Genomic DNA, 70805 nt, shown 5'->3' with positions numbered 1-70805 from the left:
AAGCAATGCAGCTTCTCCTGAGCCTGTGCTCTCGAGCCTGGGAGCTGGAACTACCTAAGCCTGCATGCCCCAGAGCCCGTGCTCCACGACAAGAGAAGCCGCCACAGTGAGAAGCCCGAGTACCGCGAGAGACTAGCCCCTGCTCACTGCAACTAGAGAAAGTCCACATGCAGCAATGAAGACCCAGCACAGCCAAAAACAAATGAATAAGACTTTTTTAAAAAGCACTGGGTGGTTACCACTTCAGATATAAATTTCAGGGGAACGCTGTTCAACCTCTTAACAGTTAGTTGCCAACCCCCAAACAGGCAAAAATCTGCCTCCAATGCTTTCATCAATTTTCCTCCAGGGTACAGGGGCTGAGATGTGTTTAAAAGAACGATGGTGTTTGTCTGCGTGTGTTTTCACAGATGCCATGGTCATGGACGAGAAGGTCAAGGAAAGCTTTGTGCTGGACACAGCTTCCGCCATCTGCAGCTACGACACCCACTATAAAGACCACCCCAAGTACTGGTGCCGAGGCTATTTCCGGGACTACTGCGACATCATCGCCTTCACACCCAACAGCACCGACCGCGTGGCCCTGAGGGACACAGGAAACCAGCTCATCGTCACTGTGTCCTGCCTGACCAAGGAGGACACAGGCTGGTACTGGTGTGGCATCCAGCGTGACTTTGCCAGAGATGACATGGACTTTACAGAGCTGGTTGTGACCGATGACAGAGGAGCCGTCGCTGACAGTTTCTGGTCCGGGCAAGGTAAGGAACCGGTCGTGGGTCTAACTGGGGGTGACCCACGGAGGTGGGTGGGAGCTGGTGAGGGAAATACTCATTGAGCACCAACTCGGTTCTCTGGGTTAACCTGGTCCCTCTCCCCCTCCAGAGTTGGGTGGCTGCTGACGGTGCTGACGATTAACTGGGAATCTGTGGGAAGAGGAGGGTGCCTGGGCCCCAGGGGTGCTCTTAAGGACCTCTCTCCCCTCACAGCCATCTGATTTGGGTGGCTCACCGGTGTGAGAACTTTGCCTTGCGAACAAGAATCTTGAATATTCACTTCTTGAGAGGTGGCTGAGGCTGTAAAAAGTGGACTAGGCACCTGGCCAGGCTTCCCAGGTGGCACCGGTGGTAAAGAACCCGCCTGCCAATGCAGGAGACATAACAGCCGCAGGCTCGATCCCTGGGTCTGGAAGATCCCCTGGAGAAGGGATCTCCACTCCAGTATTCTTGCCTGGAGAGTCCTGTGGACAGAGGAGCCTGGTGGGCTATAGTCCATAGCGTCGCAAAGAGTTGGACATGACTGAAGCGACTTAGCAAGCACACAGGCACCCGGGCAAGCACCCTCAAAAATTGCGCACTTAAATAATTTTATGATATACAGAGATGAGTATGGTCCAAGAGGTCAATGTTTTCTTTTAAGGGGTACACTTTGCTCCTGGAGGCAGCTGGAAGGGCGTGGGTGGAGGAACCTGGAGGGGCAAGTCTGTCGAAGCCAGTATGTTGCTCCTTTGGGCCAGGCAGAAGGGATAGGGGCTCCATTTGCTCCCCAAAGTCCTGTTCAAGGTTGAAAACCTCCCTTTACACCAGAAAACCTCTCTCAGGCACATTGCTCTACCTTTTTTTCCTTCTTTTTTTTCCCCCCTCCTGTGGCTTCTCCTATTTCCATTTCTAGAAGGGATGTCTTGGGCTCCCTGGTGGCTCAGTGGATAAGACTCTGCCTGCCAATGCAGGAGACACGGGTTCGATCCCTGGTCTGGGAAGATCCCACAAACCGTGGACCTGGCACCACAGCTACTTAAGCCCATGAGCCCTGAAGCCAGTGCTCTGCAACAAGAGAAGCCACTGCAATGAGAGGCCCACGCACCTCAAATAAGAGCAGCCCCCACTCGCCGCAATTGGAGAAAAGTCCTCACAGCAACGAAGACCCAGCCCAGCCAAAAATAAATAAATAAACACAAATTAGAAGGGAAATCTTTTTCCAGCTTCATCAGAGGACAATGCCATTAGGAAAACATAGCAAAGGGCATAAGGGAGGCTCGGGGAAGCCTCCTCCTGATACTGGAGAGCCTTGCTCACATTTGACCAGCTGGTAATTTCTTTGGCACACATCTCACTGAAAGTGTGACATCCTTCACATCCACTGTGTTTCTACTTTGAGTGGTTCTGCTTTTACTTAAGTGTTGTAGTCTGTCCTGAGTTTTAGGCTCAGGATGAGAGAAGTCCCATGTAAATGAGCTCCTCAGTTTAAATGAAACACAGACACACCCCATCCCCTGATCTTCTCATACGGGGCAAGGCGGGTGACTGTGGTGGCCCTTTTCTTGCTGGGTTTTGATAGGTGTCAGAAACACAGCGTGGCAATCATGTTGCCAACTGATCAGTTCCTTAAGGACAGGACTGGCACTCTGGTGCCTCTGACAGTCCCCTCTCACAGCTGTCAGCCTCTCTAACCAAGGGCCATATTTAGTCAACGTGCAAATCTGGAAAAGGTGCCCTTCCTCCCAGTGCATGGAACTCAATGGCAGGGTATATGGTTTGGCAAACAATGTATGGGCTGGATTTCAGCCCTTCCTTGTTCCATCCTCCTTCTGCCTTGTGTGGGCTTTCCCGATAGCTCAGTTGGTAAAGAATCTGCCCGCAATGCCAGAGACTCCGGTTCGATTACTGGGTCAGAAAGATCCTCTGGAGGAGGGATAGGCTATCCACTCCAGTATTCTTGGGCTTCCCTGGTGGCTCAGCTGTAAAAGAATCCACCTGCAATGTGGGAGACTTGGGTTCGATCCCTGGGTTGGGAAGATCTGGAGAAGGGACAGCTATCCACTCTAGTATTCTGGCCTGGAGAATTCCATGGACTGTATAGTCCATGGGGTTGCAAAGAGTCGGACACGACTGAGTGACTTTCACTCACTCTGCCCTGTGCAGGTGAACATAACCCAGTATTCCCCCAGGGCACTCACTTCCTGGAGACTGAGAGAGGGGTACGCAGAGGCGCAGAGATGCAGAAGGTAAAGGCAGGGCCTGAGGTTGGGCCTCATTTGACTCTCAACAAATCCTTTCTGACACAGACCTATCGGGCAACAAGAACAGAAGCTGCAGGGCTTCCAAGGTTGTCCACAAGGCAGATCACTCCAGGTGAGCAACTTTAAGGGGACAAGTGGACTTTGGGTGGGCAGTAGCAATGCAACACGGCTGTGGGTTTGCACCCTCTGCTTTCCAGCTGCGTATTGTTTCTCCTCTTTTGAACTATCCATCTTCAGTGTGACTGTTTGCTTTCTTTTGAAAGAATACAGTTTAGGACTCTTGATTGCAAGCAGCAAAAATGCCCTCTGGCTACTTTGATTAAAACAGAGATTTCATCATGAGGAGAAAGCAGTGTCTGAGGAAATGCAGGGGCCAAGATGTGGCCGCACTCAGAAATGGGGAGCATCATCAGGATTTCTCTCTGTCTTCAATCTGCTTCTCTTTTGCGTGTTTGCTTCTTCTCTCTCCCTACTGCCCTCTTATATTCCTTTTTTTTTTTTTTTTCTGCCCTGGGAGAAGATAGTCCACTTGTAGCTGCTGAGTTTCTTTCCTCCTGTTCCCCCAGCCTAAGACCGCATCTTCACATTCCCATGTTAGTCTCCAAGGAGGGGGCTGGGCCTGGCTTGGTGTCAGACAGCCACCCCAGGTCCAATCATGTATGATCATGTGTGATCTGGGGGAGATGGGTGCTCTAAAAGAATCTGGTTTCCAGGGGCTGCTGGAACTTGGTGGGAGCAGGGGCTGGGAGAGGGGATGGGTCCCAGGAAAGGGGATCCTGAGCAGAGAACCTAAACGTGGTTTCTTCCAAGAGATATGGATACTGTCTGTGATTCCTTCCAGGATGTTCATTCTCATCATTTGCATACTGATCACGGGCTTAGCGCTCATCTCCATATTCAGTCGTTTGTCCCGAAGGAGGAGAAACCAAAGGAACAGAACGGGTAGGTCGAAGTTTGGGGCAGGGGTGGTGGAAATTGAGGAAAATGAACGGGGTCAAGGAACAGTTCTCAAATGGGTGAATGCGACCCTCCTCCTATTGCCTGGGCCCCCAGATTCCCATGCAGCCTGCCCACGGGCTGAGGGCAATTCTGTTTCATGGTCACAAAGGCACCCTGAGAGGTGGCAGAGAGCACTGTGGAGGCATGTGCAGATCAGGGAGGAGGGGGACTGAGACACTGGGGAGCTTCTGGGGCACCCGGGCAAGCAGGCGTAGAGAGGTCTCCTTGAGAAGAAGGGCTGGGAGCGGTTGGCAGTGGAAAAGGACAAGCCCAAGAGGAGTGGCCCTTAGGCTTTGTGCCTCCTTCTTCCCTTGGGCGATTGCAGGTAAAGGCCTAACGAGAAACCAGAAAACCAGCCAAGCTTCTGCGAGCCCCACGCCGCTGGTAAGTTCCCTCCTTGACTCTTCTATCTTGGGTTCCATACCCACTGCTCCCTGAGCTGCAGGGCTCCCTGTTCCTAAACATAGGAACTGTGTTCAGAAGAGGGTGTGTAGATATGCCCATCTTTCCTGTGGGGCCGCTTCAGAGAAGCCAGAATCCCCAAGGCCACCAGGTGGGGAATCGGCTAACCTCTCAAGTGGGCGCAGGGTAGAGACAGCATCAGACCCAAGCGCCACTAGTTGGCTAATAGGTTTTTGTTTGTTTTTATGCTCAGAAGCCACAGAAATACCTTGGGCAATGGAGAAACTGTGGGCATAACTATAAAACAGACTCCAACCTCCTCTGGGTATGGAAATGTAGAAAACAACATTTTAGAGAACGAGAGTACACAAAGAAACCAGAAGCATCTGTTGATGAAACACAAGGGTCTACAGCCAGACAAATCTGAAACCCAAAGCTTGGTGCTAACTTGGCTGTGGGGCCAGAGCAGGAGCTCTAAGGATTCAAAGCAGTGGCTCCCATAGCATTCCTGGCTTTTTGCCACCTAAGAGCTGTGGAGGTGTGGGATATAGACAAAGCAACATCTTGCTTGGTTTTGCCAAAGATCACACCTTTTGGGGGGCTTCCCAGGGGTCTTAGTAAAGAATCCGCCTGCAATGCAGGAGACTTGGGTTTTAATCCCTGGGTTGGGAAGATCCCCTGGAGAAGGAAATGGCTACCCACTCCAGTATTCTTCCTGGAGAATCCCATGGGTGGAGGAGCCTGATGGGCTACAGTCCAGTTCAGCTCAGTTGCTCTGTCGTGTCTGACTCTTTGCGACCCCGTGGACCACAGCACACCAGGCCTCCCTGTCCATCACCAACTCCCAGAATTTACTCAAACTCACGTCCATTGAGTCGGTGATGCCATCCAACCATCTCATCCTCTGTCATCTGCTTCTCCTCCCACCTTCAATCTTTCCCAGCATCAGGATCTTTTCCAATAAGTCAGTTATTCGCATCAGGTGGCCAACGTATTGGAGTTGGGCTACAGTCCAGGGGGTCCAAAAGAGTTGGGCATAATCAAGTGACTAAACACACACACACGCGCTTTGGGACACAATTGGAGTCTAGGTTTTTGCAAAAACCATTTTCACCTCTTTAAGGCATGACCTAGGGCAACTTATTACTTGTCTGTTTATTTCTGTATAAGTTGAGGACCCCATACTCCCCAGGATTTTTTATTCATTCACTCATTCATTCATTCAATAAACAATGACCATATCAGATTCTGGAATACACAGCTGAGTCAAAGAAATAGCATCTATCTTCATGGAGCTTATGAAGTAGAGTGGGAGATAGGCAAACCATCTCAGACACACGCTCACACACACACACACACACACACACGTGAAATTGTCAACTATAAGTACTCTAAAGGAGAGATGCATGGGCTATGAAAGTTGAGGCAACGGAACCCAACCCAAATTCTTATCTAGCAGGGCATTGTACAATCTGGTTTAGCCACGGCAAGCTTCCTCACACTCAGGCAATGGGAATGTGCAGCCTGGGTCAGGGTCTCTTCTGGGCTCTGAAGGAGTCAGCTGCATTTGTGTCACCAGAGCTTGGTGAGAGTTGAACGCAGGCCCCACGCACCAAGCTTTGCTGCCAACTAGCTGATGACCTTTAAATTATGACATCTGATTTTTGCTCTGAAAACAAACTTTGGTGTTGGGCCCCTGTGAAGCCCCTATGATCGAGTTTCCCACTTTTGCTGCAGAAACACCCAGCAGAGGTAGGCAATAAATCTCAATTCAATTCTTCTTTTCTATTTCCAACAAAGCAGACAACTCTTTGACGTCCCTTCCACATGTCCTGACTCCAAAGGCAATGGCTCACACTGAACAGATGGGGCTGAAGATTTCTTTTATTATTAAGTTCATAAATAAAATGATGTTACAGCAGAATCACCGTGACAACTGGCCCACAACTTGGGGACTGATTCTGATCTCAGGTGTTCTGAAGGCCCCTCTCACCTCACCAGCGATCATTTGCAGATAGGTAAGAACAGACCCAGTCAGGGGGTTGTGCTCGGCCACTCCTGAGCAACACCACAGTCAGATAACATCTCAAGATCTTAGTTCTAATGCAACTAAGTCAAAAGTGAAGAAGAGGGCCAGATCTTGATCAGGGGGCCAGAAGATCACTTCTGCTGTATTCCTTAGCCAATAAATTTCTGACCCAGTGTTGAATGAACTCCAAGGTATGACTAACTTCTCTCAGGATATCACTGGGAAAGTATTTCCAGAAAAGTTTGTTTTAAAGTATAATATTCCAGTTTACTTCTGAATTAGTATTCCATGCTGTTCTACCCAAAGAAAGGGAGAGAGGCTACATCACAGGTTCTCAGAGTCTCTTGGCTCAAAGATTGGGAAACTGCCACCGGTTTGGGAAACTGTATGGGGAACCAGACTGAATGGACACTGCTTCTGATCAGTAAGAAACCAAAGTGTGATAAGAGAAATATCCATTCACATCAGGAAACAAATCGAGACAAGGGCATCAGTAGTTGTGGGTGTAAGTGAGGTGATTCTGTCACGAATGCCAGGATTACCTACACTCCTAGCTTCCACCTGCACGTCTACACCTCTCTCCCCCTAGAGTGTGTCTCCTGCTTTTCAGACCCTGGAATCTCCCCACTGCTTCTGCTGCCCTCATAAAATCCCTGCTCTTCCAGTCCCTCCTGAGAGGGTTTTGGCCAGTCTCCATGCTCAGGACACACAGTGGCGTCCCGTCTGGGCAGGCCTGGGACAGGGTTCTATATACACCTGCACGTTTAGGTCCAGGCTCTCACAGAGTCTTTTAAGAACACAGTTCCTTCAGCCCTAAGCCTTCTCTGCATAGGTAGGGAACCCAAAGCTACTCAACAAGCAGGCTGATGGGAAGAGTAGGGAGGGGGACCCCATTCCTGCCACCCTCTGAATGCCCACTCAGCCAGTCCCTTCCCTCCCCAGTCCCAGATAAAACAACATCAAAAGTCCGAATCCTTCTCCTGTGGCCATGTGTTAAATTTGCACAAAGAAGCCACTAGCCCACTGGTTTTGCAAACAGCAATCCATCCTTGGGACTTCCCTGGTGGCTCAGACGGTAAAGCGTCTGCCTGCAATGTGGGAGACCTGGGTTCGATCCCTGGGTCTGGAAGATTCCCTGGAGAAGGAAATGGCAACCCACTCCAGTACTCTTGCCTAGAAAATCCCATGGATGGAGGAGCCTGGTGCAGGCTACTGTCCATGGGGTCGCAAAGAGTCAGACATGACTGAGTGACTTCACTTTCACTTTAATCCATCCTTGGCTGGGTGGGTTAGGACATCCTACTACACAAGGCAAGAGAGCAGACCCCAATTTTCCATGACAGATGAAGACATCCATAGACATCTTGGAAGATGCACACTTACCTATCTGGAAAACTATTTCCTTTGGGAATCCTACAGGTTGGTTCTGGTTCCACGGTTGAGTTCACAGCCTGTTTTCTCCCCATACCAAAGACTTGTTGAATCTGTGGTCAATTATTTACTCATTTCGTCTTTCAGCAAGGCTAGTTGTGTGCCACTTTTCATGATAGGGAGACAAAAAAATCAAGACTTTGTAAATGCAGGGTTGTGCTGTTAAAATTAGGAAGTTTCAATAAAACAGGGAAGAGGAATTAATCTGACGTTTCATGTATTGGGTGGCCATAGGACGCTGGTTATACATCTTCTTGCAAGCTGTTCATAAGGTACTGGCCCTGAACTGGAAAGCTGATGTGGCTTCTAACTTCAGGGTTGGTAGAATTGTTTGAAGTCTGCACAGTTTCAGGTGAAACTGAGTCCTCCCCTACCAACACAGCCAGCACGGGGGAAAGGGCATTCCTGCGCTCTGCTGCCCTCGTGCGGCCGACCGCCCTGTGGCACTGCTATCTCTTCCCAAGACTATTTCCCTAAACCGGCTCTCCACAGAGGGAGCCCTTCCTTTATCAACTCTCACTTCCTCTATCTTCCCCTCAATATCCAGCTGTCAGGAGCAGCTGCTCCATCTGAGAGCGAACATACTCCCTAGAATAGATCATCTAACTTGACCTTTCTAGTTTCTCTGCCACTGAATGGGGTCTGGGACAGCTTGCGGTGGAGGCCAGAAGCAAGGAATTTGAAGTCAGAGGGTTTAAATTTTGTTCTGTTGCTCACTAGCTGGGAGACACTGGGTAAATTATTTCATTTCTTTGAACCTTAATTTTCTTACCTTGATTCTCAAAAATATTACTTAATGTATTTTTAAGAGAGATTTGTAGAAAAAACTTTCCTCCCCGTGGACTGAGCTCCGTTGGTGGGCACTCCTTAGTGAGGGACGCCCCCGCAGAGTGGAGTGATTTGTCTAATGAGTCTGGGAGTAGGAACCAGAAGTGACTGCTCTGCCCTTCCCCTTCCTTTTTTAATCCCTTGGGTGCAGATTTCAAGAGCACACGGTATCTTTCGCAACTCCTGAGGGCAGTTGAGCTGCCGTTTGGGTTGTGGGGAGGGGCAGGGCTTACTTGCCTTAGTGCATGGAGTTCAGGGTTCTGCAGCTATGGGTTTATGCTTATATTTTCCTATGTTTGTAATAAAGATGCTGCTTTGATCTCTGTCTGCTGAGTCCTCTTATTTCTCTCTTGGTCTAGAATTCAGGTGGGGAATGCGAACACTAGGTATCAGGCTCTATGAAAATCTTCAACAAGGTAAATGAAGGACTTCAAAAGTTACAAAAAAAGGTTTTTAAAGGAAAACATACTTCTTCCCACCTCGGCCCCTCAGTCCCTCAGTTATCAGGTTCCCCTCCCCAGAAAATAGCAATTACTAAAACCATTAATGATGTTTCTTACAGAGAGAGACTAAACGTATGTAAATACAGGTATGGATTCAGTATTCGTGTGTGACTCAGGCAAGTTGTTTGACCTCCTTGTGCCTCCATTTCTGTACCCAAAATGAGAATAATAACTGCTGCGACCTCCTGGTGTTTTGTGGGGATTCCATGAACACATGCCAAGCACTCAGAATAGTGTTTAGAGTATAGCAAGCCTCACTTAGTTTTAGTCTATTTGATGAATGCTGCAATTCAAATGACATAGGTGACTTCCACATGTTTAAATACGATACATTCTTTGAAACAGAATTTAAAATGTTGGCTGTTGCCAAAATGCCTTTCATAGTAGTTGTATCAACTCACTCTCCCACCAGTAGTATATCTGTGTTTTAGTTCTCCACAATCTTGTCCAGTTTGTTAGCACACTTTTTGAATTTTGCGGATCTTACTGACAGAACTTATCATCTAATTATAGCTCTAATTATGATTTATCTTAAAGAGTAAAGTTGAGTGTCTCTTCATATGTTTGAAGCCATTTATATTTCCTTTTCTGCTAATAGCCTAACCTTATCCATTCTTTTACTTTTCTATTGAGTTGTCGATTTTTTTCCTTATTGATTTATAGGAACTCATGTATGTTGAGAAGATCAGCCCTTTGCCTATGAGATGCTCTGCAAGTATTTTTCCAGCTTGCCGTTTGTCTTTTGAACGGTGCTTTGTAAGTTAAGTTAATCAGTCCTTTCTGTTTTACTGACCATGCATCATGTATTCAAAGGCACACTTCACTTTGTTGTTTTCCAAAGTTCTCCCATATTCACTTCAAGCACTTATATGATTTTTTTAGTTAAATTTTTGACATATCTGGAATTTTGAAAAAAGGAGTAAGATATAGATCTGATCTTATTTTCATCTTCATGACTACCTAATTTTCTCAACACCATTTATGAATAAACTAATTTTCCCCAAATGATTTGATATACCAGCTTCATCATACTCTAAATTTCCTCTTGTGGAATTTTTGGTCTATTTCTGGTCTTTCTATGTTATCCCTTTATTTTTTCATTCATAAACCATTAACATGTTTTAATTAGCCATTCTTAATAAAATAGTACTTCAGTTAGCTGTTCAGGTCAGCCTTCCCATCTTTTATTTGCTTACTTTTATGAATGATCTTTCTTGTTTATGGCTTACAAAGGAAATTTAGAATAAACTTACCTAGTGAAAAGTGATCTTACTGATATTTTTACTAGGACCATCTATGGGGTTATCCATTGGAATCTGGCAGGGGAGAGGGCTAACATTTAGATCAGTTTTTTTAGTTTCCCTATACTGTTGTTATGCCTATCTCTTATGCTATAGCAAGGAGATGGACATCCTCATTTGAATAGTGCTTTATCCAACAGGGACCTTGTTTTGTGTAGTGCTCTGGGATGTACACAGTACTTAATGATATCTCATTTATTTTTACACTAGGAGATGTGTTATTAGTTCTGTTTTCAAGATGAGGAAATTGAAGCTTCAAAAGTTTAGCATACTTGCCCCAATGAAGGACGTTAATTAGTGGTAGAATTTGGGACTTGTACCCCAGTCGATCCTGCGTTAGTTCCAGATACCACCACTTTCATTAGGCTTATTCTGGCTGTGGATGAGCTCTGCACCTCTAGAGGTGGTGGGGAAAGACACATCAATGATGGAGAAGGAGTCAGCATTGCAGAGTCTGCTTTTATTTGTAATCCAACCCGGATTGTTCATTTGGTTGACTCTTCCCAAGTAAATCAATGATGCCAAGGGAACACTCTTGGTGCTGTGAGCTCTATATCACACTTTTTAGAAGGTGACAGGGGAGGTACTCTCAGCTCTCAACAGTCTAACAGGCTGTTGGTTCAAGTGGGAGGGCCATAGACCTTTTCTCAGGCCAGGAAAAGATTGACCCTTGGTCTTCAAACTGGGGACTAGCATTGTCCAAGTACATCCAGACAGCTCCAGCTGTGGTTTCATCTGGTCATAGTCCAGAATTTGTTAAAATGGAAAATGATGGATGAAGATGGAGGTGAGATAAAAGGAACTGGACTCAAGCCTCACTGGAGAGGCAAGGTGAGTTTGTCACTTTAACCTGAGCATAGACAGCAGGATCCGAGTATACAGCATTCTGCACACTCTCGGTCAGGTGAGCGCCGTTTTCTTTGGGGGCTTTGAAAATCATGCTGGCATAGGTAAGCACCTCCTCTGAGGATGAAAGCTGCAGAGGAGGAAGGAAGAGGAGGAATGAGTCATTTCGATTTGGAGGAAGGTGTCTCTTAGAAGCAAGTGACATTTAAAAGCAACTTGAAAGCTTGGGTCAGAGAAGACCCACAGAGATCAGAAGAACCCTTCGAAGAATCAGTTGCCCAGTGTCCAGTGGCATCCGGCCTCCATATTCAGGAAACAGAGTGGCTGTCTTACCTTGGCTGGATGATCTGAAGGAGGATCCAGGGTCTGGGGACTGGAATGACCTGCTGCAAGTGCCAGGAAGAAGAGGAACAAGTCTCACCCATGGGGCCTGGAGGAATTAGAAGCTTCTTTCTTTAATCTTGGGTGAAGGGACAGGGTAGCGGGGAGGTGCTGGAGGTGGGGAGGGTGGAGGATGAGGAGGGCCAGGAGAGAAGTGAAGGGGTTCAAGTTCTTAATCTGTGGATAGCGTGGGCCCTGTCTGATTTACTCCCCTCAAAACTACCTCTATTCTCGATGGCAGAGAAAGAAGGGCTGTCACAGCTCTTGGAGACTTACATTTTCTGAAGCTCTTTATGATGAGGAAGACAAAGGCCATCAGCAGCAGTGTCAGTATAACCCCAGCAAAAAAGGCTAAGACCAAATGTTCTTTGCTGTTGTGGTGAAGAAAGGGGGCAGATGACCCATGGGACTTTTTGAAGGCCTTAAGACAAGAGGGTGACCCTTTCCACCTATGAGTAAACCCCTGAAATAGCTTTCACACTGGTTAGTCAACTTGCAATCTCTCCCCCAAGTTTCAACTTTTGGCTTTCAGGTTCTGGATCCACTTGAGGTGTCAGTAAAAGGTGCGGGCTCTGTTCCCCCTTAAAAATGTTCATAGGACTGCACATAGCAAATTTTATAAGTTTAGGGGCTTCATGAGTCTCCTGAGGCATGGGGGACCCCAGATAAAGAGCCACACTCTGAAGGTAAAATACTGATTTACTACTACTGCTGTTTCTGGTCCCTTCTCCCCAAACCTCCCTCCCCAAGTCCACAAGGCAAAGTGGTCAACACAGAATCAAATGCCATGTGGTATGAGATGAAATGGGAGGCATTTCTTGCTTACCTGAGGTGGCCAGAGGGGCAGGGTGCAGAGGTCACTGCCGAGGCTGTGGTGGGGTGGGTGCCTGGTCCCTCTGCGAAAGAATACAAAGGGGATTAGTGCATCGGCAACATCTTCTCCAGCCCAAGGGTCCCCGTGTGCTCCCCCTTATCCAAGCAACCAGTGGAGTCTAACCATGGGGGCTACAGCTCTGTAAGAGGAGGGAACATTGTTTCTTAAGCCTGTGTTTTTTAACATGAAAACTACATCAGGAGCTTAAACAATTATCAGCTACACAAGTGAAAGGAGAGCCTAGTGTTTCTGCAGTCCCATTTGTCCCTATAATGACATTTCAGGGCTCTCTCAAAGATTTTAATGAGACCTAGAGACATATGCTCTCTGGGACTTAAGCAGAGAATCTCAAGGCCAGGGGTTAAAGACCAAAGAGATACCTAGAACTAGCATTTCCCGAAGTCCCGGGGAATATAACCTTAGAAATTGCTGCCTTTTTTTGGTTCATTTGTTTTTTAGGGCAGCTATTAACAGTGACTAGCCAAAGGCAGCCTTGGTGAAGGGACTCCCTGGAAGCTCAATGCTAAAGAATCTGCCTGCCAAAGCAGGAGACACTGCTTCAATCCCTGGGTCAGGAAGATCCCCATGGAGGAAGAAATGGCAACCCACTCTAGTATTCTTGCCTGGAGAATCCCATGGACAGAGGAGCCTGATGGGCTACAGTACATGGGGTTGCAAAGAGTCAGACATGACTGAATGACTGAGCATGGTCACATTCAAGGGAAGTGAGCCAGGCTCTCAAACTACCAAGATGGTCTAATGTTGATTGAGCACAGAGACTCCCTTTACTCATATTTGGAGGATCAGATAGTTCTCCCTGGTTCCCATTTCCACTCTTCTTAGCATTAGATCCTGCATTCGATTCTTCCAACTTCAGAAATACCATCCCCTGACAGCCCTTCAGCACAGTGTCCAGTGATTCCAGTCCATCTGAACTCAGCGTCAAGGTAAGTAAGGGGTTCTGTTGCAGACTTACTATCGTTTGGTTCAGGTTTGGACATTTGGCTTCCCATGTTGCCTTCCCCTGAGAATTAAAAAAAAAAGGTAGGTCTTAGAAAGCTTGGAAAAGAGAGGCAGCAGAGGGGCCAATTCTGAGACTGTGATCTTAATATAGGAGCTGTAATGAAGGAGAGAGGCAAATGGTGGGAGGGTGTTCTTGTGAGGTCAGTGGTCCCAAACTTCACAGGTGTGAGGACCGCAGTTCAGCAGGCAGGCCTCAGCTCTGTGATCTCATCAGGGCATCAAGAATTGACTGAATGTTCCAGAACAGACTCATACCAACTAGCTCATAGGAGACTAATGTACGAACTAGAATAACATAAGAAACATGTTTGTATAGCTAGTGCATTTCATCAAACTGTATGAGAAAGCCAATTAAAACCATAATTTTTATTGCTAAACATCAAATTGAAGTATGAAAGAAGCAGAGTCGATGATTTTAATATTGAGTGTCACGTAGCTCCAATGCGTCGGCTTCAGTCTCCCCTAGCGGAGCTGGGCAAACTAACTTGCTCTTGGAGGTCCTGCATCAGACACTTCAATTTTGTTCACATATTATCTTTTCAAGCGTGACAACGTCTTTATATAAGCTATGGTTCTTTCATGTTAAACTTTCTGTATTTCCCCTCTTATTCATTTATACAGAAAAGTATAGAGTACCTAAAGGCAGAAAAGTAAAATCACTCAAACTTCCACTATCCATTGTTAATATTTTAGCGTATTTCCTTTTTGTTGTACTTCCATGCATCTTTTAAAAGCTAGTTGAGATACTTCATAGTTCCTTTTCTTCTCTTACTAAGTGTTTCATCATAAACATTTTCCTATTTCACTGAAAATTTCTAGAAGCCTCTGAGTGGTGATAGGTTCTTCTGTTGTAACTATGTACTATAGCTTGGTTTTCTAGTTTCTTGCATGTTGATAAAAACTATCTCCACTTTAAACAAAATAAAATAACAAACAATTTTAGGAGGCCACAATTTTACTACATACTTAGACAAACCCATGAGAAGAATTTTTAATTCTGCTATAACTACTGTATTTTAAGGTTATTTATTTAGACAATAAATGACATCAATTATTTGTACTTAATTATTTAGCTGTCAAAAGTGATTTAATTTCCAAGTCCTTGGACACAGGGAAAGATTGGGAGAGGGACACCTCATTGTCATGTACCAGTTACAATAGCAAAAGTATCAAATGCCTTACAATCAAACAAACTTTCAAAGATCGTGTACTCTAGGATAACAAGGAAGATGCCACAGGGAAATCTGGTGAGAATTCTGAGCCACAGGGATAGAAAGTCCATCATCCATAGCAGAATCCATAGGGGTAACAATTTTTCTAGCACTCTTTGCTCCTTTTTCTAATTTAAAAGTCAATAATCAAGAAGGAGGGGATATATGTGTACATATTGCCAATTCACCATGTTGTACAGCAGAAACCATCACAACATTGTAAAGCAATTATATTCCAATAAAAAATAAAAGGCAACATAATTAAACATAATGATAAACAAAAAGTCAACAGTGTTCTTTGTAGAGTACTGTAAAATATTTATGTAGTGTTTTTTAAATATTGAAATATGTGTTTGCACTAATCATAGTATGAATTTATCCTATGAATATGTACTAGACCATATCACTGGGGAGGTGGGGGAGGGGAGGATCATAGGTTTCCATAAAATCTTAACCTTCCCATGAGTGGTTCTAAATTTACAACCACCCCAAAGAAATGTTAGCACAGTCACCTAAAACAAAAGCTGGGTCTCCCCATCCTCAAAGACAAAACATTCACACGTTGCCACAGGGAAATAGTTAATGAATCCACGCTAGTTACAAATCCATTCTGAGAAAAACAGGAAGCATATATCCTTTGAAAACAACACTTCAAACATTTGACAGAGACATAAATTAAAATAGAAACAGTACTCTATATACATACTTTTTCACATTATGTCCAGCATTGGAGAATCTTACCGATTGCCATAATATCCACCAACTAAAAGCAGCCATTCACATACAACCTTTCCCCGACCAGATAAGGTTAAAAAAAGTAACTGAAACCACTAAAAATTAGATTAACATTTTGTTTTGGTGATTATTTCATCTGTATTAAAAGATGGGGTAAATGTGTTTACCTTTTAAGACAAAGTCCAGTTGTAAGATGTCATTGTCTAAGACGGAGCTTTTCACTTGCTGCTTCTGTTACCATTCCTGTTTCTCAGAATGATGAAACAGTGATTACTGCCATTAAGCTGTGTGTCGCAAAGTTCTTGTCTCAAGGGCCAACTTCCTATTTGCGGTAACCTGTATTTTTTTTCATTCTGCAAGCAGAGAACTTTTATATCTTTTGACACGAAGTATTCATTGAATATGGAACTACCATGTCAGATGTGGCGGGGATCACAGCGGTCTGACATTATCACTGTCATCAAGCATGTCATAATCTCGTTTATTCCAGCCAAGGAAGTAAGGTTGATAGAGAAAAATGAAAAGCAAATGGTGTTAAGTGCAGACCAGGCAGGCTTTTAAGTGTTTTGAGACCATGGAAGTCGCCAGCTTCCCCGGGGGCTTAGTGACAAAGAATCTGCCAGCTAATACAGGAGACATGGGTTCCACCTTGGGTTGGGAAAATCCCACATGCTGCGTGGCAACTAAGCTTGTGCATCACAACTACTGAGCCTGCCCTCTAGAGCCTGGGAACTGCAACTGCTGAGCCCAAGTGCTACAACTGCTGAAGCTCACACACACAAGAGCCTCAGGCTCTGTAACAAGAGAAGCCACCACATGAGAAGTACACACACCACAAGGAAGTGTAGCCCCTGCTCAACACAACTAGAAATAGCCTGTGTGCATCAGTGACAATCCAGTACCGGCCAAAACAAATAAATAAGTTTTATATATATATATGTATATATATATATATATATATATATATATATATATATATATGGCATGGAGTTTGCTTCAAAAGGAAGGTGGATCATTTACTTGTAAACATTTACCCATAAAATAATAAGTATACGCATTAAATAGACACAATGGGCCATGTGCTATGGGTATTTTAGAGAGTAGGCAGGAAAGCTCATGAGGCCTACTGTCTAACTGAGAAGAGTAACAATAGAAAAGGAAATAACAATTGATTACGGATTGTGTTCAGGGACATGAAGGAAAGAAACAGAGTGCCCTGCTGGGGAGTCAATGATGGGAGGATGTCTTAGATAAAATGGATGACCCAGGAACTCCTGTCCAAGGAGTGATGTTTACCCTGAGAACCAGAGGATGGGAATGAGCTGGTTGGGCAGAGAGCCTGGGGAAGACAGTTCCAGGAGAGGGCAGAGTAACTCGCAGGTCTCGGAGAAGGGAAGAGCTGGCAGGGCAGGCGGGATCAGGCAAGGCTGCAAGCAGGGAGACCTGGAATATGCCTGGGGGAGAAGAAATGGACTGTGTGAGGAAGTTCCCAACCCAAGGGCTGCTTGCTGGGCTTTGAGCGATGGATTTCTGGGACATCAGCAAGGTTCAAGAGAGAGGCCTTGATAAAGGGTGAGACAGAAAATAGTTGTGTAGATAGACTTGAGATATACTGTGGAGGTCTTTAAATCCAATAATTTAAAGTATTAATAAAGAACAACTAAAGATTTTGGAATTCTTGTGTGAATTCCAAACATGACCTGTAAGGAAGATTGTATCACATCAAATAAACTGTGGATAAAGAAAGAGACAAGGAAATAAGCTGTGTCAGACATACAGGATGGAGTGGGACTCAAGAGAAAAGGCTCAGGTCACACAATAAGGAGGGGAAGTGGGTGTCAAGAAAAGCATCATAGAGGAGATGATGTTTGAGTTGCTTCTTGAAAGATGAATCACGTTTTCTAGGCAGACAGAAGAAGGAAGTATATTCCCGGCAGAGGGACCATGTGAGCAAAGACATGCTTTGTCATGTTTGTGATGTTCAGCGAAATGCAAGTATTTCATCATTGCTGATGCTAGAGATTAAGAGTGGGTGGAATCTTTTTCTAGTGGGGGAATGGAAAAAGAAAGACTGTAGAGGAAGCGCAAGGCCCCATGATAGAGGACCTTAAGCAGATTTTCCCTGGAGACAATGGAGAGACTGCTGAAGGATGAAACACGGTCACATTCTGGTTTGGGCAAGAGTGTAGGAGGGACTTGTGCAGGCCAGACAGGGGGCAGGGAGTCCTTTAGTATGGCAGGGTTCCAGGTGAGAAATGAGGATGATCTAATCAGACACTGGCCTTGGGGAAGAGGAGGCAGGGCAGAAAGGTGATGAATCTAATCTTTTTCGGGTTGTGAGAGAAAGGTAGGGCGAGAGAGCTCAAGATAACTCCCAGGTTTCTGTCTTGAATCACCAATTAATGGTGAGAATATAGAAGGTGAGTGTAGGATTGGGCATATAGAATGAGCTTACTTTTGAACACATTGAGCCTAGGGTGCCTGTGGATTGTACTACCGAGCGACGTCAAGAGGGTGGCTGGATGCACAGGTCAGGGGCTCATGAAAGATCCAGAGCTGTGTGGTAGAGAGTACTAGTTCTCACCCTGAACCAGATCTCCTCTCCTGGCACAGACCCTCTTACGGTTTAGCAGTGCCATGTGATAAGCTCTGGCCAATGGACCAATGAACGTGATGTAGTTCCCTTTCAGTTGAAGCGTTTACCCTTCCCCTTCAGGGTGATCACAGAGATTTTGTGATGAGAAGGTTGAAAGCTCTAAAGTGGATCACTGAGTCACTATAAGGAGGATAGTTTCTCCGGTGGGTCACCTGGACCTAGAGTGGATTCTGTGTAAGCAAGAAATAAACTTTTCCACACTACACTGTTGAGATTTCGGGGCAGTTTCTTACCTCAGTTGACTTAACTTATCCTGGCTAATACAACTTGGGATACAGATTAGGAAGCCATCAGCATACACGTGACTGTAGAAGCCACGGGGATGGATAAGATTATCCAGGAACAGCTTGTAGAATGAGAATAAAACATTCCTAGAACTCTGAGGAACACCACCACTTAAGAGGGAGTCAGAAAAAGTGGAGGAGCTTCCTTAGTGACTTGCTGGTAAAGAATCTACCTGGCAATGCAGGAGACACAGGTTCAATCCCTGATCTGGGAGGATCCCACATGCTGTGGAACAACTAAACCCCTATGCCACTATTATTAAGTCTGTGCACTAGAGCCCACATGCTGCAGCTACTGGAGCCCACACACGCGAGCGCCTCTGCCCCACAACAGAAGCCACTGAAATGAGAAACCCGAGCACAACCAGAGAGTAGCCCCCACTCTCCGAAACTAGAGAAAAGCCAGCGCAGCAACAAAGACCCAGCACAGCCAAAAATTTAAAAATAAATTAACAAAAAAATTTTTTAAGAAAAAAAAAAAAAAGAACAAAACAAAAACCTGGAGTCAGTTACGGAAATTGAGAGGACACAGTGACAGCAGTAATAGCAAATGTAGGGACCAGGGAGGAAAAGAAGGAAAAGCTGTGCGCACCAAAGAATTGATGCTTTTGAACTGTGCTGTTGGAGAAGGCTCTTGAGAGTCCCTTGAAGTGCAAGGAGATCCAACCAATCCATATAAAGGAAATCAGTACTGAATATTCACTGGAAGGGCTGATGCTGAAACTCCAATACTTTGGCCATCTAATGCTAAGAACTGACTCATTTAAAAAGACCTTGATGCTGGGAATGATGAAGGCAGGAGGAAAAGGGGATGACAGATGATGAGATGGTCATATGGCGTCACCGACTCTATTGACCTGAGTTTCAGTAAGCTCCTAGAGTTGGTGATGGACAGGGAGGCCTGGCGTGCTGCAGTCCATGAGGTTGCAGAGTCGGACACAACTGAGACTGAACTCAACTGAACAGTGCCAGATGCTGCAGAGAGAGAGGCTGATTAAGATGAGGACTGGAAAGAGTTGATCGGATTTAGAAATGAAGAGATGCCAATCTCTTTGCTAAAGCAGCTTGGGGTATGTTAGTGGTGGAGAGTAAGACTTCAGTAAGTTAAAGAGTGAATGGAAATCCCTAGATGTACAGCAGATTAGATCCTTAGAGATCCTCTTGTTAAAGAACACTAACAAAGGCTAGATAAAACATTTGAAACACCATAGTTTAAGGTGGTGCTAGTGATAAACAGGGCTCCCCTGGTAGCTCAGCTAGTAAAGAACCCGCCTGCCAATACAGGAGACATAAGAGACATGGGTTCAATCCCTGGGTTAGGAAGATGCTCTGGAGGAGGGTATGGCAACCCGCCCAAGTATTTTTGCCTGGAGAATCTCATAGACATAGGAGCCTGGCAGACTACAGTCCAGAGGGTTGCACAGGGTTGGACACTATTGAAGTGACTTAAAGCACACAATCTAAAAATGCACGACTGATAAGTAAAATAGACAGCCAGTGGGAATTTACTGTGTGACACAGGGAGCTCAGTCTAGTGCTCTGTGACAATCTAGAGGGGTGGGAAGGGGTGGAAGATGGCAGCAGGTTCAAGAGGGAGGGAACATATGCATACATGTGGCTGATTCATGTTGATGTATGACAGAAACCAGTACAATATTATAAAGCAGTTATCCTCCAATTATATATATATATATTTTTAAATGTGTGGTTGAACTAGATGTTGGAAATCCTCAAAAATCAGAGAGCTGAGACCTGGAGCTGCTGTTTATTCTAGGAAGAGCCACCAATTTTTGGTGACCTGAAGATTGGGTCTACAGGCCTTGTATGAGGTCAGGAAACCTAAAGCCTGCATCAAGGTGGGAAACTGGATCAGATCCCCTGAAAGGGAACCCACAGTGAGTGAATTAGAAAAAAGCAAACCAGATGGAAGTGGTAGGGATCCTTAATATATCAGTTTTCTATTGCAGTATAATAAATATCACAAATATAGAGGCTTAAAACAGTACACATTCAGTTTCTGTGGGTTACAGGCTGTTGTGGTTCAGTCACTCAGTCATGTCTGACTCTGTGACCTGATGGATGGCAGCACACTAGGCTCCCCTGTCCTTCACCACCTCCCTGAGTTTGCTCAAACTCATGTCCATTGAGTCAGTGATGTCATCCTACCATCTTATCCTCTATTGTCCCCTTCTCCTCCTGCCTTCAATCTTTTCCAGCATCAGGGTCTTTTCCAATGAGTTGGATTTTTGCATCGGGTGGCCAAAAAATTGGAGCTTCAGTTTTAGCATCAGCCCTTCCAGTGAACATTCAGGATTGACTTTCTTTAGGATTGACTGGTTTGAGCTCCTTGCAGTCCAAGGGACTCTTGTTCATCTTGTTCCTCTACCTCCTGCATTTCCTGGAAACTGGAATTTACATCTTAAGTCTTGATAGACTCAGGTGAAATACTTCTGGATAGATTATACCACAAGTGATATTGTCTACTTCATATTTCAGCAATTCAGGAAACTCATCTGGTTATTCCACAAGAGTGATACTGAGGATAACCAGTGAACTAGGTCACTGGCCACTTGATTGGAAAGATCTTGATTCGTATTATCATTGATTATAAATTACTCTTATGGTCATTATAAAACTTACAACAAAAGAATCTAACGTTTCCCTTTTTTCATTGATATGTAATCTTTTGCTAACACAAACATATTTCAAATCAATTTGACCTTTTCATATCAAATATTTAAAAAATAATTGGTTTTCCAATGTCTCAATTGAGGTTGCACAACCAATTACCACACATTCAATTTGTATGTACTAAATCACAACCATCACAAAGAAATAAAAAAAAAATTAATTGGAGGATAAATGCTTTACAATATTGTGTTGGTTTTTGCCGTACAACATGAATCAGCCGTAAGTATACATATGCCCCCATCTCTGGAACTACCCTCCCGACCCCTCCCCACCTATGCTATGCTCTATGTTATCACAGAGCACTGGGCTGAGCTCTGTGTTATACAGCAACTTCCCGTTATACACATGGTAGTGTACATATGGTGGTGGTGGTGTAGTCGCTAAGTTGTGTCTGACTCTTGTGACCCCATGGGACTGTAGCCTGCCAGGCTCTTTGGTCCATGGGATTCTCTAAGCAAGAATACTGGAGTGGGTTGCCATTTCTTTCTCCAGGGGATCTTCCCGACACAGGAATCGAACCTCGATCTCCTGCATTCCAAGCAGATTCTTTACTGACTGAGCTATGCACAGTGTATATATAAACTGATATTCTGAAGGTAGAGATTTGGTACTGTACTTTGGAGTTTCGCCTCTAAAATCCCTGCTCAGCTTATCACTTCCATCTCACTCCTGACTGGCTTCACTTTGGGTAGTGACACCCGTCCTTGCACATAGGTAGACAAACTCCTCTAGCACATTCTTGTCCAAAAGGAGCAGCATGTGCTCTATAGCTGGCCGCTGCCGTGATGTCCAGGTGGCAGAACACAGTGTTGCTTACCCACAGCATGTTGCAGTGCTGTGTGAATACAGGAGGTCACTGCCTGGTTCTGGAAACTATGGGGCACACTGTCAGTCTCTGCTCAGATCCAGTGGCCTTATGAGTCCCAGGTGAAGCTCTTTTGTCTGAAGTGACTAGCTTGAGGGCTGACAGCCTCATGCCTGGCTGCCTTTGCAGGTGCCAAGCAGGAACTACTGTGTGGCTTATCCATGTTGCTGCTGATCTGTTGATCCAGCAGTATTAGCAGGGCTGTAATTTCCCAACTTCTCTCCTTGGGTCATCCTTAAGCTTCTCTAACCTTTGAACCAGGAATATTAGGAAGGGCCTCGGGTTTTGCAGGACCATCATACCATGAAGATCAGAGGTAATAAAAACGGACAAGGGTTTCAGTCTGTGCTTGTAGTTTACACTTGTTCCTACCCTCTCCCACTTCACATCTATCTTCCCTTCTTAAATGCCTGCTCCATGCATGTCAAGCTCCTTCGTTAGAAACAAAGATTAAGAGCTTACAGAGACTGCTTAACCAGCTCCCACAAGAGCATAGTCAAATCTCTTACATATAAACACATATAAACAGCTACTAAGCTGTGCTTCTGATAGTTATACACAAGTGAAACGATGAGGCTATTTAGACTACCTAAAATGGGACTCTCAAAACACCTTGTACTAAAATCTGTACTGTATCATATATTCTCCCTTTCCAGTAGATTAATACCTTGTGGCAGGAACTTTTTATCTCTGTGTGACCACTGTAGGATAGTGCTTAGCAATTTTTCGTTTAATGAATAATTTGGAACACCTACTGACCCTAGTAAACTCTCCTTTAAGCAACATCTTAATAATGTTGTCAATCTGATTTCTATAGAAGATGAATATATTAGCCATCAATACTGACCTAAATGATTGTTTTATCCATTTGTTCACAAGTAAATCCTTATAAAAGTATGAGAACTAACTGCAGACAAACCTATGGAAAGACAGAATTTTCTATCTGTTGGATTCTTGAGAGTAATTTTATGACACATGGAGTCCATAGTATTTTCTGCAGAATTACTACTAAAGCAAAAATAAAGTCAATGATATATGATTTCCTTTAGCCATTTTAAGAATACTTAAAACCTTTAGATTCCCCATAACCTAGCAGCAAGAAATAGCTTACCATTAATAATTATATAAATAAGATTCAGTTCAGTGACATCTTTAATTTTTACCAATAAATGTTGAAATGATATTTTAGAAAATTATGCATCCTGAAAACCTTTGTTTCAACTGTCACTTTATTGTTAAGACGGCTGAATTAATTACAAATTTAAAGTATAACTTTGGTAATTTTTAGCCAGGTACCAAATTTTATTCAAAGAAACTGCTTATTTAAAAGTGATCACAGGACAACTCAAAATGTACAGCAAGATGAATTAGAGAAAGATCTTACTGGCCAATAGATTGTTTCAATTCTCTCACTGTATCAGACTCAAAACTTTTCATTTATAGGAAAGGTAAAATGTAACTTCAGTAGATATCAATACAGAAAGATTTCATCACATTGACTGGTTTCCATTTAGTCGGTCAACTGTTTCTAGCTGTCTTAACAGGGACAGATGTGTTTACATAACTGGCTGAGCTTGCGCCTTCTTGGCGAGCAGCTTTAGATCTGCGATGCACTTGGCGATTGTTTCCTTCTCCTGTGATAAGGAAAGAGAGAGCTGGTTAGACCTTGTCTAATAACACTGCCATTCTAAAAGATACCTCCTATAAAACACTAAGGCTACTATAGACTCTCAAGATGGATCACTGGCTTAGAAATCATCCTCTGTCCTCCCGTTCACCTTCTGCCTTCAATCTTCCCCAGCATCAGGGTCTTTTCTAATGAGTCAGCTCTTTGCATCAGGTGGCCAAAATACTGGAACTTCAGCTTCAGTCCTTATAAGGGAATAATCAGGTCTGATTTCCTTTAGGATTGACTGGTTTGGTCTTTGCAGTCCAAGGGACTCTCGAGAGTTAGATTCTCCAACATTACAATTCAAAAGCATTAATTTTTGGCCCTCACCTTTCTTTACAGTCCAACTCTCACATCCATACATGACTACTGGAAAAACAATAGCTTTGACTATATGGACCTTTGTTGGCAAAGTAATGTCTCTGTCTTTTAATATACTGTCTAAGTTGGTCATAGCTTTTCTTCCAAGGAGTAAGCGTCTTTTAATTTCATGGCTACCGTCACCATCTGAGGTGATTTTGGAGCCCAAGAAAATAAAGTCTGTCACTGTTTCCACTGCTTCCCTATTTGCCATGAAGTGATGGGACTGGATGCCATGATCTTCATTTTATGAATGTTGAGAGTTTTAAGCCAACTTTTTCACTCTCTTCTTTCACTTTCATCAAGAGACTCTACTTCCTCTTCGTTTTCTGCCATAAGGGTGGTGTCATCTGCATATCTGAAGTTATTGATATTTCTCCCAGCAATCTTGATTTCAGCTTTACAAAGGGGATAATCAATTATTTAATAAAGCAAAACCAGAGAATAGTTAAAGTCCCCTGGCTCATAGCTTTTATGAGTGAAACCTGTCTAGAGGTTGAAGCTAGATAATCCTGTAATCATGTGCCACTGGTTATATTTTAACAGCTAATACTTGCTTGAAAAGGGCCAACCAAACAAACATTAGTAATAAACATTGTTAAGAAAGAATAGTTTTTGTCTCTTTTGTACTTTCCAAATTTCTTAAATAAGTATATCACTTTTATATAAAAGAGTATAATTTAAAAAACCAATTCATTAGATATCGATAGACCCTATTTTTCTCCAGCCCTGCATGGTTATGCTGAAAGTAACCAGAAATGCCTAAGTATACTCTTTATTTGGAAAAGAAGAAATCAAGTGATAGACAAGTAAGTAAAAATAAATAAATAGATGAAAATAGAACACATTTCTGTTCAAGATCAATGAATTTAGCAGCTGAGAAGAAATGGAATAGACATCACAGAATTAGAAAATGGAAGAGGCTCAGAAATAGACTTGTTCAGTTTCTGTTTTACAGAGAAGAATGTTGGTCAGATATGTAGATGACACCACCCTTATGGCAGAAAGTGAAGAGGAACTGAAAAGCCTCTTGATGAAAGTCAAAGAGGAGAGTGAAAAAGTTGGCTTAAACCTCAACATTCAGAAAACTAAGATCATGGCATCCGGTCCCATCACTCCATGGGAAATAGATGGGGAAACAGCGGAAACAGTGTCAAGACTTTATTTTCTGGGGCTCCAACACCACTGCAGATGGTGACTGCAGCCATGAAATTAAAAGATGCTTTACTCCTTGGAAGGAAAGTTATGACCAACCTAGATAGCATATTCAAAAGTCGAGATATTATCTTGCCAACAAAGGTCTGTCTAGTCAAGGCTATGGTTTTTCCAGTAGTCATGTATGGATGTGAGAGTTGGACTGTGAAGAAAGCTGAGCGCCAAAGAATTGATGCTGTTGAACTGTGGTGTTGGAGAAGACTCCTGGGAGTCCCTTGGACTGCAAGGAGATCCAACCAGTCCATTCTGAAGGAGATCAGTCCTGGGTGTTCATTGGAAGGACTGATGCTGAAGCTGAAACTCCAATACTCTGGCCACCTCATGCGAACAGCTGACTCATTGGAAAAGAGCCTGATGCTGGGAGGGATTGGGGGCAGGAGGAGAAGGGGACGACAGAGGATGAGATGGCTGGATGGCATCATCGACTCGATGGACATGACTTTGAGTGAACTCCGGGAGTTCAGGGAGGCCTGGCGTGCTATGATTCATGGGGTCGCAAAGAGTCGGACACGACTGAGTGACTGAACTGAACTGATGTTGGTTAATGTGTCCCAGATGATGGAACCTGAACATAAGTGGGCTATAACGAGTGTTCTCAATGACCTTTCCACTATGAGCGGGAGTTCTTTTGGTAACCAGACTCTGAGGAAGGAGGAAACCTACCATGGCAGTTGTGCAGCACTTTCTAGGTTACCACTAACCAGGAAAAGGAACCAGGGCTATCCCATTATTGCTAGGCTAAAGACTCCCTGCCAGCTATCCCTATACTATCAGAGTTATCAATACAACCCCATAAGCTTTGAAACATCATGTACCTGCTGTGCAGAGATGCTCTGCACCACATGCTTCTCCACCCAGTTTATCATGTGCTCTTGTTCCTTCTGACGCATCATATTTTGCACAGAGATGTGATAGTCCAGGCGATTCTTTACCTCCCTGTATACTCTATGCAGCCGTTCCCGGTAAGTAACCTCCAAGGCCATAGCAATGTTATTCTGAAGGAAAATTAAGAAGTGATGAAAATTGTTTGCACAAAGGATTACTTCTATTCTGAGGAGTCTGCCTCTTAGAACAGCTACCACTTAACTGTATTTTATGAAAAGTTCATTTGTTTAATATGAACAGGTAATACATGCATCTGGTTAAAAAAAAACTAACAGCATATAGTAAAAATATATTTAAAAGTATATACGGTAAAAAATTAAGCCCTCTCCAGCCCCCTCATAGGCTATCATCTTCCTATATTTCTTGTATTTTCTCCCAGAAATACTTAATAAACAAACATACGTATATGTACACACATAAACATCACTTTTACTGGTTATGACATATAGACCCATCTCAGTTTTAAAACTTATAATGGATTCTACTATTTTTGTGTCTCACAACACATAATTTATTTAACCAAGCTCTATTAACAGATCAGGTTGCTTCTAATTCTTTCAACTATATATTGCAGTTTACATCTTTGCAGTTATGTCCGAATATCTGCTGGGTCAAATAATAGCTAACATCTGTTGAGTATCTACTATCTTCTAAACACTGTGTCAATTCAATTAAATCTTAAAATCACACCACAGGATAGTTACTACATTCATTTTACAGTGAGGAAAACTGAGGCAGAAACCAAGGAATCTGTCTAAGGTTACAGGGTCATTGAATTTTGAAGCCAAGGCCTGAATATGAGGGGTCAGGCTACAAAAGCCATGCTTTTAAAGATCCATTCTAAATTGTGATTAACACTGTCAAATTCTACAGAAAAGTTGTACTGCTCCATTCTTTCATCAGCAACACAAAGAGCCTGATCAAGTGTTTATAAAACCTTTACTTTCTGCTATTCTGGTAAGCAGAAAAAAATTATCAATTTTAATTGTCATTATATAAGGAGAAAATTTATATACTTAGAAGTCATTTACATTTACTTATACCGTTATAAATTGTTCATGTTCTACGCCTAGTTTTCTCCTGGAATGTTGGTCTATCCTAAGGTAACTACCCTTTTGTGTCACATGGAATGCAAGTGTCCTTTTATCTCTAACTTTGGTTTATGGTAATTTCTACATGCAAAATTTAAATTTTTAAAAATGAGATTAACTTAAAAATTTTTCCTATAGTTTTCTGGATTTTTGAAAATTGAGGTATAACTGACATACAATATTGTATTAATTTCAGGTATACAAACACAATGATTCGGTATTTGTATATATTGTGAAATGATCACCAGAATGAGTTTAGTTAACACCCATCACTACCCAAGTTTCTGGATTTTGTTGTCTTATTGGAAACATCTTGTCATTTCAAACGTATTGTATTGTTTTTCAAATTGTCTTTTTCTTCTCTTAAGGTTTCATTTCTAGTTTTTATACCTCTTATTTCTTTTTCTTCTCTAATATCAGCTACTGCCTCCAGAATAATAATCAACAAAGTGACAGGGACATTGTCATTTTCTAGTTTGTAATGAGAATCCTTATACATCTCCCTGTTGAGTATAACGGTTTGAGATACTAAGCTCAAGTAGGCCCTATCTTCTTTCTCCTCAAATCTCAAATACTACCTTGACCGCCTTCCTGTTCAGCAAATGACCTAGCTTCCTACTTCACTGAGAAAAAGGAAACAACTTCACAAACTTGTACCACTGTATCAGCTAATCTACCTGAACCCATACTCACAAACTTGGCCTTCCTTTAACTATGGAACTGTTGATGCTCTTGAAGCCAACCCTTCCACCTGCGTACGCCAAGCCCCCTAGGCCTACCGAAGGACACTGCTCTAGCAAATTCCTCCCTATGCATACCCCTTTCTTGCATCAAATTTTCTCTCTACTAATTTCTATCAGATCCTAACATGTAATTATACTTTCTATCTTCTAAAAAAATCTCTTGATTACTAAATCCTCTCCTCTGAGCTACTAATTTCTTTGCCCAACAATTTCTAACTCCTTCACAATTCTGACAGTGATTTATACCCAGACTCCAATTCTCTTCTATTTTTTTCCTTTAATTTACTCCAACTACTTCACTAAAACAGCCCTCACCAAGGTCTCCAACCTTCATATTACTAAATCCGATGCCAAAGTTTTAGGCCCATTATTACTTGACCATTAAGTAGGGCAACTACAAATTAATCCTTGTTTCCACCAGTTATTTTCCTTCTTGTTCCAGTCTTACAGCTGTTAAGCGCCACTTGTAAGCTCATGATTTCCAAACTCTCCCCAGTGATTCCAGACTCTTGTATCTAATAACTCTTATTTGGCTAACTCACAGGCATTTCAAACCAACACATGCAAGACTGAAGGCTATTTACAACAAGGCCATCAGAGTGACTCTTCAAAACACCAGTGAGTTCATATCACTCCTCTGCCTCAAAGATTCAATGACTTTCTCTCATTCTGAGTACAAGTCAAAGTTCTCATAGAAGCCTATGAGGCTTCATATGATCCAGCCCTCAGCCACTCACTGCCTTGCTTCCTCTTACCTTCCTCCTCACCCAGTCTACTGCAGCTGCGCTGGCCTTTTCACTTTCCCTTGTCTACGCCAAGCAAGCTTCCAGGGTTAGGGCCCTTGTGATTGTGCTTCCCTCTGTCTGCAATACTATTTCCTCAGACATCAGGTTCAAATATCACATCAGAAGCCTTTCTAAACTGCCGAACAAAACAGTTAACTCCCTCCTAAAATTTCTTTTCCTTTAACATAAATTCATCATTCTACAGGTACTTCACACAAATTGACATTCATATCTGCTTAATTTTTTTTTCCTTTCCTTTTCTCAACCCTTGGCTAGAAAGTAGGCACCAAGAAAGCAGACTTGGTTTTGTTCTCTGCTGTTATCCTAGCACCCTGCCTTGACCAGTGTCCACACTTAAAATATATCTATTACGTATTTCATACTTAGACTCATTGGAAAAGACTCTGATGCTGGGAGGGATTGGGGGCAGGAGGAGAAGGGGACGACAGAGGATGAGATGGCTGGATGGCATCACTGACTCGATGGATGTGAGTCTGAGTGAACTCCACGAGTTGGTGATGGACAGGGAGGCCTGGCGTGCTGTGATTCACAGGGTCGCAAACAGCTGGACATGACTGAGCGACTGAACAGAAGTATTTCATAAATAAATAAAAATTTTAACCACTATCATTTGATTCTTACAAAAAGCTACATCTTCAAAAGCCAGGCTTTGTGTGACATATTAGTTATGATGCAGGAACAATTCTCCAGCTGTAACCTATGCATGAAGAGGTTTCTGTGATTTCAAACATAATACGCTAAGTATCTTTAGAGATCCTGTTATGTCATAAGACTTTCTTATAACATGCATGCTTGAAATGCATAGCATGTATTTCACCTACTGTATTTTACAGTGAATATCATTTTTAAATCGGCTTTCTGTGTGGATTTAAAAATGTGTTCTTTTATACTTTTTATTCTCTCTAGTTTTAGAGTAATAATTCTAATTATTTATCCACGTGAGGGGTCTTAGATGTCTAAATAGCTGTAACAGCCAATCCCCACCCAAATAGTCTTTTTCCCAAGTAAAATATGCTCAAACTATACAACCTTCATATGATTGTAAATTTTTGTTTTAAATATACACAAATGAGTAATTTCACTCGTCTGAGAAAGTTCTGAAACCTACCCTTTGAACATCAAAAAGGTAATGGCGCTTTTGAACCAGTGCCTGCTGTGACTTCTCCATATCAATAGCATCCTGGATTTGTTTGATGGATGCCTGTTTCACCTCTTCCAGTTGGGCAATTTTTTGCTGCAATTATGATATTTACAACAAAGATTAGTGAAAGTATCAAGGGTAATAAAAAGATTCATTTTATACTTCTTCACTTGTGAAAATACCCTTACATACAGAGAACTGCACCAATCCTTAACAAGAGTTGCTCACAGTAGCTATGCAGAATCCTGCTGAATGAATAAAACCACAGAAAAGCTAGAGAAAGTCTGGTAGTTTTTAAAAATTTATCTCAAATTAGTAATTAACTAATATTTATAATTGAAATCATTATAATCAGATTCATTTTTTTATCCTTTGTTCCTATCACTTGATGGCTTTGATGTTTCTAGTACTGTCTAAAATGGGAAGTAAGATTTATGATTCTTACCTCATTGAGTTTATCAGCAAATTCCCCAACAGAGGCACCATATTTTTTAACTACATAGACAAGGAACCCTATTGTTGATATGGCAGAGAAGGTCTCTGGAGTTATCACGTATATTTCTTTGGAGAGTAAATATAAGATAAGACCAGTTCCAAGCACATAGGGTCCTAAAAGGAAAAAAAAGTTATTTTATGATAGATATGCTATGTCTAAAAGGGTAAGACTGAGAGATACTTCTGCATTTAATTAGTTGAAGGTAAAGGTTTTTTTTCCTATTCTTTTTTAAAACTTTTTATTTTGTATTGGGGTATAGGAAGAGGCACAAGCTGGAATTAAGATTGCCGGGAGAAATATCAGTAACCTCAGACATGCAGATGACACCATACTTATGGCAGAAAGTGAAGAGGAACTCAAAAGCCTCTTGATGAAAGTCAAAGAGGAGAGCGAAAAAGTTGGCTTAAAGCTCAACATTCAGACAACTAAGATCACGGCATCTGGTCCCATCACTTCATGGGAAATAGATGGGGAAACAGTAGAAACAGTGTCAGACTTTATTTTTTGGGGCTCCAAAATCACTGCAGATGGTGATTGCAGCCATTGCAGCCATGAAATTAAAAGATGCTTACTCCTTGGAAGAAAAGTTATCACCAACCTAGGCAGCATATTCAAAAGCAGAGACATTACTTTGCCAACAAAGGTCCATCTAGTCAAGGCTTTAGTTTTTCCAGTAGTCATGTATGGATGTGAGAGTTGGACTGTGAAGAAAGCTGAGCGCCGAAGAATTGACGCTTTTGAACTGTGGTGCTGGAGAAGACTCTTGAGAGTCCCTTGGACTGCAAGGAGATCCAACCAGTCCATTCTAAAGGAGGTCAGTCCTGGGTGTTCTCTGGAAGGCCTGATGCTAAAGCTGAAGCTCCAGTACTTTGGCCACCTCATGAGAAGTTTGACTCACTGGAAAAGATTCTGATGCTGGGAGGAATTGGGGGCAGGAGGAGAAGGGAATGACAGAGGATGAGATGGCTGGATGGCATCACTGACTCGGCATCACTGACTCGATGGACGTGAGTTTGAGTGAACTCCGGGAGTTGGTGATGGACAGGGAGGCCTGGCGTGCTGTGATTCATGGGGTCGCAAAGAGTCGGACACGACTGAGTGACTGAACTGAACTGATAGTCAGTTAACAACAGCGTAATAGTTTCAAGTGAACAGAGAAGGGAATCGGCCACATTAATACATGTACCCAGTTAAGCAAAGTTAATAATGATTTTAAACAATCATATTCAAAGATCAAAGCCTCGATGAGAACCAGTAAGGGACAACTGAAAGGACGACAATCCAGACTTAATGCTGGACAATGCAGATGATCTCTGAGCTCAGTTTCCTGAACTGTAAAATGGGAATAGAATCTTCCTGACAGAATTGATGTAACTAAAAAACAATGCATATAGGGTCTAGTACAACTGCTTAACAAACAGGAAGTAGTTTATAAAAATGTCAAGTTACTTTGAGAATAATTTGTGTAGCAAAATATACTATTAATCAAGTGGGGGGGACACTGGTCAGAATAAAATTTATCCACTCTTGCCTATTTACTCAATGTGAATCTGACACTGGAAATAAGCAAAGAAAACAAAACAGACACAACTATAAAGCAGCATGTAAGTAAAAGAACTAAGTAACAGGACTTTCACTTCTTGTAGCACCTTATTATAATGCTTCTAATATGGCCATCTTTTTCTTTAACCAGGTCATGAATTCTGAAAGGATACAAACCATCATGCACCTTTCTTTAGGATTTTCCTCTGTGACTCACAAGATGCTATGTAGGACTTAAGACAGGTCTTTAGGGGAAGCAGTTTGCAGTGTTTCTACGCAATACAAGTACCAAAGGATGTTAGGACATACTATGAGAATAAAAGGGTTACAATCTCAAACGTGTTTTACCCAGTTTCCCATACAAAGTTTAAACAGTTCATTTAAAAAAAAAATCTGCCTTTAGTGTATACATTTTAAATGTGAATTTATTTAAAAAAAGGCCTATCACATGCAACATTTTTATCACCTATAGAGATCTGATGTTTCTCACAATTTTAATTATGGAAAAGCTATTTTAGGTCATTCCTTGGAGAGATTAAAAAAAATATCTTTGATATCCAGTGTTTCATGGTTATAGCTATATTTGGATACAGCAAGAGAAGCAGCGTGTGTAATAAAAAGTACACTAAACTTAACTAGAGGACCCATGTTTAAGTACTACTCAGTCACTAAAGAGAATAAACCTCAGCAAGTGTCTTCTAGTTCTTCTGGGTAATAAAAATGTCTTCATAGAACTGTTATACACATTAAATAAAGTGAAAGCATATTGCATTACAAAAATCAAAGATTTCAGGACAGGTTAGGCCTTTTTAAAAGGAAAAAAACTGGTAAGTCCGGCACAGTTCTTTTTTCATAATCACACACACAATTACACATACAATACATAGTCTCTATTGCCTTACCTGGCTTTATTTTTATCCATAGTTCTTTCCATCAGTACCTGAAAGTGTATTTTATGGTTACTCTTTTTTTTGGGCGGGGGGGGGGGGGGCAGGGGGCGGGCATTCCACATGGCTTGAGGGATCTTTGTTCTCTAATCAGGGATCGAACCTGGGCCCCTGCTGTGAAAGCACGAGTTCTAACCACTGGATTGCCAAAAAATTCCCTAATTACTCTCATTTCTTTATTGTCTATCCTACAAAAGAAAGTATGTTCCATGATGGCAGGCACTTTAGTTCACCACTGTATGCCTAGAACAGTGCCTAGGATAGGGCAGGCATTCAATAAATTTGGTGTATCAACAAATAGAGACAATGCTATAAAATCAAGTTAAAATCCCCAACAAAATTACTCCAAAGTAATTTGGACAAAATTGTCGAAAGACAAGTTAAAGCAATCAAATCAATTGTTACACTGAATCACTTCCGCACTTTACTTTTGAAAACAGCTGACTTGATTTTTTGGTGTAAGAAGCCACTAAAATTCTAGATTAACATAAACAAGAGCATCCAAACAACCTATCAAACACTGGGCAAATGCTCACCTGTTACACCAGTTTTAGGATAAAGGAACTGGAAGAATTCCTCAGGGATCAGCCCAAAACGAACTTTCCCTCCATGTTCAGGAAGAGGTGGTACAGGGGCAAGACTTGGCTGCCCTGTGTGAAAGATCCTCGTTGCCTGCAATACCCTATGGGTAAGAATTATAAAAATTTAAATCCTATTCTTTAAAGAGAACACAACATATGAACAACTGTAGAAAGAATGGATAGCGATGAGGATTAAGGTAGTTTCCCACTGTCCTAATGGAGAGAGAACAAACCAAGAACAGGAAGGCCAGGGTCCAATAATTAGCTGTGACAAGGAGAAACAACTTACTTAAAGCTTTATGTAATCTTCTACCCAATACTAGAATTCCTCTGTTAAATCTCATAGATCATCTGTCTAGCACCTTACACATCTATTACCAGCACTAAAATATGTAAGAACACAGACTCTGCAGCCAGACTATCTGGGTTCAAATTCTAATTTATGCTTTTGTAATCCGTGATTTCTCTAAGTAAAGTAAAATAAAGAATGTGACCTTAGAAGGTTGTTGTGAGGATTAACTGAGTTAAAAATGTGAAGTATATTGAACAGTTCTCAGCATATGTTAAAGTTTTATGTAAATGGTTAGTTATTACATAGCTACCATGTTGTGAGCTCCCTGATGGCAAGAACTTTGACCATTCTGAATATACTCTGTGACGGGGTGCTAAACAACCACTAAGTGAAACATACTTTTGCAGTGTTGGATATCTCTATGTTCATCCTCTGAACTGCTACATACATCCTTAAAACTTCTATTGATTAGTTCTAATTTTATTCATTTATTATGTAAGATAACACCCATGTATCTGGGTTAAATAAACATCTCAGTTCCTTCACAAACCTGATTGTCCATTACAAGCAGCAATCTGGTTTTAATATGCAACATCTGCCACCAGATGTTGGCAATTTGATCTCTGGTTCCTCTGCCTTTTCTAAAACCAGCTTGAACATCTGGAAGTTCACGGTTCACGTATTGCTGAAGCCTGGCTTGGAGAATTTTGAGTATTACTTAACTAGCATGTGAGATGAGTGCAATTGTGCGGTAGTTTTCAGCATTCTTTGGCATTGCCTTTCTTTGGGACTGGAATGAAAACTGACCTTTTCCAGTCCTGTGGCCACTGCTGAGTTTTCCAAATTTGCTGGCATATTGAGTGCAGCACTTTTACAGCGTCATCTTTCAGGATTTGAAATAGCTCAACTGGAATTCCATCACCTCCACTAGCTTTGTTCCTAGTGATGCTTCCTAAGGCCCACTGGACTTCACATTAGTTGGACACAAAGCCTCTCCCTAACTGGCTGCCTTAGCTACTCAAGCCCTCAGCTACTCTTGTCTAAGAAAGTTAACAATCAAAACCTGGTCTCTTGGCTTCTCCTCAAATACCCCTTCAACCCAGTCCCCCCCTGCTGCTTTTAAAGTTTTTAAAATACAAATGTGACTTTAAAACTCTCCACCAGGCTCTCCTTCTGGCCACAGTAAACAAAGTACTTAATATAGTATACGTGATTCAGCACCTGTCAAGTTTTATAGCCTCCTCTTCCTTCATTCTCCTACTCTCCAGCCATATGCAAGTACTTACAGCTTTCCCAGATGTTCAACCTGGTTTTAGAAAAGGCAGAGTAACAAAGATCAAATTGCCAACATCTGCTGGAACATCGAAAAAGCAAGAGAGTTCCAGAAAAACATCTATTTCTGCTTTATTGACTATGGTAAAGCCTTTGACTGAGTGTATCACCAAAAACTGTGGAAAATTTTGAAGGAGATGGGAATACTAGATCACCTGACCTGCCTCCTCAGAAATCTGTATGCAGGTTAGGAAGCAACAGTTAGAACTGGACATGGAACAACAAACTGGTTCCAAATAGGAAAAGGAGTACGTCAAGGCTGTATATTTGACTTATATGCAGAGTACATCATGAGAAACGCTGGCCTGGAGGAAGCACAAGCTGGAATCAAGATTGCTGGGAGAAACAGCAATAACCTTATATATGCAGATGATACCACCCTGATGGCAGAAAGTGAAGAAGGACTAACGAATGTCTTGATGAAAGTGAAAGAGGAGAGTGAAAAAGTTGGCTTAAAGCTCAACATTCAGAAAACGAAGATCATGGCATCTGGTCCCATCACTTCATGGGAAACAGATGGGGAAACAGTGGAAACACTGGCTGACTTTATTTTTCTGGACTCCAAAATCACTGCAGATGGTGACTGCGGGCATGAAATTAAAAGACGCTTATTCCTTAGAAGGAAAGTTATGACCAACCTAGACAGCATATTAAAAGCAGAGACATTAATTTGCCAACAAAGGTCCATCTAGTCAAGGCTATAGTTTTTCCAGTGGTCATGTATGGATGTGAGAGTTGGGCTATAAAGAAAGCTGAGCGCCAAAGAATTTATGCTTTTGAACTGTGGTGTTGGAGAAGACTCTTGAGTCCCTTGGACTGCAAGGAGATCCAACCAGTCTATCCGAAAGGAAATCAGTCCTGAATATTCACTGGAAGGACTGATGTTGAAGCTGAAACTCTAACACTTTGGCCACCTGATGCGAAGAACTGACTCATTTAAAGACCCTGATGCTGGGATTGAGGGCAGGAAGAGAAGGGAATGACAGAGAATAAAATGGTTGGATGGCACCATCGACTGGAGACATGAGTTTGAGTAAACTCTGGGAGTTGGTGATGGACAGGGAGGCCTGGCGTGCTGCAGTCCATGGCACAGAGTTGGACACAACTGAACAACTGAACTGAACTGACAGCTTTCCCTGGTGGCTCAGATGGTAACGAATCTGCTTGCAGTACAGGAGACCTGGGTGTGATCCCTGGGTCAGGGAGGTCCCCTGAAGGAGGGAAGAGCAACCAACTCCAGTACTGTTGCCTGGAGAATCTCACGGACAGAGCCTGGTGCGCTATAGTCCACGGGGTTGCAGAGTCAGACACAACTGAAGAGACTTAATGTGCACAGTTTTCAAAATAAAAAAGACGGCCTCATGCTACTTCTACTTGGTATGCCTTTCACTTAAGGACTGCCAAGACCAACCAGCCTTTAGAATATCTCAAGTATATCCTTTACAAAGGCTTCTCTAATTGTGGGCCAACATTTATTCATTCAACAAAACATTTACAGACTCTACTTATGTTAGGCACCAACAATATAACAATAAGCAAAGTCTCAGCCTTAGACATTCTAGTGGGGATTTGGAGTGTTGAGAATGTATATGCGCACACACAATTTCAGACAGCTGTAACTTCCATGTAAATTAGGGAGGGAAAGGGCTAAGGAGCAATGTGTCGGGGGGGAGAGAGGCTTTTTTGGGGGCGATTAGGTGACATCTGAGCTAATGACCAGGAAAACAGAGAACAGCAAGTACGAAGATCTCGAGGAAACAATAAGCTTGGCAGTTTTTGGAAGAATGGTAAGAACATCAGTATGGCTGAGAATGAGCTAAAAACAGAAGGTACGAAGATAAATCAAGAGGTAGGATGGGGTCAACTCATGTTGAACCTTCTGGGTTATTGTAAGTTTGGATTTTATTTCAAGTGGAACAGGCAGCTCTGGAGGGTTTTGCAAGGAAAGGGTGGGGAAAGGACATAATCCTTGTGACTCCTGTGAGAATGGCCTGTAATGGGAGAATAATATAGATTCAAGGAGACTAGACAGGAGACAACTGAAATAGCCTGGGTGAAACGTGATGGTGGTTCATACTCCAGTAGTAGTGGTAGTGAAAGAATGGTCAGAGTCTGGATATAAGAAGAAAGAAGTGCCTTATGAATGCATTAGATATGAAATGTGAACGAGAAATCAAGGATGTTCCTCACATCTTATATATGTATTTATTACCTATGCTACAAAGAGCTGTTTGTCTGTATGGAGTCTTTCTTCTTTGAAATGTTGGAAGCAACCAATTAGTCTTACTTCATTTAACTACAGATAAACCAAAACCACCTTTTCAAGACACAGGACTGTTATCAAATTTTGCAAGATTTAGGATGAAGTCCGGAAGTAAAAAAAATTACAATGAAAACTGACATGTTTTATGACATAATATTAATAACAAGTTCTAACATTAAGCACATAATAAGCACATGTTATGTACCAAGCACTGTTTTTAGAGTTCCCAGGAACGTCCCTTAATTCTCATAATCCATAACAAACTATTATCTCTATTTTGCATATGGAGAAATTAAGGTCCCACAGCTTGTTAAGCAGAGGAGCCAAGTTTACTCTCAGCTTCGGAGTCCTCATTGCAAACTGCTCTATAGCTACCTCCTCTGCTGTGTGAAGGTAGATACTTAACCATACAGTTTCTTTAGTTTTGGTTATGGAGGTGCAAGATAAATATTTGCTGAAACACTGAATAATTTCTCTGATCTGACAGTAAAATTTGGAATCTGGGAGACAGATTAAAAACTACACGCTTCATTTTTCAATTTAACAAAACTTGCCCTTGGGTATGCAATCTAATGGCACCCCACTCCAGTACTCTTGCCTGGAAAATCCCATGGACGGAGGAGCCTGGTAGGCTGCAGTCCACGGGGTCGCATAGAGTCGGACATGACTGAAGCGACTTAGCAGCAGCAGCAGCAACCCCGATACAGGTTGCGGCAGCTCTGTCTAGCTGAAGGTCACAAGGGAGAGGGGCGGGGCTTAGGAGACACCAAAACCAGTTTCTAAACAGTTTAGTTAGCACGCATTGCTTTTCCTCTTAACCTCTACTATTAGATGGTACAATAGTGTTCCAGGCAGTTACAGAATCACACGTGAATTAGGCGTTCCAATATAACCAAAATAAAGGTAATTATTGGCTTAAAACTAAAAGCAGATTAACCCAGAAGTGAAACGAGGTGATAAAGCAAGGACCAAAGGAAATATTACATCCCTTACACTTACCCTGGACCGAGGAAGGCTGCGTTCTTCAGAGACGGGGCTACAAAAATACAAAGCGTAGGTTAGCAAGGTCACGGTGAAATCTGGTTTGCCCCTTCCTCGGCCCCTTAGAGCTCAATCACTAAGGCCATGTGTCCTCCATTCCTACCCCCAAGACCCCACACTCACCTTCTGAGCGGCGCTACTCACTCCACTCAGACCCAAGTCTCACTGAGCTTTTCTTCACGCCCTTTCCTCCCACCCGCTCCAAACAACCACAGACGCCTTGTTTTACAATCACTCTGCTATCCAGGACCAGGGTGTGTACCTCTCACCTGCTGCGGCGGCGGCAGAAAGTACCACCCGGGACAGCATTGTCAGGTACCGTTCGCACAGCAACCTTCCCGCCCCAGTGACCCCGACAGAAGAAACTGTCAGGGACAGAAGCAAGATGGACGCTCACAAGTCTCGCGAGAAGAGAACTTCGTGCCCTCTCCGTCAACTTCCGGTCTTTTTACCCATCGCGATAAGAAGCAGAGAGCCGGTTGCGGGAGGGTGCAGGCGGGAAAGCCGGCTGGGCTCTTAGAAGCAGCTCTCGCGAGATGTAGGGAGGCTGTAACTTGCCTAGAGGGGCGGAGGCCGGAGAGGAACCACGTGGGGACTCCTGGAGCTGAATCTCAGGCGGGCATCCAATTTGGGTCTAGATTGAAGTTGGAACCGTGGAGATGCGGAAGGAAACACCGCCGACCCTAGTGCCCCCGGCAGCCCGGGAGTGGAACCTTCCCCCTAATGCTCCCGCTTGTATGGAGCGGCAATTGGAGGCTGCGCGGTACCGGTCTGGTGAGCCTGGGTCCTAGGCCGGGGAGTTACCTTATCCCACCCCGGAGTGCCCCTTCCCAGGAATAAACCTTCCAGCCCGCACCTCGATTCCCCCGCTTGCCAGCCTGACCCCTGCTTCGCTTCGCTGAGCTCACCCCAGGCGTGCCCCGCGTTCCCGGGCTCGGGTCCAGATCCATCTAGCGGGCTGCTGGGCGGTTACCAGGGAAACGAGCCTCTCCACTCCTCATGCTGACATCTTGTATCTCCTTTAGATGGGGCGCTCCTGCTCGGGGCTTCTAGCCTGAGCGGCCGCTGCTGGGCTGGCTCTCTCTGGCTTTTCAAGGACCCTTGTGCCGCTCCAAACGAAGGTTTCTGCTCTGCTGGAGTCCAGACGGAGGCCGGAGTGGCTGACCTCACTTGGGTAGGGGACCGAGGTATCCTAGTGGCTTCTGATTCAGGTGGGTCACTTGCTGCTCAGCTGTACAGGTGGAATGGAGGTCGGGCTGGGCTCAATTTTTAATGTCCCATACTCGGTGAAGGGATTCCAGGTGAGATGCTTCAAATCCTAAAAGATGATGTAGTTAAAGTGCTGCACTCAATATGCCAGCAAATTTGGAAAACTCAGCAGTGGCCACAGGACCGGAAAAGGTCAATTTTCATTCCAATCTCAAAGAAGGGCAATGCCAAAGAATGTTCAGATTCACACGATTGCACTCATTTCACATGCTGGCAAGGTAATGCTCAAAATCCTCCAAGCTAGGCTTCAACAGTATGTGAACTGAGAACTTCCAGACGTTCAAGCTGAATTTAGAAAAGACAGAGGAACCAGAGATCAAATTGTCAACATCCACTGGATCATAGAAAAAGCTAGAGAATTTCAGAAAAACATCTACTACTTCATTGGCTATGCTAATGCCTTTGACTATGTGGATCACAGTAAACTGTGGAAAATTCTTAAAGAGATGGGAATACCATCTCTTTACCTGATAAACCATCTCATTTTACCTGATAAACCTGTATACAGATCAAGAAGCGACAGTTAGAACTGGGTGTGGAAAATTAGAACTGGACAGGTTCCAAATTGGGAAAGGAGTATGTCAAGGCTGTTTATTGTTACCCTGCTTATTTAACTTATATGCAGAGTACATCATGGGAAATACCAGGCTGGATGAAGCACAAGCTAGAATCAGGAGAGAGATCAATAACCTCAGATATGCAGATGACACCACTGTTATGGCAGAAAGTGAAGAGTAACTAAAGAGCCTCTTGATGAAGGTGAAAGAGGAGAGTAAAAAAGCTAACTTAAAACTCAACATTCAGAAAACGAAGATCATAGCATCCGGTCCCATCATTTCATGGCAAATAGATGGGGAAACAATGAAAACAGTGGCAGACTTTATTTTCCTGGGCTCCAAAATCACTGTGGATGGTGCCTGCAGCCATGAAATTAAAAGACGCTTGCTCCTTGGAAGAAAAGCTACAATAAACCTAGACAGCGTATTAAAAAGCAGAGATATCACTTTGCCCGCAAAGGTCCAATATAGACAAAACGACTTTTTTTTCTAGTCATGTATGAATGTGAGGGTTGGACCATAAAGCAGGCTGAGTGCCAAAGAGTTAATGCTTCGGAACTGCAGTGCTGGAGAAGACTTTTGAGAGATCAAACCAGTCAATCCAAAAGGAAATCAACCCTGAATATTCTTTGGAAGGGCTAATGCTGAAGCTGAAGCTCCAGTACATTGGCCAACTGATGCAAAGAGCCAACTCATTGGAAAAGACCCAGATCCTGGGAAAAACTGAAGGCAGGAGGAAAAGGGGACGACAGAGGATTAGATGGTTGGATGGCATCACTGACTCATCAATGGACATGAGTTTGAGCAAACTCAAGGAGTTAGTGAAGGAGAGGGAAGCCTGGTGTGCTGTAGCCCATGGGGTCACAGGGAATTCGATGTGACTTAGAGACTGAACAATAGCAACAACATACTCGGTGCTTGAGGGAGCTTGAAGGTTTTGGTCCCAAAGGAGAATAACTGGGTAGGATATACCTGTCCCAAGAGTCTAAATTGGTAGAAATTTCTAGCAAAATTCATAACAAAATTAAGACATGAATGAAACTGTTTTTCTCTGTATCCACCCAAGATCAAGGATGTTATTGATCTTAAAGATGATGCTGAAACCAATCTATTTTCTTTCCATCTCTTCCCAGCTCTTACATGTCTTCATTCTGCTTTCTTTGTTTTGAATGTCAGACTTAGTGGAAACACCAGTGGAGGGTTTCATGTTTAAAAAAAAAAAAGAATAGAGGTGTCGGCAGGCATTGCATGGAAGGATAAAGGTGGGACAATTAATGTCCAAATAACTGGGACTATTTAATAATACTAAACTGTGTGCTGTTCATATCATTGTGGAGGTGTCGTCCTTGTCTCTCAAGAACTTAGCTTCCTAGAAGTGAAGTGCTGTCTTGGTGTAACCCCAGCTTGTTTCCTTCACCGTCTTCCCCACCCTCAACAGGTGCTGTTGAATTGTGGGAGCTGGATGAGAATGAGACGCTCATTGTCAGCAAGTTCTGCAAGTATGAGCACGATGACATCGTGTCTACAGTCAGTGTCCTGAGCTCCGGCACACATGCTGTCAGTGGTAGCAAAGACTTCTGGTGGGTCCCCACTCTCATTGCTCCTGTTTCTGGGCCGCCTTTGGGTGTCTTAGGTGTCACATTAGCCTCATTAAGTGATGTTTTGGGCTCATTATAAGAACCCAGTGACTAATTATGGCATACCTGTAAGGTTTCTTGGACTTCCCTGGTGGCTCAGACGGTAAAGCGTCTTGCTTACAATGAGGGAGACCTGGGTTCAATCCCTGGGTCGGGAAGATCCTCTGGAGAAGGAGATGGCAACCCACTCCAGTACTCTTGCCTGGAAAATCCCGTGGACGGAGGAGCGTGGTGGGCTATAGTCCATGGGGTTGCAAAGAGTTGGACAGGACTGAGTGACTTCACTTTCACTTTTATAAGGTTTCTTATAAGGTTTTCTTAGAGATTTTGCAGTCCATTGTAAAAGTAGACTGTACTGGTAGTCCCGTAGACGACAAAGATATAGGAATACATATTTGAATACGTGTTTTTATGTATATAGTATAGGTCAAATGAAGTCTCTGTTTCCTTTGCTTCTTAGCATCAAGGTTTGGGACCTTGCTCAGCAGATGGTTCTCAATTCATACCGAGGTGAGTGCATCTTCTTTCCTTTTTAGTCCCTGTCGTAGCTATTCTGATTTTATTCTCTCCTTTGTGCTCTTTGAGCTTTCCTTGGATGTCAGTGACACCAATTCTTTGCTCTCCTGCCTGGTAGTTTTCTTCCAAAACTATGGTCAAGTCCCAATGTCGACTCTAGCTCTTAATCTCCCTATATCTTTTTAATTGACAGGCTCATCACCTTCTTGATCACCTGAGGCTCAAACTCTCAGTCCTCTTCCACTCCTCCTTTTTCCTTCTATCAGTTGGTCCCCAAGTTCTTTGGAATTTTTTCCATTTGGTCACTGACCTTCCTTTTCATTTCTTATGCTCCCGTTTACATTCAGTCTTTCTCTCGCCTAGACCGTGGTACTCATGTCATCTCCTGACCCGTCATCTTTGGCCTTTCACTGGTTTCTTGTAGCTTGCAGGTTGATATCTTGGGTTTGTGTCGTGGCATTCAAGCCTCTTCACTGTCATTCCTCCTTCAAGCATATTGTGCTACCTAAACCCAGTCACAGTACAGCTGAGGCATTCTTCAAGTATAAACTCTGATACTCATGAATCTTGAACTTTTTGAGTATTCCTCTCCATAAATTCTCGTTTCTGGAGGATGAGAGCCATCATTTTCTATTAACTTTCCTCTTTTTGCTCACTTTCATTAACAGCAGTAGCAGTTAACTTTGTTTGGGGAGCCATTCTTCATGAAGATACCAGATCTTAATGAAGATAATGTATAGGGCATTAGTGTATGTGTGACTGAAAGACGTAGACATAGGTGATGACCGGTCCCTCACTGCCTATCTCTGCCAACTCTTAACTGCAAAGTGTATGATTCAGATACGTGCAAAGCAAAACCACAAACTCCTGGAGTTTCAGACAGTTAGATAATAATGTTAAAATGCCAGTGTTCAAAATCTACTATATTAGCCTTTTCTTTCATAGACATATGATATGCTTTTCTGGCCAATGCTAAATAAACACTTGCCCCTTTCAGCCTTTTTCATTAGTTCTTTTTTTTTTCTTAATTTAAATTTAAAAAAATTGAAGTATTGTTGATTTACTGTGTTGTGACAGTTCTTTGTGTTTATTTGTATTCCCCCCACTGATTTCAGGTTCCCTAAAGGCAGAGGCCCCACGTAGTTTTTCACCTTTCGTCCTCCCCGATGGTGCTTGCCCCAAAGCTCTCTTTCAAGTGAGCAGTACATTCCTGTTCTTAATGCTGGCTTTCCGTGGATTCTACGGAAGGTGGCTTGAACCCGCACTTCTATCTCAAGGCAGAGCCACATCTATCTTAGAGTATGGTTAAATCACTTTGGAGAAGGTGGTTTCCACAGCCGGTAATTAACATTTAGAATGACGTTTAACATTCTTAGCGTGCAGCCCTAAAATTATTTTGAAAAACTGTACCCTTTCACATGTTTTTAAATTAGTACCTAAATACTTGTGTTCGTGGTGTGGCCAAGAAAGGTCAGCCTCCTTCACAGAATTTTACCCAGATGCTCTTTCTTTTCTTCTTTGGCTCTTACAAAAACCCTCTTTTGGTTTATTATTTAGGTTTTTATGCTCTGAACATCACACCACGATACAGTTTGGGGAGGAGGAGAGGTGTGTGTTTCTTTTACACATGGGAGAAGGATGAGGTCTGCAGTGCTGGCAGACCACAGGCAGCTTCTTGGTTTGGTATGGGGGGAAAACTTTGGAGAAATGCCCTTCAAACTCCGAGTGTCCAGGACTCCCTTGCAAGTCTTCGCACGCTACCTGGAGGCACGTGTGCTTGTGCTGTTCAGGCTGTCTCTACTGTAAATCCCTCTACCGATCGGACTCAGCCTTTATCATTCATGTCTTTCAGTTCTGTTCCGTTCAGTCGCTCAGTCGTGTCCGACCCTGTGACCTCATGGACTTAGTACGCCAGGCTCCCCCGTCTATCATGAACTCCTGGAACTTACTCAAACTCATGTCTACTGTAGCCGCTCATTTTCCTGCAAGTCTACTGAGGTTTTATAATGCTATCAACATTTCCTCTTAGGTATCCAGACTCTCACGGAATTTGTTCATTTGCATCATAAGACTAGCTAGGGCTAGTTCTCACAGCCTCCCTCCTACCCCGTCATAGTATCTGGGCTTCTTGATAAGATCGCTTTTATCTCCTCTGTCATACCTCTTGTTCTCTCTCCTCTACAGCTCACTCGGGGCAGGTCACCTGTGTTGCTGCCTCTCCCCACAAGGATTCTGTGTTTCTTTCATGCGGTGAGGTAAGATATAGCTGCTTTTCCCCTTCCCATCCCTGACCACACCCGAACCCTTTAGACCTAAGTCTAGCATGGACAGCTTCTGGCCAGCAGCTATTTTTGGATTGTGAAGCCCTTTTTCTATTCCTTCTTCTAGGACAGTAGAATTTTACTGTGGGATACCCGCTGTCCAAAGCCAGCATCACAGATGGGTGAGTCTGAGAGCTGGTGGTGGGATGATGGTACTAGGAACCCACCTGGAAGAGACTTCCCTTGGCCAGAGTCAAAGGCAAAGCTACCAGATGTCCAGTCACTGACATGAATGATCTAATTGCTTTCTTTCCATGCAGAGTCAAGGGCAAAGCTACCAGATGCCCAGTCACTGACATGAATGATCTAATTGCTTTCTTTTCCGCTGAGGTTCATGTTGTGCAGTGGGTCCCAAGAGGAAGGGCTAGTTCCTGAGGGTGGGTGTAATTGATATTTCCTGGATGGGCGAATAAAGGGGCCAGAGTTGTCAACTTCATGCTTTACGTTGAAACTTGCTTGTGACTCAGGTCTGGAAAGAGCAGGAGGCTGATAGGTTGTGAGGGTCAAGAGTGAGGATGGGACTGCCTTAGCAGAACTTGGGAAACTGAATAAAGGTGCTCCTGGGATTTAGAGTGACTTCACCACCGAAGCTTCTTCTCAGAGCTGAGGTCAGAGTTTTGTTCCAGACCCTTCTTCTCTCCTTCACAGGCTGCAGTGCCTCTGGCTACCTTCCTACCTCCCTGACTTGGCATCCTCAGCAGAGTGAAGTCTTCGTCTTTGGTAAGGCAGCATGTCCAACTGTGTGTTGACTCTGGGAAGGGGAGAATAAGCAAGAAAGCCACTCCATGGTACACGGGGCTCTGGCTGCTCAGTCTGTCAGCACACTTGAGCACTCCGTGAAGTACGCTAATGGGGGTGTGCAGAGGTAGGGTAATCCAAAAGTCGTTTTAGTTCAGCTTTAAAGAACATATGTAATTTTTATTCTAGAAGATTTGATTCCTGATTGTTTGCTGTGGCTCTTACATTCACGGCTAGAAGTCAATGGGCCACAAAGCAAGAGGACTGTTACCTAGGGAATCCTGCTGTATAGTAGGGAATGGTTATGCTAACATGGTGATCTGGCTGTGTATATTGTGATGTAGTTTGTAGTTAACACAGCAGTTATCTCATCCAGTAGTTTTAATTTTCACAACCCTCAAATGACTAATTATTCCTGCTTTACGAAAGAGGAAGTGGATGCTCAGAACAGTTAACTTTTTCAAGACTGAAGAACCAGCATTCAACCACAGATCTGGCTAGTCCAAAGTCCATTCTCTTAACCCCCTTGACATACTGCGTCTTCTTCCTTCAGGTGATGAGAATGGGACTGTCTCCCTCGTGGACACCAAGAGTGCAAGCTGTGCCCTCAGCTCTGTTGTGCACTCCCAGTGTGTCACTGGGCTGGTGTTCTCCCCACACAGGTACTGCTCTTTGTCATCAAGGGCCTGGTAGATATGAAAGGAAAGAGTGAGGGAGAATACTTGTGTTGGCATAGCATTAGCTGATTGGGTGGTTCCTTAAAACAGACACTGTTTTAGCTGGAGACCTTAGTAAGTGAAAGATCTCTTAAGACTGTAGTCCGTTTTTTGTGTTGTATGGTCTCTGACTGCAAATGGCTAAAACACGGTCTTGTTCCTGCTCAGCACCCCAAATGACTTATGCTGTGGGCTTCTAGGGCTGTGTGGTTGGAAAGCCTGTGTTTCTGGGTTATTGCTGAAGCTACAGGGAGGCACCAGATGGGATGGTTAGTTGCAGGGATGGCTCTCTGCGCTAGCTTTGCTCCGTTTTCCTCATCTTCCCTTGAAACTTGTACTGTAGACTTGGTAGTCAGGCTTTAAAGCAAAGTGGGGATCAAGCTACCTTCTCTGGTCACTTTAGAGTGGGTTTGGGGACTGCCTAGTCAAATTTTGTCCTGATACCTATGAACTGATCTTTTGCAAACTTCTTTCCTAGTGCTCCCTTCCTGGCCTCTGTCAGTGAGGACTGCTCACTTGCTGTGCTGGACTCAGGCCTTTCCGAGGTGTAAGTGTGACACGGACCCTATGATCAGGAGTCATGGAGGGACCAGCAGATGGCTGGGTCTTTTTATCCTTCGGAAAAGCACATTGTCTCTTTCAGGGAGACTTGGTGATAGAAGCAGGCTAGCTGTTGACTATCTCCCTGTTCCAGGGACTGAATCCCAAGCTCTGTGCCTGGTAGAGGAATGTGGTGTTGGGTGGGATTCCTGAGCCTGGCATTCCAGCGATCTCTCAGAAAGGGACACTGTGTGCTTTTTGCACAAAGTACCACGTGTAGGAATGCAGCCTGCTGTAGGATAAAAGGCCCCAGACACAAGATCTGAGGGTACTGCCTTCTTTGCCATGAGATGCTGTCTGACCCTGACTCACATCATACCCTTGCTCTAGCTGTCATTTCTTCTATGAAAATAGGGCACTGGATTGGATGATGGAGTCTTCTTTGCCTGGCTACACTGATGGCCTGATGACTAGGTCATATATATGGTGAAGTGGGTGCTTTCCATTTCTCCTTTCTTCTTCTGTCTCTTACCAAGCCCACACTTTTCTTTGTTCTCTTGTAGGTTTAGAAGCCGAGCCCACAGAGACTTTGTGAGAGATGCTACTTGGTCCCCGCTCAATCACTCCCTTCTTACCACAGTGGGCTGGGACCATCAGGTCATCCACCATATCCTGCCCACAGAACCTCTCCCAGAGCCTGGACCTAAGAGTGCTGCCGAGTAGATTGGATTTCAGACAAGAAGTGAATCCCCCATGAGTATCCACGCCCTTTGCCCCTGCCCTCTCAGTTTATGAGACAATAGAGGAGCCTTATGCAGTATGTTGGTAAACCACATCTGTGCAGTTCAAAGGCGCTGTGTCTCAGCCTAGGGGAGGCTGGATCCTGGGGTCCTGTAGTCAGGGAAGAAAAATTCCCTTGAACATGGATGTGTGTGTGTCTGAGTGTGTGTTTAGATACGTAGTCTTTGTAGGTAGGGGAAGGGAGAAAAATATCCATCCCGTGTCTTCCCAGAGCCCAATCCTCCCCACACCCTAAAAATTAGCAAGGGATTTTTATGCTTCCTGCTGTAGCTGTGCATTAGGAATTGGCCATGTCTGAGGTACGGGATGTGGGCATTCCTGGATTCTTGGAAACTGCTCATAGAGATAGGAGCAACTTTATTTTTTTATAGAGCTTAATTCAGCTTTATCATGAGCAGTACTTCCATTTACATCCAGTCCAGCCCACCTTAAGGAAGAGCCAGGACACTCACCACAGTTTTATGCATCTCCTTGTTATTAAACCGAGCCAGAAGTCCAGTTTCTGGCCGAATGAGAAGTTTGGCTGGTACCCATGTAATGCCCCTCACTGCCGCCGCCCCCATGGAGTTGGTGTTGATGAGGATGCATGTATTTCTGTCGTAGATGCCATAGAAGAGGTTCAGGACGGAGAGCTTAGAAGCGTTTCAGTTAAAAACTGGCTTAGACCTACATAGGGATGTCTGCCACCTTCCCACCTGAAAACAGCCTGGGGCCTGACCTTTTTTTTCCTCTGGGTCCCTATCTCTGGACATAGGAAACCTGAATGCTATTTTGGGGGACTCTGAAGAGTTTAAATACAGCATCAGAGAGAGAAGTACCGGTCAGTGAAATAAAAAGTTGATTCATCGTTGGCTTGTCTTTTGAAGCATGTGTGTTATGTGCAGTTAGACATGTCACTTACATGAGTCATCAAGGTATCTATCTTAGAGCCCGTTACTTTTTCATGTGCTTCCCCAGCCCCGCAGAGTAGCTAGTTGAAACTTAAGGTAAATATTTGTTTACTGAATTGGTGGCTGCTGCCACTTAGAAGTTATGGATCAATTACTCATTGTATTGAAACTAAATTAAATCAATTACGTACTTTTGTGCTTTGCAAGTTTTGTTTAGCTAAAATCTCATGAAACTGGGGTAGTTTCATGGGCGAAGTATTTGTAAGTAAAGCTGCTGTGTTTCACCCTTGCTGAGCATGAGCTCTGGTCTCACAATTACCCTCAAGTAAAAGCATGGGACTTTGTTATTAGATGGTCTACCTATTGGGTTTGGGGAGAGGTGAGAATGAAGCCTTCACTGTTCTTCCATGTGACTTTAGAGAGGTAATAGGGTGTGTTGATAGAAACTCTTTAAGTTCTTCCTGGAGATAAAAGCTTAAAATTTGTTATCTCTTAGAGAGAGTGAGGTAGGTAGGAATTAAATTTGCATAGGCCTGTTCCTCATGGACTTTGAATAGTGGAGAGAAAACTCAGTGAAAGAGATAATCCAGGGAAATGAATGTATTGTGTCAAGGTGGTTAAAATGACACCAAAGGAGAAAACCTAGAGTTTGAAGAACCACTTTACTTAGTGTGAAAAATATTAGGATTCAGATAAACCTGTGCTGAAGAGAATAATTCCATCGATGGTCATCACCAAGACATTTGCAAATGTAATCAAAGTCATGTTAGAAATGAGCGTCCAGTTTTGGTTGACTGTGTCTACTATGGTGAGAAAGAAGATTGTTCAAGACAGAAGATGACCTCAGAATAATCAGAAATGTACTATCACGTGGGGTTATTCACTAGTCTTTTACTTGAGAATAGTTTCAGTAGCAGGAGCACAGGTTTGCTGATAACGGGTGGAAATGGGCTCATTTTGTTTTGTTTAAAACCATACAAGTATCTATTTTGTGTTTAATTTCACTGGTTCACATGTCTGAACACCTGCAGTAAATCTGTCTCCGTTTTCACTGTCCTTACTCAAGTCCACTAACCTGGTTGACCGTATACCACTACTGATTTCTAGTGCTCAGAGCAGTAGACACAGGTTGGCTCAAGTACTGTTTCAGGTAGCTCCAGACATCAGGTTCATTCTCCAGGATCTGTCCTGCCCCACAAGACAGTAGGAGGCTTGTCTTTATTAGCTCTGTAGGCATTACCTGCTGGTTCACAGTCTCACTGAGGCAGCAGAATCACCCAGGCTCTGACTGGGCGTCTAGTCATATGTACTCTGGGCAGTGTGGTAGGGCACAAGATGGGGAGAGCGAGAGTGGGAAGATGTATATAGTTATTTCCCACTCACTCAGTTACAGAGGGCTTCAAAACTTCCTTGCCACATCTAGACCTAAAAATGGGCTCTGAGTTTTTAAAAGGCAGATTTGTGGCATTTGGACAGCATAAGCAATATTAGTATTTCCGTGGTTGCTTGACTTGTATCTATAAACTAAAAGAATAGGGAAAGAAAAAGAAAAGCTCATTCCAAATTGCTATGTAAGCATTTCTTTCAGTAAGATATACACCGAATATTTGTATGCAGTCTAGGGAAGTTTTAGGGCATCTAAGGAGAGCCAACAGAGTGTGAAAAGCTGAAAGAATTCACATCAAGTTGCTGTTTATACATCTGGGTCATACTGAACTTTAGAATCACTTGTGCCGGGAACTGATTTTGTTCCCCAAAAGGGTAAGGAAGCTCTAATCTGATTTTTGAGGTGAGTAAAGTTTCTGATGAGCATCAGCAGTCTATATAGCTTGATTTCGGAAGAGTAAGCAGACCAGTTTTGAACCCCAACGTTTCCTTACTGAGTTCTCTTACCACAAATGGATAGCTGTGGAGTTTTTCATCTTCATTATGTGGTTATAGGACGTGTGCTATCCAGAGAGTGAAGGAGGTGCAGAGATAAGGACAGGAAATGTTAACTCATTTTCAGTTACAGAGGCATTTAAGGTACAATTGCTGATCCTAAAATCTGTGTCGTCTGGAGCAGTAAGGTTTACTGTAGTCCTCAACGTATTCTGAAAACTCTGCTTGTCTTGTAAATGATGTTCTGCTGCTTCAGTGTATAATAGATCATCAGAATTCAAAAGGTCAGTAATAAAGGGCTTCACCTCCAAATGTCATCCTTTTAACTTTCTGGTGTGAGCTCAGCTGGCACTGCTGGGTGAGAGTTCCTTCAGTGAATGTAGATGTTTCATTATCACTGTGATGTTGGGTATCAGATGCTGGTATACTTCACTTTAGGATGAACCACGTTATATGCATTAAGAGCTTCAGTTTTAAGCTAAAATTTTCCATTCCAATAGTAACCCTTATCTTAGGTGAAAGGAATGACGCTTGTTTGAATTAGAAAACGTGCTTGACATGTACAAGCTAAATCCGCTTCAAGCTCTGCAGATTTTTAACAAGCAACTTGTGTCTCACAGAAGCCCTCTGATTAGGTCAGAAACTACCTGATGTTCAGTCCCCTGACCGTTATCCAATGTCAGTTTGCCTGGCAGAGTTTGCGTTAATACCACCCTTGACTTCAGCACCTAGAGACGCAGTCTCTTGTGCCCAATGCCAACCCTGGGCCCCTGTTGCAGACTCCACTTGGCAAGGTCAATGTGTGCCTTTTCGTTTTCTCTCAGTTGTTTTTCAAACAACATTAAAATACAAAATTTTAAGTGTATAATTCGTTGGCATTAAGTACATTTATGTTGTGCAACCACCATCCCTCATCCCAAATTGAAACTTTGTATCCATTAAACAGCTCTTCTCCCAGACCTTGGCAACCACCCTTCTACTTTCTTGTCCATGAATTTGACTGTTGTAGGTGCTTCATATGAGTGGAATTATACTGTGTTTCCTATGTGTCTTATTTGATTTGCTAAGGTGTTGCCTTGCTCCTCAAAATATGGTCCGTGGACCAAGCAGCGTTGGCATCATCTGAAACTTGTTAGAAGGACCAAACATTCACACCACCGAAATCAGAGTTTATATTTTCACAACATCCCCAGTGACTCCTGCATGTTAAAGTGGGAAAAGGACCAACTTTGATTATGACCCCCTGAGAATTTTAGATGGTCAGGAACCAGGCAGGGACGTCACCAGCAGTACATGAGAGGAGAGTTTGGTGTGTCAAGCTTTGGGGCTTTGTGATGTGTGGTAGTGAGCCAGATAGACATGGTCAGCTCAGCCTGCAGCAGCTAAGTCTAGAGAGCAAGAGACAGGATGGAATTAGTGTTTTAGCGTTAGCCAAAAAAAAAAAAAAAAATCAAGACTGCTGGAAAACAGAGATTGTAGCCAGTCATGAAGAAGTAAATCTTCCCTGATGAAGTGACATTTGGATTGAGTCCTGAAGGTTGAATGTGGAGTTGCTGTTGCTTGGGACTGGGGAAGAATTCCAGACATGTGAGTCTTGCTGTGGAAGGAGCTTGGAGTTCCCTAGAGAAGGAGGTATTGCAACTAGGGTTAAATGGAGGTGGAGGGTACAGGATAAAAGATGAGGCTAGTTGCCACTGGATGGTGGGTGCTGTGAGCCATGCTGAGGATCTCAAAGCAGTAACATGTTGGAAGTGCTTTTGAAATGGATTCCATTGCTGTGCTTTGTGGAGGGGAGACTATGGAAGCTTAAGGGTGACAAGGTTTTTATGTATTTTTTTTCTTTGATCTCAGCCACTAGGGTGTAGGCAGCTGAACTAGACTTGGCCATTTGGCTGTTCCCATCTGGAATAGATGGAATCTATTAAATCCTTAAATCTGGAGGCAGAGCTGCAAAGATTTAAAGAATGGTTATCTGGCAATGAGAAGGATAGCTCAGTAGCAGCAGCACCAAAGCCAGCAGTAGAATTCCTAACCAGACTTCCCATGGCAGGACTCTGGCGATGTTGTGTGTGTGTGTGTTTTTTTTTTTTTAACTTGAAGGATAATTGCTTTACAGAATTTTGTTGTTTTCTGCCAAATTGTTGTTGCTGTTTTTAATAAATATTCTTTCTTGGATCCTGACTATGTTTTAAGATAGATTCTTGATATTGAGCTGTATGAACTGTTTATAAATTTTGGAAATTAACTCCATTTGCAAATATTTTCTCCCTTTCAGTAGTTTTATTTTTGTTTGTTTGTTTCATTTTGTTGACTTCCTTTGCTGTGCAAAAGCTTTTGATTAGGTCCTATTTATTTTTGCTTTTATTTCTTTTGCCTTAAGAGACAGATCTAAAAAAATGTTGCCATTTATGTCAAAGAGTATTTTGTCTGCTTCTCTTCTAGGAGTTTTGTGGTCTCAGGTCTCACATTTAGGTCTTTAATCCATTTTGAAGTTATGTTTGTGATCGTGTTTGAGAAAGTTCTAATTTCATTCTTTTACATGTAGCTGTCTAGTTTTGTCAGCACCGTTTATTAAAGTGACTATCTTTTCTCCATTGTATATTCTTGACTCCTTTGTTGTAGGTTGATAAAATATGTGGATTTATTTCTGGGCTGTCTATCCTGTTGCATTGATCTGTGTGTCTGTTTTTGTGCCAGAACTATACTACTTTGATTAATGTAGCTTTGTAGTATGGTCTGACGTCATGGAGTATATGATACCTCCAGTCTAGTTATTTTTTCTCAAGATTGCTTTGGCAACCTGGGTCATCTGTGGTTACTTGTTCTTAGTTCTGTGAAAAATGTCATTGGTATTTTGATAGGTATTGCATTACTTCTTTAGAGTCCCTTTGGTAATATGGACGTCTTAACGTGTTAATTCTTCTAGTCCAAGAACATGGAATATCTTTCCATTTCTTTGTGTTGTTTTCAGATTCCTTCATCAGTGTTTTATAGTTTTTAGAATGTATGTCTTTCACGTCCCTGCTAAGTTTATTCCTAGTTATTAATACTTAATTATTTTTGATGTGATTGCAAATGGAATTGTTTCTCCTTAATTTTTCTTTACTTCCGTAATTTTCATTATTACAAACAAAGAACCCAATTAAAAGTGGGCAGAAGACTTGAAAAGACGTTTTTACATAAAGATATTTAGATGGCCAACAGGCACATGAAAAACAGCTCAACATCACTAATTATCAGAGAAATGCAAATCGAAACCACAATGAGATGCCACCTCACTCCTGTCAGAATGGGTTATCACCAAAAAGTCTACAAATAACAAATGTTGGTGAGGATATGGAAGAAAGGAAATCTTGGTACCGTGTTGGTGGGATTGTGAATTGATGTAGCCATTATGGAAGATAGCATGCAAGTTCCTCAAAAACCTAAAAATAGAGCTACAATAGGATCCAGGAATTCCGCTCCTGGGTATGTATCCAAAGAAAACAAAAGCACTAATTTGAAAAGAATCTTGCACCTTAATGATCAGAGTAGCATTATTTACAATAGCCAAGGTATGAAAGCAGTCTAAATGTCCATCAATAAGGGAATCCGTCCATGGAATTTCCCAGGCAAGAATACTGGAATGAGTTGCTGTTTCCTTCTCCGCAGGATCTTCCTGATCCAGGGATCGAACCCGCGTCTCCTGCAACACATGCAGATTCTTTATAGTCTGAGCCATCAGAAAAGCCCAAATAGATAAAGAAGCTGTCATATGTTTACATACAATGGAATTTTACTGAGTCATAAGATGAAATTCTGCCATTTACAACAGTGTGATGGACCTAGAGAGAATAGTGCCTGGTGAAATGTTAGATGGGTAAAAACAAATACTCTTTTGTTATCACTTACAGGTGTAATCTAAAAAATAAATGAATTCCAAAACAGACAGACTTGCAGATATGAAGAACAAACTAGTGGCTACATGGAGAGGAGGAAGAGGGAGGGGCAAGATAGGGGTATGGGATTAACAGACACAAAAGACTATGTATAAAATCAATAAGCAACAGGGACATATTAGCACAGGGACATAGAGCCATTCTTTTCTAATAACTTTAAATGGGCTCTAACCTGTAAAAATATTGAACCACTGAAACTAATACTATAAATCAGCTATATCTTAATAAAAAGAAAAAAAGACTGGTTGTACAACATGCCCATTGATTCCAACAGGCTTCCCTCTGAATTTGTTTGCAATGATTGAGCCAGAGTTGCTGTCTGTTGTTTACAACTCCACCACCCTGACAACTACTGTCTTGGTCAGTGGGGAACAACTGACCCTCATGAAGAACAGCTCGTGCATGTTCTGTGAGGTTGGAAGTGAAGTAGCTATTGTCAAGGGTTATGGAATTGTTCTGCGAGCTCACCACTGTCATCAGGAATAACAGCCTCTCTTTGTTGGTTTCTGTGAAGGGTATTTGTTTTTCTTGGTCTGATTGTGCTCTGCTGATTCCACCTCCCCTTACCCAAGAGTCTTTCTGGTCCCCTTCCATTCTGTGTGCTGTCAGAGAGGCTGAGTAGCTGCTTATTACCGTGGACTTTACTAATAGTGTAGCAGGTGCGTTTGGCTGTCTAACATCTATTTCCCTCCTTCAGTCTTTACTAACAGAACTCTGATCTTATCCAGACACAGGTGGCCCTGTCCTATAGAGAAGGAACACATTAGAGAAGAATTTGGGTCTTGGATGATGCTGCTGAACAACTGAATTAAGCAGTGCTGATTAATCCACCTCTTCTGGGTTTCTGTTAATGTGAGTTAATAAGCTTTCATTTTGTTTGAATGCATCTAGTAAAGTTTTTGTTGCACCTAACAAATGTAAATAGTTAATGATGCATTACATTTTTGACTGTGTGCGTGCATACTCAGTCACTTCACTTGTGTCTGACTCTTTATGACCCTGTGGACTGTAGCCCACCAGGCCTCTCTGTCCATGGGATTTTCCAGGCAAGAATACTGGAGTGGGTTGCCATTTCCTTCTCCAAGGGACCTTCCTGACCTAAGGATCGAACCCAGGTCTCCTGTGTTTCTTGCATTGCAGGCAAGTTCTTTACTACTGAATTCTGGGGAAGCTCCATATTTTTGTGTATGTGTCCTTTAAACACTCTATTTAAAGTAAAACTTTTAATAATCTGAATACTCTGAAAGATAGTTATAATTTTAACATTATAGAAAAAACACTCATAAATAATAAGCAACATGATCAAAGTTTATATGGTATATCAGGTGGTATCCTAAGGAAAACAGATGTACATTCAAATTAAGGTAATTTGAGGAGGGTTTATTTACAAAGAGACTAATTACAGAGTTTGGGGAGTGGTGTAGGGGAGCCACAGGCTTCCCAAGTGGCACAGTGGTTAAGAACCTGCCTGCCAATGTAGGAGACACAGGAGACATGGGTTCGACTCCTGAGTTGAAAAGATCCCCTGGAGCAGGGAGTGGCAACCCACTCCAATATTCTTATCTGGGAAATTACATGAACAGAGGAGCCTGGCTGGCTACAGTCCATGGGGTCGCAAAGAGTCGGTCACGACTAAGACTGAACTTGCACACACACACATAGGGGAACCACAGAGCTAATATAGGAAGCCAGGGCTAGAACAGTGGAGCTGTTCCAGGAAGAGGTTATCTGACGCTGGAAGAAGAGAGAGTCAGATAGAGCAGTCTTCCTTGAGAGGAGCAGTGACCCTCGATGGAGGGATATAGTCACCTTGATGTGACTTTACAGGGGAAGATCAGGGGAGTAAACACCCTGACCTCACTCTCCTCCTCGCTTTACCCTCTAGTCAAGTAGAGCCTACTGAGCTAATTGGATGTAGTCCAAACAGACTGACTGCCAGGGTCGGAGAGCAAAGTGGAGAAGGAAGGGGAGGTAGAGGGATGATTGGGAAATATCTTACGTTCCACTCTGTTTTCCCCTAGTGTCCTTTCTTGTCTGAGATGCAGGTAAAATTTCATGTCCTCAACACAAAAGATGCCCAAATTTCCCTCAACTATTTATCATCATGGGACGGTGTTCGTTTGTCCATACTTTCACCTTAAACCTAAAGCCATCATTAGTGTCCTCAGATAAAGTAGCGGGGGGAAATGGGGAGATAAAAACAAGTAATGTAAAAATACCTGTTACAACCCCCGCTTCTGTAACAATGCCAGTTGCCTCTTTCTAAGCCAGAGTGTGCTCCTTGGCTCCTTGGCTGTGCCTTTTCTTAGTTCATTCATTCCGAAGGCAGACCGCTTCATTGTTGGTTCTGGGGCTACAAAGTTAAATTGACCATGTATCCTCACTAAAAGAGCTCACTTTGCAACAGATGAAACTGTTGTTTAAATATAAGGTAATAAGGGCTGCTGCTGCTGCTAAGTCGCTTCAGTCGCGTCCGACTCTGTGAGACCCCATAGACAGCAGCCCACCAGGCTCCCCCCTCCCTGGGATTCTCCAGGCAAGAACACTGGAATGGGTTGCCATTTCCTTCTCCAATGCAGGAAAGTGAAAATTGAAAGTGAAGTCGCTCAGTCGTGTCCGACTCTTCGAGACCCCATGGACTGCAGCCCACCAGGCTCCTCCATCCATGGGATTTTCCAGGCAAGAGTACTGCAGTGGGGTGCCATCGCCTTCTCCAAATAAGGGATGAGATACCTAATCTCTGGTTTGTAATGGAATTAAAAGAATAAGAACAGGAACAGCAATGAAAGCAATTGTGCTTTAACCAGGATGTTTCATTCTTGGGATTGTTAATTATCGATATTGGATAATTCTTTGCTGTGGGGGTCTGTCTTGTGCATTGTAGGATGACTAGCTGCATCCCTGGCTTTACCCACCTGATCCTAGTAGCACTCCTGCCTCCACTGTGACAACCAAAAATTATCTCCAGACGTTGCCATATGTCCTGTGGGGGGCAAATTATTGCCCAGTTGAGAGCACTGGCTTAAAAGGCAAAGAAAGAGGCTATTGCATGGATGTGTAGAAACATGGATGTGCCCCAAATAATGGTCATTTTGTCTGTTTTTTCTTTGTTGTTATTAATAAACCTGCAGTGAACATACTTTCTTTGTTTACTTGGGGGCAGATATATGTATATGGCAAATTTCTAGAAATGAAGTTGCTGGGCTATAGGGTGTGTTTCGAATTATGGTGTTCTCAAAATGACTTCTAAGGAGATTGAATAGGTTTTACTTTTACTACTTTATTAAAATATTCCTTTTTGAATTGCCTCAATTTTTACACTTAATATCTATGAAATCATGGAACTTTGGGATAGTAAACATTGTCTTGTAGGCATTAAAATAAATACATAAATATTAAACTAAAAAAATCCTAATGTACAACCAAAAATCTTTTATATTAAATTTTGGGAAACAATGCTCTAGTTCATCTCCTTCATTTTAGAGACGTGGTAAAGCTCTTTCAAGTTTACACTGACCTGTAGTCAACACTCTTTGTGTTCTTACATTATTCAACCAGTTGCTTTTGTTTAAGTCATATTTCTCTAATTCTTCCACATGAGAATCATGAAAAATGCTGCCAAATGCTTTGTTAAACCCAAAGCCCTTCGCATCTGTGATCTTGCCCTCACCTAGTGGAGTGCTGTAGAATATGGGAGGGGCTGTTTGCTGTGGAATTTCTTCAGCAGGTCAACTAAAAGACATTTGTACGTGTCTTTTCTCATTTCATGAGAACAGGCTAAGCACTGGGAAGGAGTATTCTCTAAGTACCTGGTGGGTGTGTAAAAATACAAAGCAGTGGTTGTCTTTTGACAGTAAGAACTCAAGGAGGAGGATGGGGAGTGACCGGAGCGACACGGCACACTGGTTTTCAACATAGCCCAGCGTTTCACTGTTCATCGTCTCCTACACACAGAGCTTTAGTTGCCCACTCTTTGGCACAGTCACCCCTGAATGAAGCAAGGGTCACTCCTGGGCATCCATTGTTATGTCTTGCCATTCTTCTCAGCATCATCAGTCACTTTTGAGGATATGGGAAAGGCAGGTCTGGGATCCAGTCTTGCCCACTACAGCAGAACAGGAGCCCAGAATGCTGGCCCAGGTGCAGATGAGGGAGCTGCAGGTGGCAGGCGGATTTGGCTCCATGGTGGGCAGGATTAACAGCCAGCCCCCCTGGCAGGAGTCTGGGTGGAAGAGCACAAACCTTGTGGGAAATCTCAGTGAAATAGAATCTGGGCGGCAGGAGGTAGGTTGAGAGGAGGCTCAGAAGCAGAAAGAGGCAAGCATTCACATCAAGGAGGTCTTAAAGGCCAGCAGTAAGGCCACAGGAGCCTGGCAAGAGTGAGTCAGGACCCAGGCCCTAGAAACCAACTGTGGTGCCTACAGTTTATAAACCAGGAAGAAAAATCCAAGGAGAGACCTAGAAATAAGATTTAGGGCACAAGGGCTAGGAATTAGGAAACAGTAACTTGGTCACTAGAGTTAGGAACTGCATCAGGGGTAATCCAACCAATTGGGAAGGCTGTTGCTGTACCTGATCCAGTATTGCATTCAGGAGGCTTAACTATCTCCTGATTCAGGTTAATATGAGACCAACATATGGAGTTCAGCATTGAACATGCAAAAAGCGGGACCTGACAATACTGCAGAGTAGGAACCTGATCGCAAGGTTGTTTTGAAGCAAAACTTGTATGTCTCCCATTGCACTTTCCCAAGAGATACAAGAGAGAAAACACATGCTCTGGGAGATGTGATCCATGTAGTTACTAGACTGGAAGCTTCTTGATCAGAAACTGTCTTGATCGGCATGTACCTAGGGTGTCTATCAGGACCTGGCCTCTTCTCAACAAACACTGATTTAATATGTAAAGGCAGGCAAAGAGGGATGAAAAAATGGAGACACAGCTTCTGTTGGGTGGAGTATTCCCTCAGGCTTTCCCAAGTTTCAGTGAAATATCCTCACCCTAAACATTCTGTAGCACTTACTGTTTTTATTCCATGATACCAAGCAACCTTTACACATGGACATCACCAAATGATCAACACCGAAATCAAGTTGATTATATTTTTTTTAACCGAAGGTGGATAAGCTGTATATAGTCAGCAAAAACAAGACCTGGAACTGAATGTAGCTCAGATCATCAGCTTCTCATAGCAAAATTCAGGCTTACACTAAAGAAAGCAGGGAAAACTGCTGGGCCAGCCAGGTACAACTTAAATCAAATCCCCTATTAATATGCAATAGAGGTAATAAATAGATTCAGTGGATTATATCTGGTAGACAGAGTCACTGAACTATGGATGGAAGTCCATAATATTGTACAGGAGGTGGAAAACAAAGCCATCACAAAGAAAAAAGCAAGAAGGAAAAGTGGTTATCTCAGGAGGCCTTACAAATAGGTTAAAAAAGAAGAGAAGCAAAGGGTGAGGGAGAAAGAACCCTGTGTGGAAAACCTGATTGGTTCAAGATTGAGAAAGGGGTACAACAGGGCTGTCTGCTGTCACCGTGTTTGTTTAATCTATACACTGAGCACATCATGAGAAATGCCAAGCTGGATGAATTACAAGCTGGAATCAAGATAGGCAGGACAAACCTCAACAACCTCAAATGTGTGGATAATGCCACTCTAATGGCAGAAAGCAAAGAGGAACTAAAGAGCCTCTTGATGAGGGTAAAGGAGGAGAGTGAAAGAGCCGGCTTAAAACTAAATATTAAGAAAAACTAAGATCATAACATCTGGCCCTGCGGGGGACTGCCCATGAAGGGTTAAGTCTTGGGAGCTGCTCGGCGTTATGCAGAGCCTTAGGCATGTTCCTAAGCTCCCTGTCCCGCCCCCCTGAAGAATTTATTACCCTTAAGGCTCCGGGACGTCTAGTTCTTGCAACATTTCATAGAAGATAGATTAGCTTATTGATAGAAGATAGATTATCTATTTGTGATCTGTACACAATGGCAAGGGTCTTGTGATTGTATCTGGAGATTAAGAACAATTTTGTGAATGTCAGAAGTCACGTACTTTATCCTATATATACTGCAGCACAATAAAGGAAGGCATCAGCCATTTTGGTCTGATCCTCTCAACCCCATCTTTTGTCTCTCTCTTATTTTTCTTAGCGGGGACGCTCCGTTCTCTCCCTGTGCAGGTGCGACTCTTGCTTGTGCTGGCCGCGGCAGGTGGCGCCCAACGTGGGGCTAGATTTCGACAGTTTTCCTCGCCACTACTCTTATTAGCTGAAAAGAGTGAGTATATAAGTATACAAGTGAATTTAAATTGAGGAGGAGTAGTAAGGTATATAGTTGAGAGTATAAATATGGGACAGACGCATAGTCGTCAATTGTTTGTACATATGTTATCTGTAATGTTAAAACATCGGGGAATTACTGTTTCCAAACCTAAATTAATCAATTTTCTTTCATTTATTGAGGAAGTTTGCCCTTGGTTCCCCAGAGAAGGCACAGTAAATTTAGAAACATGGAAAAAGGTAGGGGAACAAATTCGGGCTCATTATACTCTACATGGCCCTGAAAAAGTCCCTGTTGAAACTTTATCCTTTTGGACACTAATTCGTGATTGCCTGGACTTTGATAATGATGAATTAAAACGTTTAGGAAATTTATTAAAACAGGAAGAAAATCCTCTCCATGTTCCTGATCCGGAACCCAGGTATGCTGTTCCCAAGGGAGTTGAAGGCGGCCCTCCGTTTTCTAAATTATCGCGTCCTTCAGATAATGATGATTCACTTTCATCCACAGATGAGGCGGAATTAGACGAAGAAGCTGCTAAATACCATCAAGAAGATTGGGGTTTTTTAGCACAAGAAAAGGGGGCGTCAACATCTAAAGATGATTTGGTTGAATGTTTAAAAAACCTCACTGTTGCTTTACAGAATTCAGGAATTAAGCTTCCTAATAACAACTCTAAATCTCCTTCTGCTCCGCCTCCTCCCCCTGCCTATGCTCCTTCCATTATAGCAGGTCTCGATCCCCCTCTGGGGCCTCCTCCTCCTTCTCCTCCTCCATCTGAGATTGTGTCTCCGCTGCAAAAGGCATTGAAACAAGCACAACGACTTGGTGAGGTCGTCTCCGATTTTTCTCTGGCTTTTCCTGTTTTTGAAAATAACAACCAGCGTTTTTATGAAGCACTGCCTTTCAAACAATTAAAAGAGTTAAAGATTGCTTGCTCACAATATGGTCCTACCGCTCCATTCACTATTGCTATGATAGAAAATTTGGGTACTCAAAATCTACCCCCAAATGATTGGAAACAAATAGCTAGGGCCTGTCTTTCGGGGGGAGATTATTTACTATGGAAATCTGAATATGCTGAACAGTGTGCTCGTATAGCCGATGTTAATCAGCAACAAGGTACACAGACTTCCTACGAAATGTTGGCTGGTGAAGGTGCTTTCCAGGCTACTAATACCCAACTTAACTTTTTACCTGGTGCATATGCACAAATATCAAATGCAGCTCGACAGGCATGGAAAAAACTTCCTAGCTCCAGTATTAAGACAGAAGATCTCTCAAAAGTCCGACAGGGACCTGATGAGCCTTATCAGGACTTCGTGGCACGGCTCTTAGATGCTATAGGTAAGATAACGTCAGATGAAAAGGCTGGGATGGTATTTGCAAAACAATTGGCTTTTGAAAATGCTAATTCTGCCTGTCAAGCTGCTTTACGACCTTATAGAAAAAAGGGAGATCTGTCTGATTTTATTCGCATTTGTGCTGACATTGGACCCTCCTACATGCAAGGCATTGCTATGGCAGCGGCATTACAAGGAAAAAGCATTAAAGAGGTACTTTTTCAGCAACAAGCCAAGAACAAGAAAGGATATCAAAAGTCAGGTAATTCGGGTTGCTTTGTTTGTGGTCAACCTGGCCATCGGGCTGCAGTGTGCCCTCAAAAACAACAAATCCCTGCTAACACTCCTAATTTATGCCCACGATGTAAAAAGGGGAAGCATTGGGCCCAGGGACTTGTCGTTCCAAAATCGGATGTTCAAGGTAATCCTTTACCCCCGGTTTCGGGAAACTGGGTGAGGGGCCAGCCCCTGGCCCCAAAACAATGTTATGGGGCAACACTGCAGGTTCCAAAAGAACCATTGCAGACCTCTGTCGAGCCACAAGAGGCAGCGCAGGATTGGACCTCTGTGCCACCTCCTACACAGTATTAACCCCCGAGATGGGGGTTCAAACCCTTGCCACAGGAGTGTTTGGGCCTTTACCTCTAGGAACTGCTGGATTGCTTTTGGGGCGCAGCAGTGCGTCTTTAAAAGGAATACTTATTCATCCTGGTGTGACTGACTCTGATTATACAGGAGAGATAAAAATATTAGCCTCCGCTCCTAACAAAATTATTGTAATCAATGCAGGACAACGTATAGCTCAACTCCTTTTAGTTCCATTAGTTATACAAGGAAAAACAATTAACCGAGATCGTCAAGAAAAAGGTTTCAGGTCCTCTGACGCCTATTGGGTGCAAAATGTTACCGAGGCACGATCAGAACTTGAGCTACGCATTGATGGTAAGCTTTTCCGCGGAGTGCTTGATACAGGGGCTGATACTAGCGTTATTTCTGAAAAATACTGGCCTACTACATGGCCTAAACAAATAGCTATTTCCACTCTTCAGGGTATTGGCCAAACTACCAATCCAGAACAAAGTTCGTCCCTTCTTACTTGGAGGGATAAAGATGGCCATACAGGCCAATTTAAACCTTATATTCTGCCCCATCTTCCAGTTAATCTATGGGGGCGTGATATATTAAGCAAAATGGGTGTTTATTTATATAGTCCTTCACCCACCGTAACAGAATTAATGTTGGATCAGGGCTTACTCCCAAACCAAGGTTTGGGTAAACAACATCAAGGCATCATTTTACCCCTTGATTTAAAATCTAATCAAAGTCGAAAGGGCTTGGGGTGTTTTCACTAGGGACCTCTGATTCTCCTGTGACACATGCCGATCCTATTGATTGGAAATCTGAGGAACCGGTATGGGTCGATCAGTGGCCCCTAACACAAGAGAAACTTTCTGCCGCACAACAGCTGGTGCAGGAACAGCTGAGACTTGGGCATATTAAACCCTCTACCTCTGCGTGGAATTACCCAATTTTTGTTATCAAAAAGAAGTCGGGAAAATGGAGGTTGCTACAAGACCTTCGTAAGGTAAATGAAACGATGATGCATATGGGAGCCCTACAACCTGGGTTGCCCACTCCCTCCGCTATACCTGACAAATCCTATATCATTATTATAGATTTAAAAGATTGTTTTTACACTATTCCTCTTGCACCTCAAGATTGTAAAAGATTTGCCTTTAGTTTGCCGTCTGTTAATTTTAAAGAGCCTATGCAACGCTATCAATGGAGAGTCCTCCCACAAGGAATGACTAATAGCCCTACGTTATGTCAAAAATTTGTTGCTACAGCATTAGCTCCCGTTCGTCAACGATTTCCTCAGTTATATTTAGTTCATTATATGGACGATATATTACTAGCTCATGCTGACGAACATCTATTGTATCAAGCTTTTTCTATTCTAAAGAAACACTTGAGTCTTAATGGTCTTGTCATAGCTGATGAAAAAATTCAAACTCATTTTCCCTATAATTATTTGGGTTTCTCCTTATATCCTCGCGTTTATAATACCCAATTAGTAAAATTACAGGCTGACCATTTAAAAACTCTAAATGATTTTCAAAAACTTCTTGGAGACATTAATTGGATACGCCCTTATTTAAAACTACCCACTTATACCTTGCAGCCTTTATTTGATATCCTTAAAGGTGACTCTGATCCTGCGTCACCCCGAACACTTTCTTCAGAAGGACGATCAGCCTTACAATCAATAGAAGAAGCTATTAGACAACAACAGATTACTTATTGTGATTACCAACGACCATGGGGTTTGTATATACTTCCTACCCCTCGAGCACCTACAGGGGTTCTTTATCAAGATAAACCTTTGCGATGGATATATTTATCTGCTACTCCAACTAAACATCTGCTCCCTTATTATGAGCTTGTTGCAAAAATTGTAGCAAAAGGACGTCATGAGGCCATCCAATATTTTGGTATAGAACCCCCTTTCATTTGTATTCCTTATGCTTTAGAACAACAAGATTGGCTTTTTCAATTTTCAGATAATTGGTCTATAGCTTTTGCAAATTACCCGGGACGGATTACTCATCATTATCCTTCTGATAAATTGTTACAATTTGCTAGCCTTCATGCCTTTATTTTTCCAAAAATAGTTCGCCGACAACCCATTCCTGAAGCGACACTTATATTTACAGATGGATCTTCTAATGGTACTGCAGCTTTAATTATTAACCATCAAACTTATTATGCACATACCAGTTTCTCTTCTGCCCAGGTTGTGGAATTATTTGCAGTCCATCAAGCATTGCTAACTGTACCCACTTCCTTCAATTTATTTACAGACAGCTCCTATGTGGTCAGTGCTTTACAGATGATTGAAACTGTTCCAATTATCGGCACAACCTCTCCTGAAGTTCTTAACTTATTTAAATTGATTCAACAGGCCCTCCACCGTCGTCAATACCCGTGTTTCTTTGGGCATATTCGTGCGCATTCCACCCTTCCTGGTGCCCTAGTACAAGGCAATCACACTGTGGACGTTCTTACTAAACAAGTGTTTTTTCAATCAGCTATCGATGCAGCCAAAAAATCTCACAACTTACATCACCAAAATAGTCATTCTTTACGGTTACAATTTAAGATTTCCCGTGAAGCTGCACGACAAATTGTAAAATCTTGCTCTACCTGTCCTCAATTCTTTGTTCTCCCTCAATATGGAATCAACCCTCGAGGTTTACGCCCTAATCATCTCTGGCAAACAGATGTCACTCACATTCCTCAATTTGGGCGTCTTAAATATGTTCATGTCTCCATCGACACCTTTTCTCATTTTCTCATGGCCTCCCTTCATACTGGAGAATCAACTCGTCACTGTATTCAACATTTGCTCTTTTGCTTCTCTATTTCAGGAATCCCACACACCCTTAAAACAGATAATGGACCCGGTTATACTAGCCATTCTTTTCAACGTTTTTGTCTTTCCTTCCAAATCCATCATAAAACAGGAATTCCCTATAACCCACAGGGACAAGGTATTGTGGAACGAGCCCATCAGCGTCTCAAACATCAACTATTAAAACAAAAAAAGGGGAATGACTTGTATAGCCCCTCACCGCATAATGCCTTGAATCATGCTCTTTATGTTCTAAACTTTTTAACTTTAGACGCAGAAGGCAATTCAGCAGCCCAACGTTTTTGGGGAGAACAGTCCTCATGCAAAAAACCACTCGTACGATGGAAAGATCCACTTACCAATCTGTGGTATGGGCCAGACCCTGTATTAATATGGGGATGCGGGCATGTTTGTGTTTTTCCACAGGATGCCGAAGCGCCGCGCTGGATCCCGGAGAGGCTGGTACGCGCGGCGGAGGAACTCCCTGACACATCAAATGCACCACATGACACTGAGCGAGCCCACGAGTGAGCTGCCTACCCAAAGGCAGATTGAGGCGTTGATGCGATATGCTCAGAATGAGGCTCATGTACAACCTCCGGTGACGCCTACCAATATACTGATCATGTTATTATTATTGTTACAGCGGATACAAAACGGGGCGGCTGCGGCTTTTTGGGCATATATTCCCGATCCACCTATGATTCAATCATTAGGATGGGATAAAGAAGTAGTACCTGTCTATGTCAATGATACAAGTCTTTTGGGAGGAAAATCAGATATTCATATTTCTCCCCAGCAAGCTACTATCTCTTTTTATGGTCTTACTACACAATATCCTATGTGCTTTTCTTATCAATCACAACATCCTCACTGTATACAGGTGTCAGCTGATATATCTTATCCTCGAGTGACTATTTCTGGCATTGATGAAAAAACCGGAAAAAGATCGTACCGTGATGGAACCGGACCTCTCGACATTCCGTTTTGCGACAAACATCTAAGCATCGGCATAGGAATAGACACTCCTTGGACTTTATGTCGAGCCCGGGTTGCATCAGTGTACGACATCAATAACGCCGATGCCACCCTTTTATGGGATTGGGCACCTGGAGGAAAACCTGATTTCCCTGAATATCGAGGACAGCATCCACCCATTTTCTCTGTAAACACTGGCTCAAGTATATCAAACAGAACTGTGGAAACTTTTGGCTGCTTTTGGTCATGGCAATAGTCTATATTTACAACCCAATATTAGTGGGAGTAAATATGGTAATGTAGGAGTTACGGGGTTTTTATATCCCAGAGCTTGTGTCCCTTATCCATTCATGTTGATACAAGGCCATGTGGAAATAACACTGTCATTGAATATTTATCATTTAAATTGTTCTAATTGCATACTTACTAATTGCATAAGAGGTGTTGCCAGAGGAGAACAAGTTATAATAGTAAAACAACCTGCTTTTGTAATGTTACCTGTTGATATAACTGAAGCTTGGTATGACGAGACTGCTTTAGAATTGCTACAACGCATTAACACGGCTCTTAGCCGCACTGAAAGAAGTGTGAGCCTGATTGTTCTGGGTATAGTATCTTTAATCACCCTTATAGCAACTGCTGTCACCGCTTCTGTATCTTTAGCACAATCCATTCAAGCTGCTCATACTGTAGATTCCTTGTCATATAATGTTACTAAAGTAATGGGAACACAAGAAGATATAGATAGAAAAATAGAAGATAGATTATCAGCTTTATATGATGTGGTTAGAGTTCTAGGAGAACAAGTTCAGAGCATTAGTTTTCGCATGAAAATCCAATGTCATGCTAATTATAAGTGGATTTGTGTTACAAAAAAGGCTTATAATGCATCTGATTTCCCGTGGGATAAGGTGAAAAAACATCTACAAGGAATATGGTTTAATACTAATGTGTCTCTAGATCTATTGCAGTTGCATAATGAAATTCTTAATATTGAAAATTCTCCAAAAGCTACTTTGAACATAGCTGATACTGTTGATAATTTTTTACAAAATTTATTTTCTAACTTCCCTAGCCTTCATTCACTGTGGCGAAGCATAATTGCTGTGGGCGCGGTTCTGACTGTTGTGCTTATACTGATTTGTTTAGCTCCTTGCCTTATTCGTAGCATTGTTAAAGAATTTTTACATATGAGAGTTCTGATACAAAAAAACATGTTGCAACACCGACATCTTATGGAGCTTTTAAAAAATAAAGAGAGGGGAGCTGCGGGGGACTGCCCGTGAAGGGTTAAGTCTTGGGAGCTGCTCGGCGTTATGCAGAGCCTTAGGCATGTTCCTAAGCTCCCTGTCCCGCCCCCCTGAAGAATTTATTACCCTTAAGGCTCCGGGACGTCTAGTTCTTGCAACATTTCATAGAAGATAGATTAGCTTATTGATAGAAGATAGATTATCTATTTGTGATCTGTACACAATGGCAAGGGTCTTGTGATTGTATCTGGAGATTAAGAACGATTTTGTGAATGTCAGAAGTCACGTACTTTATCCTATATATACTGCAGCACAATAAAGGAAGGCATCAGCCATTTTGGTCTGATCCTCTCAACCCCATCTTTTGTCTCTCTCTTATTTTTCTTAGCGGGGACGCTCCGTTCTCTCCCTGTGCAGGTGCGACTCTTGCTTGTGCTGGCCGCGGCATGGCCCCATTCAGTTCAGTTTAGTTGCTCAGTTGTGTCCGACTCTTTGTGACCCCATGGACCACAGTACACCAGGCCTCCCTGTCCATCACCAACTCCCGGAGTTTACCTAAACTCATGTCCATTGAGTCGGTGATGCCATCCAACCATCTCATCCTCTGTTGTCCCCTTCTCCTCCTGCCTTCAATCTTTCCCAGCAGCAGGGTCTTTTCCAATGAGTCCACTCTTCGTATGAGGTGGCCAAAGTATTGGAGTTTCAGCTTCAACATCAGTCCTTCCAATGAACACCCAGGACTGAACTCGTTTAGAATAGACTGGTTGGATCTCCTTGCAGTCCAAGGGACTCTCAAGAGTCTTCTCCAACACCACAGTTCAAAAGCATCAATGTTTCAGTGCTCAGCTTTCTTTATAGTCCAACTCTCACATCCATACATGACTCCTGGAAAAACCACAGCATTGGCTAGAAGGATCTTTGTTAGAAAAGTAATGTCTTTGCTTTTTAATATGCTATCTAGGTTAGTCATAACTTTCCTTCCAAGGAGTAAGCGTCTTTTAATTTCATGGCTGCAGTCACCATCTGCAGTGATTTTGGAGCCCCCCAAAACAAAGTCAGCCACTGTTTCCCCATCTATTTGCCATGAAGTGATGGGACCAGATGCTGTGATCTTAGTTTTCTGAATGTTGAGGTTTAAGCCAACTTTTTCACTCTCCTCTTTCGCTTTCATCAAGAGGCTCTTTAGTTACTCGTCACCCTCTGCCATAAGAGTGGTGTCATCTGCATATCTGAGGTTATTGATATTTCTCCCGGCAATCTTGATTCCAGCTTGTGCTTCCAGCCCAGCGTTTCTCATGATGTACTCTGCATATAAGTTAAATAAGCAGGGTGACAATATGCAGCCTTGACGTACTCCTTTTCCTATTTGGAACCAGCCTATTGTTCCATGTTCAGATCTAACTGTTGCTTCCTGACCTGCATGCAGATTTCTGAGGAGGCAGGTCAGGTGATCTGGTATTCCCATCTCTTAAAGAATTTTCCACAGTTTATTGTGATCCACATAGTCAAAGGCCTTGCCATAGTTAATAAAGCAGAAATAGATGTATTTCTGGCCCGATTACTTCATGGCAAGTGGGGGGGGGGAGCTGAAAGCAGTGACAGATCAAACCAGTCAATCCTAAAGGAAATCAGTCCTGAATATTCATTGGAAGGACTGATGCTGAAGCTTCAGCTTCAATACTTTGGCCACCTGATGAGAAGAACTGACTCATTAGAAAATACCCTGATGCTGGAAAATAATGAAGGCAGGAGAAGGGATGACAGAGGCTGAGATGGTTGGATGGCATCACCAATGTGATGGACATGAGCTTGTGCACGCTCCATGAGTTAGTGAAGGACAGGGTAGCCTGGTGTTCTGCAGTCCATGGAGTCGCCAAGAGTTGGACATGACTGAGCAACTAACGTGACTTGAGTGACAGATTACCTCTTCTTGGGCTCTAAAATCCCTGCAGAAGGTGACTGCAGCTATGAAATCAGAAGACGTTTGCTTCTTGGCAGGAAAGGAAAGATATGACAAACCTAGACAGTGTTTTGAAAACTCTGCCAACAAAGGTCCATATAGTCAAGGCAGTGATCTTCCCAGTGGTCATGTACCGTTTTGAGAGCTGGACCATAAAGAGATGGAGCACCAAAAAATTGAGGCCTTTGCGCTGTGGTGCTGGAGAAGACTTCTGAGAGTTCCTTGGACGTGAACATGAACTTGGGCAAGCTTCAGGAGATGGTGAGGGACAGGGAGGACTGGCATGCTGCAGTCCATGGGGTTGCAAAGAGTCAGGCATGACTGGGCAATTGAACAACAACCAAGCAACCTGCTGATACAAATTAAACTTTCCTGTTCTTCATTCTGGAAAGGAAGTGAATTCAACCACTAGCCATTGTTACTTTGCAGTGTTTTATTTATTGACATCTAGTTAATCCCTCAGTGACATGTGGATTAGGTGAGCAGTAGTCTGAGTCTCTGACAGGATAAACAGTGGATACACTGTGAACATCCAATTTTTGGTCCTTGTGATTGAGTTCAGACACTGAAATATGGGACCTACTCATGGTTAGAAACTTTTTAGCAGAAAAGTAAACTGGTGGATCATGAAATCATTGGTTTATATACCTATTTTATTTATCCTTAATATTTTTGGTATATTTTTTAAAAATTGCCTCTTAGGTGTCCAGAATTGCATTTAATTTACTCCTTAGGTTCATGACCCCTCTCATGACAGTGTCATCATCGGCTCATATACTGGCTCAGACATTGTTGACTCATACAAAAGCTCAGATTTTTGTCTTCTCTCGAGAAATTGAAGAATCCTCCAGAACACTGGTTCTGTTTCACTGCAAGGCAAAAGTCAGTGGCTGTTCATGGTTATCTCTGATGTCTCCCAACGGAGAGGCTTCATGTTAGCTGAAGTGTATTACTAGACTTGGACTATTTTTCTTCGAGTCCACTGGAGAGTGAACTATTGTGTCCACTTCACTGATTTATATTACCTGCCTGTCAGCATTTGAGTTTGAGAACCCTGCTCTGGGGGCAAACTCTTATGCCATCTCTAATAACTGCTACCGTTCACTGCTACTGCTGCTGCTAAGTCACTTCAGTCGTGTCCAACTCTGTGCGACCCCATAGACAGCAGCCCACCAGGCTCTGCCGGGAGCCAGTGTGAGGAATCCCTCCCGTGACAAGGTCATGAGGAAGGAAGCTGACATACGCAAGGCGTGCTCAGACTTCAGGGACCCCTCTGGAAATTCCTAAGCATGTACCC

The 70805-nt window shown here is 42.9% G+C and overlaps 4 protein-coding genes and 1 long non-coding RNA gene across 7 annotated transcripts in view; 2 read left to right on the top strand and 3 right to left on the bottom strand.

Moving 5' to 3' along the window:
* ADORA3 (adenosine A3 receptor) overlaps positions 1–7560 on the top strand; it is a 19727-nt gene extending 12167 nt beyond the window's left edge. The window contains exons 3-7 of the mRNA XM_013962543.2: positions 411–758; positions 3062–3128; positions 3858–3958; positions 4341–4399; positions 6218–7560. Of these exons, the coding sequence (XP_013817997.1) occupies positions 411–758; positions 3062–3128; positions 3858–3958; positions 4341–4399; positions 6218–6232 (590 nt within the window). The 3' untranslated portion in view covers positions 6233–7560. The remainder of the gene's footprint in view (positions 1–410; positions 759–3061; positions 3129–3857; positions 3959–4340; positions 4400–6217) is intronic.
* The window catches only part of LOC102177579, a 13251-nt gene extending 4238 nt beyond the window's left edge, over positions 1–9013 (bottom strand). For both annotated transcript variants that reach the window (XR_309878.3, XR_001295473.2), the window contains exon 1: positions 7830–9013. This is a non-coding gene — a long non-coding RNA (uncharacterized LOC102177579). The remainder of the gene's footprint in view (positions 1–7829) is intronic.
* C3H1orf162 (chromosome 3 C1orf162 homolog) lies at positions 10949–16188 on the bottom strand. Of its 2 annotated transcripts, none has more exons than XM_013962544.2 (6): positions 15747–16188; positions 13587–13634; positions 12563–12632; positions 12013–12107; positions 11689–11785; positions 10949–11485 (listed from the first exon to the last, which is right to left on the bottom strand). In XM_013962544.2, exons 2-6 carry the CDS (start codon positions 13621–13623, stop codon positions 11446–11448), a joined length of 339 nt encoding a protein of 112 aa, XP_013817998.1. In that variant the 5' UTR covers positions 13624–13634; positions 15747–16188; the 3' UTR covers positions 10949–11445. The 2 variants fall into 2 exon arrangements, with proteins under 2 accessions (XP_013817998.1, XP_005677953.1); XM_005677896.3 differs by having other exon boundaries at positions 11689–11741; positions 15747–16022.
* Positions 23287–38885, bottom strand: ATP5F1 (ATP synthase, H+ transporting, mitochondrial Fo complex subunit B1). Its single transcript, XM_005677897.3, has 7 exons — positions 38749–38885; positions 38438–38474; positions 33507–33652; positions 30431–30594; positions 29953–30078; positions 26135–26314; positions 23287–23709 (listed from the first exon to the last, which is right to left on the bottom strand). Exons 1-7 carry the CDS (start codon positions 38786–38788, stop codon positions 23632–23634), a joined length of 771 nt encoding a protein of 256 aa, XP_005677954.1. The 5' UTR covers positions 38789–38885; the 3' UTR covers positions 23287–23631.
* WDR77 (WD repeat domain 77) lies at positions 38894–50671 on the top strand. The gene is made up of 10 exons (XM_018045910.1): positions 38894–39253; positions 39505–39690; positions 41744–41885; positions 42403–42452; positions 44643–44713; positions 44847–44901; positions 45428–45499; positions 46071–46179; positions 46712–46780; positions 47337–50671. The coding sequence occupies exons 1-10, from the start codon at positions 39139–39141 to the stop codon at positions 47494–47496; spliced, it is 1029 nt and encodes a 342-aa protein (XP_017901399.1). The 5' UTR covers positions 38894–39138; the 3' UTR covers positions 47497–50671.

Source organism: Capra hircus, chromosome 3, assembly GCF_001704415.2.
Source record: "Capra hircus breed San Clemente chromosome 3, ASM170441v1, whole genome shotgun sequence".
Lineage (NCBI taxonomy): Eukaryota > Metazoa > Chordata > Mammalia > Artiodactyla > Bovidae > Capra > Capra hircus.
This window is presented reverse-complemented; position numbering and strand designations above follow the sequence as displayed.

Coding starts and splice junctions, on each gene's coding strand:
- ATP5F1 (XM_005677897.3), bottom strand. CDS start 38,788: ATGCTGTCCCGGGTGGTACTTTCTGCCGCCGCCGCAGCAG. Junction 30,595..33,506: donor TCCTAAAACTGGTGTAACAG/GTGAGCATTTGC, acceptor TTTTCCTTTTAG/GACCCTATGTGCTTGGAACT. Junction 23,710..26,134: donor AGAGCATCTCTGCACAGCAG/GTACATGATGTT, acceptor TCCTTATCACAG/GAGAAGGAAACAATCGCCAA.
- C3H1orf162 (XM_005677896.3), bottom strand. CDS start 13,623: ATGGGAAGCCAAATGTCCAAACCTGAACCAAACGATA. Junction 12,633..13,586: donor CAAACCTGAACCAAACGATA/GTAAGTCTGCAA, acceptor ATTCTTTCGCAG/AGGGACCAGGCACCCACCCC. Junction 12,108..12,562: donor TGCCCCTCTGGCCACCTCAG/GTAAGCAAGAAA, acceptor TCACCACAACAG/CAAAGAACATTTGGTCTTAG.
- WDR77 (XM_018045910.1), top strand. CDS start 39,139: ATGCGGAAGGAAACACCGCCGACCCTAGTGCCCCCGGCAGCCCGGGAG. Junction 42,453..44,642: donor GGTTCTCAATTCATACCGAG/GTGAGTGCATCT, acceptor TCTCCTCTACAG/CTCACTCGGGGCAGGTCACC. Junction 46,180..46,711: donor CTGGTGTTCTCCCCACACAG/GTACTGCTCTTT, acceptor CTTCTTTCCTAG/TGCTCCCTTCCTGGCCTCTG.